General features: G+C 46.4%; 1 protein-coding gene across 1 annotated transcript; it reads left to right on the forward strand.

Annotated features, from left to right (window-relative positions):
- The first annotated feature begins 1,905 nt into the window (after nucleotides 1-1,905).
- LOC146184889 (uncharacterized) lies at nucleotides 1,906-35,765 on the forward strand. The gene is made up of 2 exons (XM_084608647.1): nucleotides 1,906-2,733; nucleotides 34,053-35,765. The coding sequence occupies exons 1-2, from the start codon at nucleotides 1,906-1,908 to the stop codon at nucleotides 35,763-35,765; spliced, it is 2,541 nt and encodes an 846-aa protein (XP_084464773.1).
- The last annotated feature ends 36,324 nt before the right edge of the window (nucleotides 35,766-72,089 follow it).

The raw sequence follows: 72,089 nt of genomic DNA on the forward strand, positions 1-72,089 counted from the left end.
GCATTATACACTAGGCGAGACTTTTATTTAGACAGGCTAAGTCCCAGTCTCAAAAGTAAAAGCGTTTCGGGGGCTGTTTGCACGCTTCATTACTTCATCGCTCTCAATACGTACATCAAGGTGAGCTGCAGGCTGTCTTTCAGTGTCCTTTGTTAATAAGTATTACCGCACGTCGGGAATAGAACGTGCAGCCTGCTGCTCTCGCTGGGAGGGAGTCGCAAATTTCATGCCTGACGTCACTCGCAGCGCTTGCCAGCCTTCGCTATATGTAGAAAGCGGCACATGTTTCCGTGTTCTTGCTCAAAAATCTCATGACTGTGTCTCTAAAATGAGGAAATGAGAGGCTCGTTATGAGCTGCACAGGAATGGAGCCAACAAGCGCAGAAACCAAGGAAGACGTGCATTTTGTTGTGGTTATGGGGTTGACCAAAGCCAAACAATAATATAATCATTAGATAGCTGCTTAAACAGTAGAAAAAGAAACACCCTACCGGCGGCTTGCATTTGTTTTGTGAGCGGCAGGAGAAAACACATTTTACGATTGCACGTGAGACGGAGGCGGCAATAAAAGCAAGAGTTGTGGTTAACAAGTTCAGACATTCTTTGCCTCGCGCTGCCCAGAAGCTACCAAAGCAAATGTTAAAACATAAACAGCACACATTTTGAAAGGTCCTCCTGCAAAAATGAGTAGTCTGCAGAACTCATAAATGGCGAAAAGAATTCATTGAAGCCTCACCTTTGCTTTCATTACTTTCTGGCACCCAGGTCGTGTCGACAACTTGAGAAATGAAAATTGGGTGAACTGCTTTTGTTCCGAACTTTGAGTGTTCGCTAGAAGCTACGCACAAATGTCAACCGCATTTCAGAGCCTACGGAGTATAAGAGTGAACCGATATTCGCTCAGCACTCTTACGTTTCAGGGAGGTATTTATTGGCGAGGGTGAACTGTAGATGAACCGCAATTGAGAAAAACACCTAGGACTCGCTTCATCAGATCCTAAGGATTTTACCACTGTGATGGTTCGACGTTCTCGGCCGGGTGATTAGGGTTGACAAGAACTACGTAGTCATGTCTTCGTAAGAAAGCAAATGCTGCAAACATGTTTTCGAGCTGTTCTTCAGCCACGAGGGGCTTGACGGCTCGTCAGTAAGGAAGGTTTGTTAATGCGTAACAAAGTACCAGGTGTAGAGAACTGCAGCGGCAATTTGGCGGACTGTTAGTCCAAGATAGGTGCGGTCAACCTGCAATTCGCGTCGTATCTTCCTGGAGCCTTTAGGCACTGCTTGAATGGAAACAGCAGATGACCTTGACGGGATGAGGTGCTCTTCCCTAGTACTCCTGTGTCGTTTCCTTTTTTGTAGGAAACGAATGGCTATCCTAAATATTTGAAAATAATAATGCTGGAGCGACAATGTAAAGGAACAGAAAAAGAGTATGTGGTTTTCATAGACTGGAACAACAGGAAACAGTTTAGTGCGACTGTGTTCCGGGTGAAAGACGAAAAAAGTAGGGAAGGAGATTTCCACACGTGAGGCATCTCAAAATAACAGCTTGAGGGGCTAGTTGGTGCTGCATAATACCCAGAAATGTGGCGTAACAAACACGAACACAAGCGAAGCGGTGTGCGCGTGTTTTGTGTCTCTTCGCTTTTGTTCGTGTTTGTTGCGCCACATTTCTGGGTATTTCACACGTGAATTTAGCGGATCTTAGTTTTATATGTGCAGCTGGAACTCGTGGTTTATCGGTTTTCATGTATTCATATAAAAGTGGCCCCGCGGTTAGTTTCCGTGGTTTATCGATATATACCGAACACGCAACGCTAATCATATGGTATGGTGTGGGTGTTTCACTGATGAGCTAAAGCAGGGTTTTATTTACATCTTAAATTGTTACGCAGCACTGCCATGGCTGACAGTGGCGAGAAAGGCCCTTCTTTATTCCTACATCATGAGAAGGCTGCGCTTCCATCACGTGCGAGAAAGAGGAGCTCGGCGCGTCATTTGGGAAGCGACGAGAAAGGCTCGGAACTGGCGAGACTAGCGGCGCTCCGTGCACCCGATGAAGGACCACCTTCACTGGGCCAGATAGCAAAAGAGGCATCGAGCTTACCCGCTGCTGGCAGAGACGGATCCCATCTGCTGGAGAGTGCCAAGCAGCTGCCGTCATTGCCGGTGAGCCGTGAGACACTGCCAGCTTTGCCAGGAATCGACCAGCGACCTGCCCTTATGAGCAGCGAGACGGAATCTGCTGCCTTGCCGGTAGTTGCGAAAGAGACATCTGTCTCAGGGCACCTAAAAAACGAGACTCCTCGTTCAAGCAGCGGGAAGTGCACACCGCGTAATTCGAGAGGTGGGAAGGGCTCGGTACGTTCGGCGAAAACTGAGAAGGACCCGCTGCCTGGCAATGGCAAGAAAGATAAGCAATGCAACAAGGCCGGATTTCCTTTGTCAATCCAGCCATCCACACCAGCACAGCCAGTGCTCCCTCACCGAAGCAGTTCCTTGATAAAGGGGATGGCCGTTCTCCTGGTGATCGTCATAGCCCTACTGGTCGCAATGGTCATTCTGAAACGATCCAAGCCGCCTTCCGGCAAAGACGACAATTTGGACAACGGGGAATGCCGGTCGGCTGACTGCTCGCGAGTAGCCAGTCTGCTGCTCGAAAGCATTCAGCCGGATACGCCGGCCTGCGTCGACTTCTACGAGCATGTCTGCGGCGGATGGAAACACAAGGTAAGATATAACTGGCCACGCTGTTGGTTCCATGCGTTCCCTCAACACACTTTTTTCGGAGGATCATTTTGTAAAAGTCGGTGGTCTATTTAATCACTAGGACATAGATATTTATTTACGTGTCTTTTTGAACTGAAGGAAACGTTGAAATCTGTGCTCCACTGACTAAGTTTTTTTCTTTTTGCCTTTCTTGACACTGAGATTTTAGGAGAGAAAAGTAGTAGCTGACAAACAAATTGATTCAAGAAAATCAATTCTTGAACTCAGTCGGTAAAGCAGATACCTGAATAAGTACAAAAATCACGCACGCTTCGCTGGTGGCGACAATCTTGCTCTGAAATTCTAGTATAAATGCCAGAAAAACAGTGTGTTACAAGAGCGAAAATGCGCTAAGTAAACGCACAATGAAGAACTGACAGTTTCCATGAAACAAACTGAAAACGCACTAATTACTAGTGATCACTAAAAGCTTTGTCAGATGGGTCCCGGACTACACCATCTGGGTGGAGGAAATTATCCTGATCTGCATTGGCCTTGCTGAGTAGACTGTCGATGACAAGCAACCCCTCTAAGAATTTTCCGTGCGTTCTGTCTACCTCTGCTTGTCGCCTAAGCCAGAAGTGCTCGAGGGTATTGTTGCGATAAAATATTAAACGGGTGTTTATTTACAATACAGATGAAACCGGAACAAGGTGAGGCCTTCTAGCTCGAAAACGCTACCGCTTCTTCCTTCTCTTCTTTCTTCTCTTCTGCCACGCAACTCCTCGTCGTCGACAGTAGCGTTACAATATGATCAGTTGTCTTCTCGAAGAGTATGATCATTGTCAGTACTTTATGTGCCTATCGAAGGAAATATAATCTAGGTAGTTGTGCAGTACTACGTGTTTCTCAGTTTCCGTTCCAGTATATGAGACATTATTTCTTGCATATAAGAGGCCATCCATAGAGCCGAACGTGAAAGAACTGCGATATTTACATTTGGTTTCCTTCTGCAATTCTGCATGACAATAATCTTTGACGTCCCTTTCCTCTCACTGGCCTTTCCCCATCTGCAAGACCGATATTACCGAAGTAGGCATGCAGAGCTTATGGAATCTGCTTTTGGGTGGTCGGGCTGATTGGTCTTGACTGTCGTCTTGAGCATACCTAGACTGTAGCCTCTTTAATGCGTTTCATACACACGGCAAGCCTGGCGCCTTGCCGACGCGATCACATTGAGGACCGCTACGCGCTGCCTATCGTCAAATTGTAATAACCATTCTCTATTAGGGCGGACACGTTTTTGGTACATGGGGAGCCCGGGTCTACGCTGTCCGAAAGCCGAGGTTCTTGCACTGCTCCGCAGTGTGCCCAAATCGAGAGCAGATTATGCCACTGTGAAGGCGATGACGGCGCGCACTGCTGTTAGGTTGGCTTACTTGCAGCCCGACTTTTCCTCTAAGGTTCCTGTCCACCAAAATTGACGGGCGCTCAGAGTTTTGGAACATGAACGTATGTTCCTTATTCCATTTCGCTAAGTCCCTGCTCCTGTTTTGCTCTAGTTACCATTGCCATGGCTGGCACACACTTCTCCTACATCTTTTAAGTTAAAAGTAGCTCTTCGATCCCCTCTTATGGTTGCTTGTCTTCAGCAGTTCACTCGTCGTCCACGGTAGTTCCCAAACAAAAGACCAAATGGGAGGGAGTTAAGCAGCTTCAGCACCTTGGCTGAGACCAAGGAGACCCTTACACGGCAATAGTGGTTTCGTACAATATATTTAAAGCAGACGCGGTAGCAGCAGTTTCTGTTCAGTATAAATGCGAAGATGACGTCTACCATGGGCCTCTCTTCCGTCACTCGACGTCTGAGGAGCAGCGCCTACTTGGCATTATTATCGTCATAAGAAACTAAAACCGCGGTCGGCCGAACTCCCTAATGATTGTCCTCTGAGGCAAGTGCTTGGCCCATACGTCCGCCTTTAGCTTTCCGATACATGATCATACCACATCAGGTAGGCGTCAAGATCATCTTAATAATATAGGGCCACTAGTTTGTGTTAACGGATGTCCACCACTTGGGGTGACATCCCCAGTAAGCTCGCTTCGCGGAATGAACTGCCGCTCAGGTTTGCTTTTGCCCTTAGCTGAAGAACTGTCATTTTTCAAATCAATTTTCTGCAGCTGTCACTGAGGACACTCGTTCTCGCAGAGATATCTTATTCATTCCATTTCTATCACGCTTATCTCCGCCATCCGCTATTCCATCAGCAATTCTTGAACCCCTATTTCATCCATACCCAATTTCTAGCCTATCGCGAGCAAGTTCTCGGCCTCAGAGATCTTGTTCCACACAAACAATCAAAGGCTGCAGTCAGAGTTAATAGAAACACTGCCAGTGTCCTCCGCAGTGTCCGTTGCAAGTTCGCAATAAAAGCGCAATCTTATGCATGACTGCATGGCTGCAGCAGCCGCTGACTGGAGGCCCGACTAGTAGGGAATGCGATTTAGAGTAACCTACTTACCCCATAGAATAACGCTCCTACAATTGCACCAGCAACAAGCGAGAATTTGGCGCAGGAAAGAATCTAAGCATTGGAACTGACATACAGCATCCAATATGGCAGGCGAGAGGAAAGAAAATTGGAAGGCACTTTTGAATAAAATAAATAAGGAGAAGGTTCGACCACTCAATTGCGGAGCGTGTATCATTACCGGCCCCCGTTCATCAAAGCGTGCCACTGGCGGCAGGGAAAGAGGGCAGACTTCATGTTCATTAGCTGCAGGGTACTGGAGTCATTATCATCATTATCTGCCTGACTATACCCACTGAAGGGCGAAGGCCTCTCTCACATTTCTCCAATTAACCCGGTTCTCTGCTAGCTGCATCCACATGACCCTTGCGAACTTCTTAACCTCATCCGCCCACCTAACTTTCTGCCGCTCCCTGCTACGCTTTCCTACCCTTGAAATCCAGTTTGTTACCCTTAACGGCAATCGGTTATCCTCTCTTCGCACTACATGTCCCGTCCATGTCCATTTCTTCTTGATTTCCACTAGAATGGCAGTAACTTGAGTATTATTTGTCATTTATAATCTGCCGGACCGCCGGAGGGACGACAGTGTGCAGATATACATGACAGCTGCTTCCTGGGTTCAAGGCCCTCCATTGCAAACTCCCTCAATCCTCTTTTCACTGAGGCACTCAAAGTACGGTTCTTAACATTTGTTTTTAGTTTCCGTGCCTTCATGGGCAGTGAGTGCGTGCGTGCGTTCGCGCGTGGATGTGAGTGCGTGTGCATGCGTGTGCGCGCTGGCGCGTGTGTTCTTGTACATTCACTAGCATATGCCTCTGTTACAGGTGCCCCCTTTGAAACAGGATGGAGGGCGTACCATATCAAATGTTAAATTTTGCAGCATGACTTAAAAATCACCCATTTTCTTTCCAGAAAAATGTTTTGAAATTTTATGCCAGAACAATTTTTTAAGGTTCAACTACATTCGTAGGTCGCTGCCCACTTTTAAATTATCGGTCTGATCACCCTTTACTGATTTGAAGGCCATATTCTTCGACATCACACTTTCAACCTCAAAATGCTAACCCATTATGTAGAGTGGCTACACCTGTATCGACATCTGAATGCATACTATCACATTCAAGGAAATTACCCTGAGTTGTTTCTTCAGATTTACCCCCCAGGGCCTGTGTGTCATCTCTTGGTAATATTTTAAACGTGTGAGCATTAGTACCGCCATGTAGGAAAACAATGTAAGGTGGCATCGATCATTTGAAGCCTCAAAGCTTCGAAAAACCACGAGCATGCCTTTGGCAGGTGGCATCGTCGGGCGCTGGTTTGTTGTTCAACGGGAGGAGACCACATGACATGATAGAGTTGGTACAAGCTTCCTATTAACTCGAATTGCTTTTTTGTATGGAAGGGAGAGACAGAAATCTAACCACCGGTACATTGTATCTTGCATAAAATGCTTGCATAAAAGGTTTGGTTCATCATCATCATCATCAGCCTGACTTTACCCCCTGCAGGGCGAAGGCTTCTCCCATATTTCTCCAATTAACCCAGTTTTGTGCTAGCTGCATCCACTTGACCCCTACGAACCTCTTAACCTCATCCGCCCACCTAACTTTCTGCCGCCCCTGCTACGCTTTCCTCCCCTTGGAATCCAATTTGTTACCCTAAGCGACCATCGGTTCTCCTCTCTTCGCACTACATGCCCATTTCTTCCTTTTGGTTTCCACTAGAATGTCAGTAACTTGAGTTATTTCTCTGACCTACTCTGCACGCTTCCTATGCCTTAATATTACCCAACCATTTTTCGTTCCATAGCCCTCTGGATTGTTCTCAACTTAAGTAGAACCCTCTTGGTTGGCCTGCACGTTTCAGCCCAATAGATGAGTACAGGTAAAATGCAACTGCTGTATACTTTCCTCTTGAGCGGTGCCGGTAAGCTGCTAGTCATAATCTACGAGTGCTTGCCAAATGCGATCAATCCCAATCTTATTCTTCTTGTTATTTCCTTTTCATGGTCCGCATCTGCGGTTACTACCTGTCCTAAGCAGACATATTCGCCTACTACTTCCAGTGTTTCGCTACCTAACGTAAACTGCTGTTCCTTCCAGAGGCTGTTGTGCATTACCTTAGTCTTCTGCATATTGATTTTTAAGCCTGCCTTTCAACTTTGCCCGTCTAGGTCATGATTCATTATTTGCAGTCCATCCCTCGAGTTACTCAGCAAGGCAATGTCATCAGCAAATCGCAGATTACTGAGGTATTCTCCATCTACCCTTATCCCTAACTGTTCCCATTCCAAGTCTCCGAATACTTCCTCTAAGCAAGCTGTGAATAGTACTGGGGAGATCGTGTCTCCTTGCCTAAGGCCCGTCTTTTTGGGCATATTGTTACTTTATGTAGAACTATGGTTGCTGTGCAGCCACTTTATAAATCTTCCAGCACTTTCACGTACGTCTCGTCTACCCCCATGATTTCGCAATGCCTGTATCACCGCCGAGGTTTCAACTGAGTTAAATGCTTTTTCGTAATCAATGAATGCTATGTATAAGAGCTGGTTATATTCCCAGCATTATTCTATCACCTGGTTAATGGTATGGATATGATCTGTAGTAGAGTACCGTTTCCGAAACCCTGCTTGATGCTTTGCTTGATTGCAGTATAAGGTTGTCCTGATTCTATTAGCGATTACCTTAGTAAATACCTTATGCGTAACCGACAGTAAGCTGATTGGTCTGTAATTTCTAAGGTCCTTAGAGGCCCTTTTCTTATAAATGTGGATAACTTTTGCATTCTTGCATGGTTCCGGTACCGTCTGAGACACCAGGCACTGCGTATAAAAAGTGGCCAGGTTTTCTACCACTATATCCTTCCCTGTCTTTCAACAAATCTATAGTTATCTGATCCTTTCCAGCTGATTTCCCCCTTTCATATTTTCTAATGCTTTTTGACCTCGTTCTTAGAAACTGGTGGAACGTCTGTTTTTTCCTACCACCAATCTCATTACGTTCCTGACTACTTTGGCTACTGTAGAGATTTTTATAGAACTCGGCTACTTTGACTATCTTGTCCATATTCGCGATGACGTTGCCTGCCTTGAACCTTATCGCATACATCTGGGTTTTACCTATGCCCAATTTCTTTATCGCTTTAAGGCTTCCCTCGTTCTTTACAGCATGCTCAATTTCTCCATGTTATACTTCCTTATATCGACTACCTTGCGCTTATTATTAGCTTTCATATCTCGGCCAATGCTATCTGGCATATTGGATTGGAAGCTTTTATACTCTGGCGTTTCTTAATGAAATCTTTCTTCTCCTTAGACACCTTACTGGTATCCTCTCTAACTATCCTACCGCCTACTTCTACAGCGCACTCAGTAATAATATCCCTGAAATTATTGTTCATTGCTTCTAGGGTTATGTTGCCATCCTTGGTTAGAGCTGAATATCTATTCTGTTGCGAGATCCTGAATCTTCTGCCCTTCCCCTCATCGCTAATTCGTTGATGGGTTTCTTCCTTACTAATCTGTTGCGTTCCTTCTTCAGATTTAGGCTAATTCAGAACCTCACCATCCCTTGGTCATTGCATCGCACTTTCCCGATTACCGCTACATCTTGGATAATGGCGGAGGTTGAACACAGTATGAGGTCAATTTCATTTTTAGTCGCCCCGTTAGGACTGTTCCATGTCCATTTCCGGTTCTTCTTTTTGCTGAAGAAGGTATTCATGATTCCTAACTTATTACGCTCTGCAGACTCAACTAGTAACTCACCCTTGCTATTCCTAGACCCAATGTCATAGTCACCCGGTCTCCTGCCTGCTTTTTCCTTACCTTGGCATTGAAGTCGCCCATTAGTACAGTATACTGCGTCTTTACTTTTTGCATTGCCGATTCTACATCTTCGTAGAAGCTTTCACATGCCAGGTAATCATTACTACATGTAGGTGCATAGGCCTGCACAACCTTCAGTTTATATCGCTTTTTAAGCCTAATTGCGATGCCTGCCACTCTCTCATTAACGAACTGAATGAAAGCATGAATTTTATGAGTAAAGCACTTGATGAGACTAACCAGCGGCTCTAAGTAAGCATGAGTGAGAACAAAGAGCTCAAAAGCCAAAGTGAAAAGCTTCAGCACAAACCTTTAAGCTTGAGAAAGATTTGACCGAAACCCAAACAGCGCTTCTTAAATCCGAGCATTATTCACGCTACATAAATCTAGAATTAAAAGGAATTGAGGAGCAGCCAAATTAAAATGTAGCACAGTTGCTAGAAAAAATTGGCGAAGAGATTGGGGAAACCATAACACAAAAAGACATAGATGTGTGCCACAGAGTGCCCACAAAAGACGAAAACAAGAGAAACATAATCGTTCAGTTCCAGCTTTGCGAAAAACGTGACAAAAATCCTTGAACTTACTCGAAAAAAAAAGGCTGACAAACGCTCAGTTCAGTTCAGTCGTTCAGTCGTGTCCGACTCTTCGTGACCCTATGGACAATGTCACGCCACGCTTTCTGGTATCTCACTATCTTCCTAACATCACATAACTTCATCTGCAGTGCCTTGAGGATGCCATCTAACCATCGCGTTCGCTGCCTACCCCTTCTCCGGTGACCCTCAACCTTTCCAAACATTAAATCTTTCTCCAGCGACTCCTCTCTTCTCATCGGATGACCAAAGTAGCTGAGCTTTAACTTTAGAATTTGACCCTCCAATGAGCAGTCAGGGTTTATGGTCGACAATATCGACTGATTTGATCTTCTGGCAGTCCAAGGAACTCTCAAGAGTCTTCGCCAGCACCACAATTCAAACGCGTCAATTCTTCGGCGGTCAGCCTTCTTCACAGTCCAAATCTCTCATCCATACATCACAACTGGGAAGACCATAGCACGAGCTATACGGATCTTGGTTGACAGACTAATGTCTCTGCTCTTTACTAGGCGGTCAAGGGTAACCATTGCTCTCTTTCCCAGAAGCAGGCGTCTCCTAATTTCATGGCTGCAGTCTCTTTCCGAGGTAATCTTGGAGCCCAAGAACATAAAATCTGTCACAGCTTCCACTTCTTGTCCATTGATGCTCCAGGACTTGATAGGGCAAGACGCCATGATCTTTGTCTTTTTAATGTTCAGTTTAAACCCAAGCTTCTCACTCTCTTCTTGTACGCGCATCAGAAGTCTCTTGAGTTCCACTCCACTTTCTGCCATTAAAGTGGTATCATCCGCATATCTAAGGTTGTTGATACGTTTTCCAGCAATTTTCACTCCAGCTGAAGACTCGTCCAGATCGGCCTTCCTCATGATGCACTCTGCATATAGGTTAAATAGGGCGACGGTATGCAGTCTTGCCTCACTCCTTTCTCGATCGGAAACCAATCAGTAAGACCATGCCCAGTTCTGACTGTGGCCTCTTGTCCTTCACACAGGTTCCTAAGGAGACAGATGAGGTGAATTGGAACTCCCATCTCTTGGAGAGCTTGCCACAATCTGCTGTGATCTACGAAGTCAAACGCTTTCGCATAATCAATAAAGCAGAAGTAGATGGGTTTCTGGAACTCTATTGCTTTTTCCATGATCCAGTGAAGGTTAGCAATTTGGTCTCTAGTTCCTCTGCCCTTGCGAAACCCAGCTTGCACGTCCGGAAGCTCCCGATCCACATACTGCTGCAGCCTACCTTGGAGGATTTTGAACATCACCTTGCTAGCATGCGAAATAAGCGCGATCGTGCGGTAGTTGGAACAATCTTTGTCACTGCCTTTCTTTGGAATGGGGATGTAAACTGACCTCCTCCAATCCTGTGGCCACTGCAGGGTTGTCCAAATCTTCTGACATAATGTATGCAGAATGTTAACAGCCTCATGGTTGAGGTTTTGAAGCAACTCAGCTGGAATGCCATCAATTCCGCTAGCTTTGTTCTTAGCAAGGCTGGCTAAGGCCCATTCAACTTCACTCTTCAGGATGCTCGGCTCGAGATCAGTAATCACAACCGTCTTATGTTGGGTTTGCACATTCGGGTCCTTCTTGTACAGTTCTTCTGTGTATTCCTGCCACCTCTTCTTTATCTCTGAGGCTTCAGTGAGGTCCTTGCCTCGTTTGTCGTTTATCACGCCCAGCTTAGCACATAAGCTTCCTTTGATATCTTTGAATATCTTATACAGAGCTCTTGTGTTCCTTAATTGGCTGTTGTCCTCAACTGCTTGGCACTGTATGTTTAGGAAGGCATTCTTATCTCTCCTTGCTATTTTCTGAAAATCCGCATTGAGAACCTTGTATCTTTCTCTTTCCCCCATAACTTTTGCCATCTTCCTTTTCTCAGCTGTTTGCAAAGCCTCTTCACATAACCAGTTTGCTTTCTTGCATTTCTTTTGCTTTGGAACTACCTTAGTAGCAACTTCTTGTATCATATCCCGAGCATCAGTCCACATTTCTTCGGGCTCTCTGTCTTCTAGATCTAATTTTTGAAATCGATTCCTCACTTCCACAGCATATTCTAATGGAATTTGATCCTGATCATACCTCAAACGCCTTCTAGTTTTCTGCGTTTTCATCAATCGAAGCTTAATTTTGGCAACAAGAAGCTGATGATTGGTGCCTCAATCGGCCCCAGGCCTTGTTTTTACTGCTTGTATAGCGCTTCTCCATCTCTGCCGGCAAATAATATAATCGATCTGATTTCTGTACAGACCGTCCGGTGAAGCCCATGTGTACAGGCGCCTCTAGTGCTTTTGAAAATGACTATTCGCTATGGTCAGGTTGTTTTCATGACAAAACTCTACTAGCCTCTGCCCAGCTTCATTTGGCTCGCCAAGACAGAACTTGCCTATAATTCCGCATATTTCTTCACTCCCGACCTTAGCATTCCAGTCTCCTATGAGAAAAACGACGTCTGATGATGGGGTGCGGTCTAAAAGGCATTGCAGGTCCGCATAAATTCTCTCAACGTCAGCTTCTTCAGCAGTAGTGGTCGTTGCATAGACTTGGATAACTGTTATGTTGAAAGGGTGACCTTGGATCCGGGGTTGTACCCTAGCACTGCTTTGCCCATTCTTCTGTTTACTATGAGAGCGACTCCATTCCTTCTCTTGGATTCGTGCCCACAATAAAAGACATAATGGTCGCCGGAGTTAAATTCTCCCATTCCGGTCCACTTGAGCTCTCTGGTACCCAAGATATCAATGTTCAGTCTGTCTATTTCTCGCTTGACGACATCCACTTTACCTTGCGTCATAGATCTTACATTCCATGTTGCTATTGGATATATCTCCTTGCAACATCGAACTTTTCGGTCGCTTCAAGGCACATCCACAACTGAGCGTCCTTTTGGCTTTAGCCCAGCCGCTCCATTCGTCCTGGAGCTACTAGGAATCACCCTTTGTTCATCCCCAGCAACATGTGGGATGCCTTCCAACCTGGGGGCTCATCTTCCGGCGCCATATCTTTAATGGTATTTTTACTGGCCATAGGGTTTTCTTGGCAGGAAATACTGGAGTGGGTTGCCATTACCTTCTCCAGTGAATCACATTTTGTCAGAACTCTCTGCCGTGACCTGTCTATCTTAGGTGGTCCTACACCGCAGAGCTCACGACTTCATCGAGTTTCGCAAGCCCCTCCGCCACGACAAGGGAGTGATCCACGAAGGGGTGACAAACGCTACTCTAGAGCTATCCACAGAACATCCAATCTTCATAAATGAGCACTTGTGCCCATCTCTGAAAAAGCTGTTATGTACGGCAATCGCTCGCAAACGCAAACATGGCTGGAAGTATGTTTGGACAAGAAACGGTTCTATTTTCGCGCGGCGCACTGAAACATGTCAAATTATTCCGATCGTTCGAGAAAGTGTTCTAGAGAAGATAATGGCAGCGGTTCCACGTAGTAAGTTTTCACTAATGCTTGCATCAGCCATGCCTAGCAACTTTGTCTATCCCCAAGTTATTATTATTCTTGTTGGACGAAAAAACATAGACACGTGTTTGAAAGTACTGCATTTAAATACCAGATCCGTCGAATCAACAAGGGATGATATACTTGCGTTACTGAGAAGTTGCTGCTTAGCTCTTGACGTCATTTATCTTACTGAGACCTGGTAAAATCAATACTCAGAATATTTTCTGCTTCCTGGTTATCAGCACTTCTATTTAAATCGCAAAGAAAAAAGAGGAGGCGGCGTGGCCATACAGACCTTTTCATTAGTGTGAAATAATAATTGACTATAGCCTTATTACCCAAGACTACGAAATACTGTGCAATAAAAATGGCGATAATCTTTTCGCACTAATATACCGTCCTCCAAATGGAAGCATCACATCATTTTTTTGAATTCTTTGAGCATTTTCTCTCATACGCAAATGAGAGAAAATACATATTGCCACCTAGCGTTGCCAGGTGGCGCATATGACTGACGTATGAATGGAGGATGAAGTTTAACGGACGACGAAGTGTCGCTTACGCGTTTGCGTCTGTGCTGCTTGTTGCCGTTGTCTCCGGACTACCCCCTCCTATCATTGGCATCCTTAGTCACCGTGTACGTGACATTCTGGTGGAGCTGCTGGGTAAAACGATCGCCTATGCAAGTCTCCATCTGCAAGAGGTCGCGTAAGCCCTGTGCCATTAGACACCCCAGTGCATCGAGCCAGTCGATGGCTCCAGAGACTGTCTCCGGAGCTTCAGCCATTAGCAGCCGCCATGACATCCAGTGCTTCTGCTCAGCACGTAACGGCCGTCGCACCGGCCTGTAACTACACCTTGCTGGCCCCTCGCTTACCGAAGTATTTCCATGGGGACCTCTTTCAGGATGTGGAGGACCGGTTCCTTCAGTTTGAGGGTGACGCTGCTTTTAACCAGTGGGATGATGCTGCCAAACTAAGGAATGTCTACTTCAGCCTTGAGGACGGTGCCCGTATCTGGTTCTAGCACCGGGAGCAAGTGTTAAAATCGTGGCGGGAATTCCGTCGTCAACTGCTCGAGGCTTACACTAGCGCGGATCATCGCGAGCATGCAGAACGTGCCATTCACTCTCGCATCCAAATGCCGAATGAGAGTGTCCAAGCGTACGTCGAGGACATGACGCGCCTCTTCAGGCGAGCCGATCCCGCCATGTCCGAGGACAAAAAGTTCAGGCACTTGATCCGGGGTTTGAAAGAGCAGCTGTTCCTCAGGCCTTGTGCGCAACCCACCGTCGACTGTAAACGGATTCCTTGCGGAGGCCACCACAATGGAAAGGGTGCTACAACAACGTGCCGTGGCTTATGACCGACCTTTTCATACAGGCACAATCGCGGAATCATTTGCATCTTCCGAGCGGCATCCCAAAGCTTTGCGCGAACTGATTCGCAGCGTCGTGCGCGAAGAACTGAGCAAGTTCTGGAACCCTCTGCAGCAATCGCCAGCTTCCGTTTCTGCTATAGTGTGGGCGGAGGAGCGACAGGCGCTCAAGAGCCCCCTTTCGCCTGTTGTTACGAACCCGCCATTGCTGTCGGGGACCAACAACCGTCCCACTTATGCGGAAGTTCTGCAGAGTCAGGCTCCTCCTTCACCACTGCCCATTCTCGCGCCACCTACACTTCCGCTGCCCTCGTCGCAGCCAGTGCAGAACTTCGACAATCGTCCGCTGCCCCGGCGCAAAGCCGACATTTGGCGCACGTCTGACCGCCGTCCGCTTTGGTTCCACTGCGGTGAACCAGGACATCTCTACCGGGATTGTCCGTATCGACGCCTCGGTCTTCACGGCTTCCGCATCGACTCGCCTCCTCTCCGGTTTGGTCAACGACCCCGAGTTATTCAGGAGCACCTGGCGGAGCAGCGTTCTTCATCTCGTTTGCAGCGTCAGTTCCGCTCCACTTCACCAAGGCGCTCCTCGACGTTCATCCACGGTTCCTCGCGAGAGGAACAAGGCCGCTCGTCTAGCCCTCATCGGGAAAACTGAAAACAGCGACGTTCGTTCGCGAGGCAGATGGTGGTCGCTGCGTTGAAGACCTGCCGTCGTCAGCGCTTCGACCCCACCGCAAGCTGCTGGTACCGTCACCTAGGGAAGCAAAAAGCGTTTCTCTGGACATTCTGGTTATTTTAGACGGTCGCACTACGGTCCATGCATTAGTGGACACCGGTGCCGATTATTCCATTTTGAGTGGTCGCATGGCGACTGTTTTGAGGAAGGTGCTGACTGCTTGGCCAGGTGTGTACCTTCAAACCACCGGCGGTCATATAGTTACTCCAAAGGGGATGTGCACGGCTCGCATTCAGATTAACTGACGTACGTTCGTCGTTAGTTGCGTTGTTTTAAGTGACTGCTCCCGTGACCTTATCCTCGGCATTTACTTTCTGCGGAGTAGGGAGTAGTTATTGACCTGCGAAATAGACTCGTCACATTTTCGATTGGACAATCTGCCGAACAAGATAGTAGCAGTCCTTGCAATGCCATACGTCGTGTTTCCGCCGAGAGCGTCTCGCTGCCGCCGCGAAGCAGTGCTCTTGTGGAAGTTACCTGTGACGATTTCCGTACCGGTGATGCTGTAGCGGAGGCGAACTTTTCACTCCTGCTTGCTCAAGGCATTTGCGCTGCTCGAAGTTTATTGTAGCTTCACAATGGCCGGGCTGCACTCCTTGTCACAAATATTTCTAATGAGCGCCGGCACTTGTTTCTGGGACCTGCTATCGCTCTCGCTGACCATGTTGCGCACGATCCGGTCGGTTTTGCATTCACGGCAGTAGAACCCAACGAGCCATCTCTTGACAACATCGACATTAACTGCCACTTGTCAAAGGAGAAACGGCGGGCCTTAGAGCAACTGCTGCTGGACTTCAAGCACTGTTTTGCTTCTTCCTCGAAGGTTCGTCAAAGGCCCATCACACAACATCGCATCATTACTAGTGGTGTGCGAATAGTACTTTTTCCAACCCGAATCGAATACGAATAGTGCACTCTTGTTATCGAATCGAATACGAATAATGTAGCTAAAAAGCGAATCGAATACGAATCGAATAGTGAAAGCAGCGAATCGAATACGAATCGAATAGTGAAAGCAGCAAATCGAATACGGATCGAATAATCTGCAAGTTATGTCCATATCATTTGCACATTGATTACAAAACATTAAAAAGTGTCTGAAATTCAATTTTATTCAAAATGCTGTTTGATATATAGTTCACAACAATGTACAGCTGCGTCAACCTTGACTACAGGCGAGATAAAGTCTAAATATTTAAAAGCAAAAAGATTGCACAGAGCCATAAGCAAAAGAAAACAGCCCTCAGTAAAGTCAAGTGGAGTTGGCAGGAGTTAATAAAATTACTAGATGCAACTTGGCTAGAAGTACAGTCTGGCACTACTAGAATGCACAATTAGAAATTAAGTACTGTCAACATGGCATCAGTCAAACAACATCACATCAACTAAGACAAGACTTTCTCAGACTAGTCATCTAAAATTTTAAAAATTCTTGACTAGATTAAGGCTCTAACACTGCGGGGAAATCACACAGAAAATGAAGATACATGTCTAGATCAATCTGCAGTTTTTATTTGAGCCTTTAATGACTAGGACTGAAACGTGTTGCAACAGTTATGAGAAACGACCATTCACAAAGATAAAATTTGATACCCCAAAAGGCGGAACATTAGGAGTTGTGCAGATGCAGTGAAACAAAGCGCATTTCACAAAGATTTAAATGAGTATATGGAAGACTGGGCATGTTGCAATGGCAGCACTATACGTAAAAAAAGTGTTTTAACTATGCGAACAAAATAAAGGCAGTCTTGTGCATCATAATGTAACTAGGGATATTCACCAACAAATGGGTCTGGACTGTGAAATTGCACAGCAGGTCTGTTGGGAAATGTTATGGAAGCTTCGACTGCACTGAGTTGCCGTGCAAGAAAACAAGGTGCTCCACACTGTCCGATGAAAGTGATTCCCGCCGACAAGTTACTGTGTTGGAGAAAGTTGAGAAGAGCCTCTCGCTTGCCACCTGAGTAGCCAGAATGGCAAGGTACTTTCTGGCCATGGTTGCAAGAGCTCCATACTTGATTTTTCCTTCTGTTTGCCACCACTGAAATGGACTGCTATCACGAGGCAACACAGGGGCCTGAAGATAGTTGGACATTTCTTGCATCAAAGAGCAAGGGTTTTCATTGTGTTTTGATGATACCAAAGTATTAAACACTCCCCAAAAGGATGACTGATCTCCTCTCCTATCCATCTGCTCCTGTGAAGTTTCTTGCGAGCCCAACTGTGACAGCCTTGACTCTTCCTGTTCCTGAAGTGCTGAAAACAAGAGGGACCGCATGTGCCCCTTTTCTTGCTGGTCGCTGCAGACATGCTTGAAACGAGGGTTATTCGAAAAGTATTCGAAAATTATTCGAACATTTGCGAAGATATTCGAACTGTTTCGAATAATTTTCAATTTCTACTATTTGATTCGTTTAACGAATCGAATATTATGATATTCGATTCGATATTCGAAAATTTCGAATATTTGCACACCCCTAATCATTACTTATGACGACGCTCGCCCTATTCGACAGCAGCCTTATCGTGTGTCTGTCAAGAACGGGAAATGATCCAGACGCAAGTTCAGGAGATGCTGGATGATGGTGTTGTGCAGCCTTCGCAAAGTCCATGGTCTTCACCAGTAGTCCTGGTCAAGAAGAAGGACGGCACTCACCTATTTTGTTTCGACTATCGAAAATTGAATAATGTGACAAAGATAGACGTATACTCGTTACCGCGCATCGATGACTCACTGGACAGATTGCGACGTGCTAATTATTTTTCATCTAATAATTTGAAAAGCGGCTATTGGCAAATCGAAGTAGACGAAAGAGACCGAGAAAAAACCGTATTTGTCACTCCAGATGGCCTATATGAATTCAAAGTACTCCCAATTGGTTTGTGCTCGGCCCCAGCAACATTCCAAAGGATGATGGACAGCGTCCTCACTGGCCTCAAGTGGCAGATCTGTCTTGTGTATTTGGACGACGTAGTTGTTTTTTCCGAAACATTTGACCAACACCTCAAACGCCTTCGAGCTGTCCTGGAAGCCCTCCGTTCTGCTGATCTCACGCTGAAGCCCCAGAAATGCCACTTCGGGTGTACAGAACTCAAGTTCCTCAGCCATGTTGTAAGCGCTGATGGGGTGCGCCTGGATCCCGATAAGACTGCTGCCGTCGCACGGTTTCCCGTTCCAACTAATAAGAGGGCTGTTCAGCGCTTCCTCGGCCTGTGCGCATATTATCGGCGGTTCATTGCGGACTTTTCTCGGATCGCGGAACCTCTGACGCGCCTTACCTCCTTTGTGTAGAACTCTGAGCAGCAGATGACCTTCTCTTTGCTTCGTGAGCGCCTTCAAACATCCCCTGTTCTGGCGCACTTCGATGAAGCGGCTGACACTTTGGTGCACACTGACGCCAGTAGTATCGGTCTTGGCGCGGGCCTTGTTCAGCATCAAGACGGGTTTGAGCGAATAATAGCCTATGCTAGCCGCACTCTCTCTCATGCCGAAACGAACTACTCCACCTCAGAAAAGAAATGCCTGGCGGTCATGTGGGTCACTATGAAGTTTCGCCCCTATCTTTACGGCCGACCATTTAAAGTCGTCACGGAACATCATTGTTTGTGCTGGCTGGCAAATCTGCGAGACCCATCTGGACGACTTGCACGCTGGAGTTTACGGCTTCAGGAGTTTGACATAACTATTGTATATAAGTCCGGCCGCAAACACGAAGACGCCAACACGCTGTCACGAGCACCCGTTGACACTGGCGATACTACAGCCGATGACGATAGCGGTTTTCTAGGAGCCCTCAGCGCATCTGAGCTCAGGGATCGACAAAGAGCTAATCCAGACATCCTTCCACTCATCGATTATCTGGAAGGGCGTGATGCGACCCTGCCTCGACAACTATCTCGGCACGTTGGTTCCTTCTGCATGCGGCAAGGCGTCTTGCATAAAAGAAACTCCCAGGGCCAAGACAGAACTTACCTTCTGGAAGTACCATGCGAGCTCCGTGAGGATATTCTCCTTGCTTGCCACGATGAACCGACGTCTGGTCATTTGGGTTGCTCACGAACGCTTGCTCGAGTGCGCAACATGTATTACTGGCCAGGACTCTCCGCAGCTGTGAAACGCTATGTACGAAGCTGTCTCGAATGCCAGCGCCGTAAAACACCGCCCCCAAAGCCTGCCGGATTTCTCAAGCCCGTTAAAGCACCCCGCACTCCGTTCGACCAAATTGGCATGGATCTCCTTGGCCCTTATCCTTTGTCGCAGGCTGGAAACAAATGAATAGTAGTCGCTACTGACTACCTGACTCGATACGCTGAGACAAAGGCAATCCCTCATGCCACATCTTCCGAAGTAGCTGAGTTTTTCGTGCACAACATAGTCTTGCGGCGTGGCGCCTTTCATACGTCATTGGCGACAGAGGGACAGCTTTCACTTCGCAGCTGATCGACCGAATATTTGAGCTGAGTTGCACGACCCATCGCAAGACCACAGCGTACCATCGACAAAGCAATTGTCTTACAGAAAGATTGAATAAGAAGATTGCGGACATGTTGTCAATGTACGCCGATGTGCAGCACAAGACCTGGGACGAGGTGCTGCCGTGCGTCACATTTGCGTATAATACAGCCTTACAAGAGACAACGCGCTTCACACCATTTCGACTTGTTTACGGACGCGAAGTTCAGACCATGCTCGATTCCATGCTCCCATGCCCAGATGACGGCCAGCTTTCTTCAGATGCCCAGCAATATGCAATCCGCCCTGAGGAAGCCCGCCAGCTCACCCGTGTGCACATCGGGCGGCAGCAGACCACTGGCGCGCAACGTTACAACCTCCGGCACCGCCAGGTTGACTAGAAACCTGGAGACCAATTCTGGGTATGGACACCAGTTCACCGTCCAGGCTTGTCAGAGAAACTCCTTTCCCGCTACTTCGGGCCGTACGAAGTGTTGCGTCGTGTGAGTGACCTCAGTTATGAAGGTATTCCAGACGGTGCCATACAACCAAAACGTCAAAAGCCAAGCTCGGACATAGTGCACATTGTGCAACTGAAGCCGTACTACCACCGATAGCGTATGGCCACCCGCTGTGACCACTCTCTTGCTTTTCACACCGTTTTTTCCGGCCGTCCTCATTTTTTTCTCTATTTTTTTCGGAAGGGGGTAATGCCATCTAGCGTTGCCAGGTGGCGCATGACTGAGGTGTGAAAGGAGGACGAAGTTGAAAGGACGACGAAGTGTCGCTTGCGCGTTTGCTTCTGTGCTACTTGTTGCCGTTGTCTCCGGGCTACCCCCTGCTATCATTGGTATCCTTAGTCACCATGTACGTGACAATATTAACTATAGAGAATGATTTCAATATCGATCTAAAGAAAGCATCCCTCCAAGGAACAAAGTTACTGTCAGTACTTGAATGCCATGGTTTTTACAATGCTATTTCCGAACCAACATGCATCACTGCATCATCGTCATCCTTACTTGACTTGTTCATTTCAAATTTATCTAATGAAAATATACAATCAGGGACACTAATCGGCGATATAATGATCATCTCCCAATATGTTTGTTCTTACAGAACAAAACCACTCAACATAGAAATACAACAACAAATACAACAAACATGCATCGCTTTATATCTCCTGAAACAGTAGAAAATTTCAGAGATACAATTATCCAAACTAACTGGGCGGATATCTTTCAGATTTCAGACGCGAACACTGCATACGATAAATTTATATCCAGGTTTCAAGCATTGTATTTTTGTGGCTTTCCTTTTAGAAGCCATGATCAAACCAAAAAAGTTCGAAAACCATGGATTACCCGGGAGATAATTAGAAAAATAAACGAGAAGAATAAAATGTACCAAGAACTTCTTAAAACACGCGATTCGAATAAGTGGTTACAGTACAAACTATTTCGGAATAAACTGAATAGCGAGAAAGAGAAATCTAAGAGAGATTATTATCACCGTATTGTTCACGTGGATTGCCTTCAGAGGAGTGGTAAAGTATGGAAGAAATTAAACGAAATTCTAAATGCAAGAAATAGTACCACCCTTATTGATAACCTTGTTATAGACGGCAAAGTCACGCAAGGCTCGGAGCTAGCAGACCGTTTTAACGACTTTTTTAGTGAAATAGGAAACGGCCAGTGCCATAATGAATCCATTGCTCGCATTCCAATCACGCCTAATAGCATGCCCCTTCAACCTACCTATCCTACCGAAATAAGTGATAAGCGAAATAAGCATGTGATCGATCTTATTTCACCATTGCTAACCCACAAATATAATGTTGCCCTAATGACTGATGTTTTCCCAAAGAATATGCTGTTAGCACGTGTTATACTAATATACAAGGAAGGGGACAAAAACAACTTAAGTAACTACCGTCCAATATCTATTCTACCAATATTTTCTAAAGGTCTGGAAAAAATTATTAGAAGCGAATTGAAACGTTTTCCCAAAAACACGTGTTAATAACTGAATATCAGTACGGCTTTAGGAAAAGACGGTCTACTGAAGGAGCATTGCTTACCCAAAAGGAAATTATTTTAGAGAATATAGAAAAAAAACTGATGACTTTAGGAATCTACTTAGATTTCAGTAAGGCCTTTGATCGCGTTAATCACGACCTGTTAATACATAAATTAGAACAATATGGTTTCCGCGTAACGTGCTCGCAACTCATCCGATCATATTTATTCTCACGCTCTCAATATGTCAAGATTAATGAACACAAATCCCATATAAGGTGCATAAAATGTGGGGTACCACAAGGTAGCATTCTGGGTCCGGTCCTTTTTTTTTTATATTAATGATTTGGGGCTAATCGATAAATCATGTCGGTTTATATAGCTATGCTGATGACTGTAATATATGTTTTACGGGAAGCGATCTGGAATGTATTTTATCCCATGCAAGCTCAGTTTGTTTGAAAGTACAAGAATGGGCCCAGAATAACTTCTTATTAAATGAGTCAAAGTAAATCAGTTGAAGTGCCTGATAGAATTATTGTTGGTCCGTATGTTATTGATGCAGCAAAATCTGTGAAAACACTTGGCGTTGTTTTTTCTGAATACATGCTTTGGAACGCAAACATTGACCATGTTTGCTCCAAAGTGCGAAAACTGGTAGGTATCCTGAATAGAAATTGCCATTTATTTCCAGCAAGAATGAAAAAGCTATTGTGTAACGCCTTGTTCCAGTCCCTGTTAGCTACTGCACCCTGGTATAGGGAGAAACGATTTCACAAAATTTGAACAGACTAATCTTGTTGCAAAAAAACGTTCGAGCAATAGAAAATGTGCCGTTTTATGATCATACTGAAGTTCTTTTCCAGAAAAATAAAATAGTAAAAGCTGACAATATTTACAAACCCAAACTCATAAGAAATTACTCTTGAGCGGTACAAGGAAAGCTCGATTCTTTTCTCACACTAGCCAATCTACAGAAACAACATTATACTTACCCTCACCGCCATCAACTGCCATCTTTCTCGCGAAATAACTACGGCCGTCAATTAATTGCTCACACACTCCCAAACACACTAAACGACTTCACGAAGAAAAACGTAACCGTAATAAAACTGACCAAGAAGCATATTTTAGAACTTTTTCTGTAAACAGCTTGCCTCAAAGATTAAAAATGTATTTCTATCCTGTAATTTTTTTTGTCTCATTGTGAATCAGCCTATGATATTTATTTTACTCATTGTATAATATTCAATGTGTAGTTTTGCGTACCATTATATATTTTTTGTATTTTGCATCTGTATGTGACAGTGTAATGAATTTTAATCTCTGCAATCATTGTAGAAAATGTTATACCAAACAGTGTGTCACTGTTGCCTGGGCGGCCGGAGCATTGTCAAGCTGCTGTTGTGCAGCGTTTTCTCCCGTCCCCCTTATTCGCCATGTATCCCTTCCTTGGTGAAATTAAAATGTGCGTGAAAAAAATGCTGTAGACTTATTCTATTAGCCGCTATATACTTATTGGCAAGGAACCTTACTCGGAGTTGTCGCCTCTCCGGTAAACCTCGATAACACAGTACATGCCCATCCTTCAGTACAGTATATTCCTCATTCGGCCTCCTAACCTCACTAAGCCCTATGGCATCCTATTTCATACCCTCTAGTTCCTCTAACAGCACTGCTAAACTAGCTTCACTAGCTAGGGTTCTAGCGTTAAACGTTGCGAGGGTCAGTTTCCAATGGCGGCCTGTTCAGCGGAGCCAGGAATTCTTAGCACCCCCTGCTGCGTCACAGGTCTGACCGCCGCCGTGGTCAGTTGTTCCGCAGCCACTGGTGACTGAGGGCCGGTGTTTTATGAAACTAATAAATAGAGGATGGGGCCAATTACTGCACCAGGGTGGCCAACTCCTGTTCTGGTAAGGGGGTGCGTGGCCGCAGGTGTTCACCGGCATCAGGTCGCACCCCAGACTTGTTTATGCAGTCCCATTAACACGCGATTTTTTTTATCCGGTGGGAAATTGCGCGGCACCGGGATTTGAGCTCTGGTACTCTTGCACTTGAGGCGGATGTTCTACCGCTATGCCACCGCTGCACCTTGGTTTAGTTAATGGGATTTAACGTCCCAAACCAACTCAGGATATGCAAGACGCCGTAATGGGGGCTCCGGTAATTTCCACCACCTGCGGTTCTTTAAATGGCTTAAAAGGAACCTTAAAAGGGATCAACATCGGATGGCATTTCAAGCGGTGTGGCCTTGTTGGTGCACCTATGCAGCAGTTGTGTCACTGCACAGTCAATGATTTCAAATCGAGATTTAAAGGGACACTGTAGCAGTTTTCAGATGTGCCAGTACTAGAATTTTGAATTCGATTATTTGTTGTATGTCTGTGAAGTTATTTTTTAGTTTTTGCATAAAACACCTGCGCACTTGCCGACTTAAAGCACGCAATTCAAATCTCCCTCATCCCGCGCGACTGCTACAGAGGTGGAAAGCGGAGAAACCTCGCTTCTCCGTCCTTATTGACGTCACTTTGAGGAGCCGGAGACATTCAGAGCCAACGGATGGAGCTTTCGGCGTACGCTCTTCCTCGTCTTGCGTGTGTTGCAGACGTACAAAACACGTTAACATAGTGTTGTGTACCTGATACAACACAGCTGTGCATATGTTTGGATGCACGAACAGCTGTGGACGCGACGATGTCGTCTTGCATCGTTTCAAAAGCTCGCGACGCAATGCGGTGCTGCTGAGAAGAGAGATAATTTCAAACCGGCCAAAGGAAACATTCTACTAGAAACATTTTCGTAACTGTGACTACATTTAATTTGTTCCTAATGCGATTTCTATAGCGATCGGTCTTAAAGACATGGCTGAACCATGACGCGGTTCCTACTGTTTCTTCGCACAAAAGAGTCGTGTCAGTCACCATTTCCTAGAACCGTGTTTATTAAAGGAAGAAAAGGGAGCTAAGGCTTGTACTTCATAGTTCCAATACTTCCTGACTATTCAGGTCTAATTTTATGTGAACCGTCGTGTTTGGCGTTGATTTCGGTCTGTTCGCGGTGTGGAATCTCGCGATGGGACGGGCAGAAAGCTTCTGCATGTCTTTTTTTTTTCGCAAAGCTCAGCTCAACGGCTTCTTTGACAAACATCGGACAACTCATTAGCAGCACACGCTGATGATTTTTGCAAACGAGCTGATGATTAAGAGCCCACTGTTGTGTCGCAGCTAGGTTGTAGCCGCTTTGCGAGGTCCTTTCTAGCACATCACGTGCCTGATATGTTCGTGGAACCCCTACAGGAGTGGTATTAGAAGATAAGGCGTGTACCGCTCAGCTAAGTATGGGCGCATTCAGGTATGAAGCACACAGAGCGAGGTTTCCTTCAATGCATCCAAGCAAGCGATCATCGAAGTTGTTCATATATGGCCTTGTGATTTTGCGCCCGTTACTGCCTCCTCATTTTACATAGTGCTAACTTGTTTGGGGGTGTAAATTAAGCTAGAACGATGTCGGCTCTTTTAAGAGAGCGCATTGCAGAACATGGCTTGCCCATGAAGGTATGGGTGCGGCGTAGCTACAGCTTGATTTTCAACATACGTCAGCTGTCAATTCACTAAACGTATATTGTGAACGTAGGATAAAAGGGAAAGGTTGCTAAATGTCGCATGACTCAAGCAGCATTCTGTGCGTGTTTGACTTTGTCTCCAGCACAATGGCTCTGCCTGTGCCTTCTCACATATGCACGCAGAGCTCAGCAATAAATATAGTGATAGCAGTAAGCGAAGCGCGCTTCGCTACTGCTTCACCCCTTTTATAAAATTCTTTGTTTTCCTAAGGTTCGACGCCTTACACTAAAAGCAGGATTTGGTACACCACACCTTGGGCCCTTTTTTACAGCGTCTTTTCGGGGGACGGGGGGGGGGGGGGGGTGAGGCGAAGGTAGATGGCTAGTGCATAGTTCGCTGCCCTTCCTTCCCAGGAATATGCGTGCCGAGGTTTCGCTGAAGGCTATAGTTACTGTTAATGACACTGCTTTTCAAAATGCCTTACTCTAACTAAAGAAAGTTTTCATGCACAACCTACCCTCCCCACAACGGCAGTGCTGGATCGTTTGTGGGCGCATCTGGTGCGGATACATGCGGTGAAAATCGCGATGGCCATTCGAGTGGAAATGGTGTGCCACAATGACACTCACAAAACCGCAAAGAGCGACGATCAGCACACAGCGCAGCGAAGGTGCCGCATCCGCAGCTTCCCCGGGCCTCAAAATGTCGTCACGCGGCGTCTTGGACAATCACAGGAGGCAGCGCGATCCGCGGTGAACCCCGTTTCGCGAGCTGCGCATTTCTGCTAAAACAAAAATGCTACCTATGTCTGCTTTTTTCTGCCTAATTTCCATCTGATATTCGAGATCGCAGCATGAAAAACGGTGGGTTTCCGCTGAAAGTCTGATTTTTGCGAAAAGTGGTGCAGTGTCCCTTTAACTTCTCGGTAGAAAGTTACGTTTATATTTCCCACGAATCTCATTGATTGTCTATGAATTCTTGTAGCTTCGCGTTCTCGTACACTCTTACTAGCTTTAAACAATACAGCCCTGTTGTTTCATTCTCTTAGATCGATTCCTCGCTGATGCGCCTTTTCCATTCTTTATACAGGTACAAAGTCCACTTTTTTTTTCTTATAATTTATGGGATTATTACCCTAAGCGTTTTTTTATTTGCCGTCTAAAGCACTTTCTTAGTCCTCGTTTCCGTCATACCGTTGAGTTTTCGAGTCATTTTCAGCCGTTGTGAGTAAACACTGTGTCAGGAAAATGATGCATAGCTTAGCTGGCCACTTGTGATCGTCAGATGTCCTCAGGTGTTCTTGATATGTTATTTTATTCCCATATTCCCGTGCTACGATCGATGTGCGTCATCCTGCATTGCCAATGATATTGCCGCGGGAATGTAGCGCTAACCTTCCAACTGAGCACGGGGTCTATTTTTAGCCGCGTCTGAAGAGATCTTAGGGGCAAATCTACATTCTGAATTTAAGACTGGGTGCTGCTATAAGCCTAGCTTATGCAACACTGGCGCCCATTGCGTTCATTGCATGTTTCCGACATGTTGGAGGATGCCGAAAACTGCAGCCGCCCCCGTTTCAGTAAGCAGCACACGTGGTAGGTCGCGCAAATTGGTCATTTACTGCTCGTGGTCGGCTGCTCGGCCTTCCGATACTTTGCGAAGGTCGAATTTTCCAAGCGAAATTGTCTAAGCGGTAGTTTACACTAACAGCAGCATCGGCATTCGCGGTTGTGACGAAATGCGTACGGCTGAGAAATACATGCAAGCAGCACCGCAAATTATCACGTCCTTTTTGTAAAGCGCCGAAGCTAAACCAGATCTATGAGGCGCAAAGTATAGATGGGCTACAAATTCATTTTGACCACATGGGGATCTCTAACGTGGCCGGAATCTCGACACTAGGCTTTTTTTGTTTTCATTGACATGAGAAAAACGGACACCGCGTTCTGGATCAAACCCACGTACTTTGGATAACGAGCGCAACGCCCATGGGGCTGCCCCAAACACTTCAAGAGTGAGCAAGCTTCACCAAAATGTACCTGTAAACGAGCGTGTGATTTTGATACGGCATTGTCCATGCAATGCGGCCATGAACACTTAACCCTAATTGAAGGATATGATTATCCGCGCAAAAAGAAATTAAATGAACAGAGCCCACAATTGAAGAACAATCTGTCTGACATTTCAAATTGAAAATAAAATTTTTTGCCCATTGAATTTCCTGGATTTTAACGTCGGCAGCTGGACATATGACACTGTTGTGAGCTTTTCTGCTTTTGATATCTTTCCAGCTGCGGTTTCAGCACATAATAGGTGCGCAGTAGTGAGCGGCTAAAGATAACTTTTGACGAAATAGGAATCTATCGTGGGCCGAAATCTCGACATTGGGGCGTTATCGTCTTTCACCGCCATCAGAGAGACGGCCGCCGAGGCTTGTACAGAGCCCACATCTTTTGGCTAAGAAGCACAACGTCTTTTAGGCTGCCTCAAATACTTTACGAATCGGCAAGTTCCACGGATCACTCATGGTTCACTATTTTTCTTTTAACTATTAATATAAAAGAATAACAGAACCGAGAAAGCCGTTCAAGCGTTCCGCATCAAGCAGTCCGGTCGCTGCCATCCCCAACAAGACCTTGCTTGCATGTTTCGGTTTCCCCCCAGTAGACGACAACACTTTTATATACCGTCGGCTGTTATTCTCTTCTGAAAATACTTAGAGTACTTCGTACTGGTTGTACCAACGTAATCCTCTAATATTCATTATCACGGCATCTTTTCATCTTAGACGGCTTTTTGTGCTTTTCCAAGTATATCTCCCCTGCATTTACCTATGCCCCGAGTTATCTGCTTTTAGAGCGCAGCTCTTTGGCTCCCGTTCCTGCGTTTCGCGTCGCCGTCGCCGTTGTCCCTCGTAATCAGCTCCGCAGCCGAGGCAGCGCGCGCTCCTGCCGCCACCGTTCGTCGCTGCGTGTATTTTCCTCCGCCCCCCCCCCCCCCTTCCTGCGTGGCGGCGGCGCTGCTCTCCGGTTGCCGAAACGCCGGTTCGGTATCAGCGGATCACGGTGCGCGCATCCCAAGCCAATACGCAGAGCCACGTTCACTCGCTAGCCGCTTCAACGGCATCAGTCAGTCTCTGTTATCTCTTCGCCGCGCCATGTTCCTATGGGCGCACGCGCTGCCTCGCGATAACTCCTCCTCACGATAGCGGCTCCTCCAATGCCACCCCATTATGGCGGCAATCAGAGAGCCGGGTCGATGGCGGCAGATCTCGATATGTGTACCGCCCGAGCCGAAGCGCATAACGCAATATATCGAAAAGCTGAAGCAGCTGATGAGCTGCGCTCAAATTTCGTATTAGGAAGTAACGTAATCGGCCGCAATGTTTTTTGTGGGATAAAACGTCCACAAGCAACTCAGGTTATGAGAGACGCCGTAGTGGAGGACTCCGGAAATTTAGACATACTGGGGTTCTTTACCATGCACTCAAATCGCACACCACATGGACGCCTTGCTTTTCGCCGCCATCGAAAAGCGGTCGCCGAGGTCGGGATTCGATTCCGCATCCTAGGGCACAGGCGTCGAATGACGCCGTGAGGGAAGTGATAAGAGAGGGAGCGAAAGATTAAACTAATGCCATGTTACATGGATTAACCTAAAACTTGGCTATCCTTACCACGGATTCATTATTGTCATTTTAGTACGTGGTCACTGCATAGTGCACGGTCGTTTTTTGTCGCATTTTGCGTCCAACAAACGCCTCCGCCAGGGCAGACAGAATCCTTTGTCCTCATGCTCATCAGCCGAATGACATCGACAGACATCGCCTTTTGGGCTGTACCGATTGGAAGAGGCGACACAGAGCAAGTGGTAAATGTGTGCTCCAAGTTAAACATGAATATCGCGTAGAATATTCTTGCTTCAAAAATGCATGTAACCCGAGTGCTTTCCTGGCCTTTCCAAACCCAATATAACTTCACCTTACCAGTACTGCAACCTTGTGCCGGCGGTAGCCGCTATTGAATTCATCAGCTCACTGACTGAATGTTTTAACAGGTAATACGCGGAAGTGCAGAAAAACGCTTGGTATTATAGAGACGGGCTGAGCGAGCGCGCGCCTAAGACGACTTTCACTTCACTTTTGCTGTATTGACGCCTAGCACATGTGACTTGGCACTCCTCTGGAGCATCGCCGTGAAGCAGTGCTTCCATCAGATTCAAGAGCAAAGAGAATAACCATACTAAAACACAAATCTCAAAACGTGTGATCGGCTTCCGCCAGCCTCAAGTTCAAACGGGCGGTCGGTCGTAGCACTGCTTCATATACACAACGTGCACATTTGTACGCTTGGTGCTATGCGATATTCGGGCTGGTGTGGCTGATACAACTTCGTAAGTCGCGTCGTCGAGGCAGCGGAGGACAAGGTGCAGGCCGAAGTATTGGCGTAGTGAAATTTCGCACAACCCAAAACAACTGCCGAAAACCATACAAAGTCACCTTGGCCGTCTGAATAGACTGTCGTCCCAGGTTGTAGCGGCCAACGTCGATCTACTGTTAATGAGTTTGTGATTTATATGTAGGGTTAATCGTTTTCAGGTTTGATATTTGTTCACATTCGTGGGGTAAAAATCTGGCGTTATTTTTCGACTTGATTATAAGAGAGAAATTGGGTTTTTAGTGGAAGCACTCCGAAATTCGGGTTTTACAGGGTTATATTTACAAATTAATAATTCATTCGATTTCTCCTAATCGGTGGATGACGATCAGGTTTACGTTTTGGATTGTTTTCAAGAAGTATTTTACAATTCATCCTTTCTGCCGTAATTATTACTCTTAGTGATGTGCAATAGTCAGTGTTTGGACAAGAAACATTTTATTCACATGAGCTAGTCATCGACGTTTTACACGCCCTTATTAACATGCATAATCACCCGCATGCGAAACATTTTGCTTTCCATCCGAGACCTTGTGGTCGAACTATCGCTCAACGTCGCAGCTGCCATTATCTAGACGCAACAATGGCGCATTTGCTAGCCTGGAGTAACGCAATGTTGCGTCGTTAATAGTCCATCAGTTCAACCCTTTCTTGCATGTGCGGGGCTTGCTTCCAGCAAGTGCTGGTTAAACTCCTCGAGAATCTAGCTACATTGCCCGTCATGGAAACAGTAGTCATCAACGACTGACTCAGCAGCCGCTTCTAGAAAGGATCGAGTAAGGCACTCAGTTTCCGCTTTGTCAACTGGTTTTCTTCTTTTCTTGAGACATTCGATATCGAGTGTAGCCACTATTTGTGGAGGGTTTCGCGCAAACCTCTTCACAACAAGTTTTTACTCATGTGGCACTTCTTTTAGGTAACATAGACAAAACACCTTTTGCTCGATCGCTTTTACCGATCATCGTGGAAAACTTGTTGACAGTCTGCTGTAGCTTGACGTTTACGAGGTGATCGAAGCGTGGCATCAGAAGTTTTCCGCTCTCAGGCGTTTTCTGGACAGCTGAAAGTGGCTCGAGTACAACTCTCATTAAGACTGCCTTCGCGTAAAGAACCTTTTTATCAAAAAGTATTGCTCGAATAGCTTCTGTTCTGGTGCTTTCATACCAGTTTCAAAACTTCCGTGGGCACAGTTGTTTCCGAAACCGGGAAAAATCGGGTTTTACCCAAAACGAACAACCTTATATATATGTTTGTAGGCCAGTAGCGCGCTTCTTCCGCGAACTGAACAAAAGGGGCGACATTGCGGTCAACTTCACTCTCAATGTCAGGGTAAACACATATATGTCCAACGGTGTGGAAAACCTGGCGATTGAAGACAAGTTGGGAGGGAGTGAGCCATGTCATCTCTTGCGTTTGTGTGCGTCCAGCCTTTCCTTCGCCCTAGCCTCGTTAGTATAATTTTTATTGCGTCATCTTCTGTAGGGCCGTACTATAAGCGAATGTTTCATGTATATATTCATATATAATTTATTGCCAGGTTTTATGCCCCCATCTACATATATAAAAAGCTTGTCGGCCAAGCTTCTGTTCAGATATACCGCCAAGTAATATGTCTTTGTGTGATATGCTTTCGAACATCTATGGCTCTAAGTGCGCAAAATTCTGCACAATCTTAGTCAAGCGGGCTGTGACGTAAGCTGTACAGTAAGTAATAATAGCTGCAGAAGCGCCATCACTCATGCAATGTATTCAGCCACTTCAGCATGAGTTCCGCTTGCAAACTACGTGATCTCAGAGTATCGGGTGAAATAATCCGTCTCGACAGTAATCCAGCGTTACCCATCGGAGGACTTTGTAAAAGGGCCAAGGAAATCCATGCACATATTTTGGAAAGGGGACTTTGGTGGCGCTATGAGTCACAGGAAGCCGACTGGTTTCAAGGGGGTGGGCTTTCTGTGTCGGCTATCGCTGCGAGGTTTAACGTACGTACGCACTGATGGCAGTAATCTGGGCCAGTAATGATTCAATCTGGGCCAGTAATGCTTCAGCTGAATTCTCGCGGTCTTACCACTGACCCACAAGTGGCAGACGGTTCGTCGTGACAAGCGCTCAAGATTTATGCTTGGGCCTAACAGATTGTGCACCAAATTGAAATATCTCATTGCTGCTTTAAATTAATGCTGCGCTTGTAGAGACATTTTCCGCGCGGAGTGAAGGATTGCAGTCCATGACGAAACCCTCGGGGAGCACGAGCACTACTACCTAAAGTGCTCAATAATGACTTCAGCTTAAATTCAGCATTTTTCTCATGAAACTGCGCTATACGGAATGCACTAACGGCACAAAGAAAATGGCAATCTTTGGTGATTGCCAGCTCTCAGTTAACAGACCAGGAAACAAAATGTCATTATACTCAGGTACACATACATGCATTTTATCATTTCTACGTTCACATTGTGTTTGTCCGACATCCTTTAAAAGAGGGGTTGCAAAAAACATGTAGCAGTAGTTTAAAAGAGATAACTGACACTACAACCTTAGTGAAGCAGCCTTTCAACTCACTTGCACGGTCAGTAATAATAGCTGCAGGAGCACCATGTCTCATGACGATGATTTGCACAGACTCAGGCACTTCAGCAGATGTTCTTCTTGCAAACTACATGGTCTCTCTCTCTCACACACACATACACACACACACGCATGTACGCACGCACACTTACAAACTTGCAGACAAACCAACGGGTACAGTACAAATAGATTGAGACTATACCAAATTAGCTACAATGGGCGGAATAGACGAGACCAGGCTATTCTTTCATTCCGACTACTTGCAGCCCAGAGCATACACTAAAATGTGAGTGCATACACCACTTGGTGTTTCGCTTTCGTCGTAGTTTAAGAATAGCAGCTGGAGATCACACCCGTGACATTGTCTTCGTCGGCACTGCGGCGCAGTTGGGAGACTAGCGCTATGGTTTGCAGCACAAAGCGTCATATGTCACTCAGGAAAACGTAAAGCTGCCACGGACTTATTTCAGTCTGAAAATTGCAACCATGCGAAAAACAATGAAGTGCAAATTTGGATTAAAGACAAACGTCAGCGCATATAAATACAGCGCCTCCTTAGCCCAGGTTCACTGTTCGTGGATCTGGGATGTCCAACAAGCCGCAATGTTCCCTTTAACCAGGTCGTCGCAAGAAGTAGTTAAGGGAAAGTAATATTTCGATAATAAATACTTTCCATCGCAAGGTGTACTTGCACAGATCACATAGATATTGCTGTCTAAAAATAAAAGCACGACACGATTGTTCAGATTAAAACATTAGAGGGTCTCTTAGATGTCTCTTAAGAAGAGAGTGGCGAAAGCCTACCCTTCCTACATATAATTTGACTCCCATCGTTAACCTCTTGTCGACATTCGTTGCATTGCTACAAGTAATTATAATTGGTTTACAGGAAAGGAAAGACGCAGTATCTATCACATTTTCTCCGGCAAGTGTGAGTTTGGACGGCACACAGCCGTTCCTGTCGCGTGGCGTTCCTTGGAGCATGTTCAAGTGTGGCATTGCAGATGGCAGGGACGCATCCCGCCTCGGCCAATCAGAACGCTACAAAACGGGACACGCTTTGTCCACGACAGCATGCGTCATTAAGGCTTTCGCCTTAATATGCAGAGTACCATAAATGTTACCATATTCTGATGCAGCAAAAAATGATTCATCACGTAGCGCTTTCCCCAGTAAGATCTGATGTCTAGCTAAACAGTGCCACAGTTGTGTTAGTTGGGCACAAGTTTGCTCTTACCTATGCGCATGCGCACCGCGGTTGCGATATAGCTATGCTAATACGCGAAGTAAAATAAACGGAAAATAATATGAAACATGGTAAATGAACTTCTCCTTCGTCAAATCATTTTTATTAAAATTAAAGGTGCCTTATAAACGCGCCTCGTTATGCCCCGCCGCTGGTCAAGTATAAAAGGCTCAATTTCAGTCTTCACATTTTACGAATTCAAAGACATGCGAAATACTTTCGCTTATGGTTAGTGCTTTGAAGTATTACCCACAAAAGTCATTTTTTTTTAGCAGAGTGTTTGTTTCAAAAATAACTGTAGGAAGGCTACATCTTCTTTTATATCTAGAAGAAATAAGGGGCTGAATCCACGGAGCCTTTAAAAAGTAAAAAAGCTTCGGCGTCTCTTTGGATAATGATTTCTTGGCTATCGACCGGTGATCCCGCCAGTCAGGAATTGTTTCCACCTGCATGCATCTTTTAACATTGTTTGTTCCTGGTTAATATATTCAGCAAGTAAGTAATTGACATTACACTGTCTCCGCAGGAAGGGCAGGGCGAAGTTCTGTTCCAAAGGTTTATCGATGACGTCTCCGATCTGGCCCGGAAGGAGGTTGTGCCACCTACGGGACAGTCGCCAGTGCAGAAAGCTGCCCTTGCCTACCAGGCATGCGAAGATGTCGTCGCGAAAAACAACACATCCCTCGACACCGTCGAGCAGATTTTGCAAGAGGCTGGCTTCTACTCGCCACCGTCATGGACTGGACCGGTAGATGCTCTAAACTCCACATTCTACTTGGGCGTAAAGTGGTGCATCGCAGCTCCAATAAGGCTCACGTACGCTCGCGTCACCTATAGGGGCGTTACCGTCCGAATGGCGCCCAGTGACTCGCTCAAAGAGTACATTAAGAGACGGCAGAACCCAAACGTTAGTGCGCAGATGAAAGACGACTTCCAGTTGCTAGAAACGATGATCGAGCAAAATAAAACGCCCAAGCTAACATACGACGAGTGGGCGCAAATAGACAGGAATGTAACCATGGACTCCTTGCCGATGTTCAATTCGATGCAGTTTGCCGGCTGGAACGAGACAAACATCCCTGACGCTGTCCAGGGAGTGTCACTGCAGCAGTGGGAAGCTGTACTGGGCCTCTATTTCAATCACACTCCGGAGCTGAGGTTTTACGTAGACTCGCTCGAGCTGTTCAAAAAATTCATGGAGCTGCCGATTGCTGTTGGCGCAGAGAAAGCTCAGACGTACCTTAGATTGTACATGACTGAAATGCTCGCCATGAAGGTATATGCCCCATGGGTGGTAAGAGAGTTTCCGACCTACGATAGTGCGCTGATGTATCAGCGCCGCTTCTGCTTCACGATCATGGAGCAAACAGCCGGTTACGCGTTCGTAGCACCGTACGTTACAAATGCTTTTCCAGCGAAAATGCACGAAGATATAAAAGAATTGCTACACGCAGTGCGCGACGCCTATGACAACATATTCGCCGACAGCGACCGGCATCCAAATGTTAAAAGGCTGCCATCGTACAGCGCCGACAGCAGCGGGCGTGTTTTCGACATCCTGCGTCTATTCGATGAGAAAGCTCTCGAGCGGAGCTACGCGAGCTACGAGGACATGACTTCAGATCCGCTCGTCAACTGGAAGCGACTCATGTTGGGCCGGGCGAGCTCCTTCTGGACTCACGTAACAATGGGAACAGGGGGCATATTACCGACTGAGCTCCTCTTTTATGAAATCGACAGTTTGTCCTACGATTTTAGGCTACGGCCGGACGTGGCCGTGGTGCCAACCTACGGTAGCAACGTGCCTGAAGTACTAAGACTGGCCAGCCTGGGCTTCGTCATGGCGTCCGCCATGGCCGAGATATTGTACACAACACAGGCAAACGTCAGCGAGTGGAACGCAACCGCCACCTGCCTTCAACAACAGGCGAACAGCGACAACGCCACGATGGCGAATCCTATCGCTTTGCTTGAGCACCTAGTCGCACTAGTGGCTATAGTTTCCGCGTCTGGTGCTAACAATGGCAGTATTTTGCACCTCCCCGGACTGACCCAGTTTCCTGGCACGAAACTTCTCTACGTCGCTTGGTGCTACCAGCACTGCGGCGAGAAGGCAGGAAGACAGCTCTGCAACGAGCCGCTCAAGGAGTTGAGTGTGTTCGCGGACACTTTTGAATGCGATGCATCGGCAGCAATGAGGAAGACGAAACCGTGTACGGCGTCTTGGTTTAGCCTCTAAGCTCAAGGAAGTTTACTACCTTCTATTGTGCCTACTTTCTTTGTTTGCCGTAATCTTCATGAGAATATTTGTACTAGATGCCCGACCCAAAAATAGCCAACCGAGGAACTGTACCTGTTAATGGTCCGCTCTGTTTTTTCTTAGCGAAATTCTTTGCGATTGTAGTCTCAAAGAGCCGTTGGTTAACATTCCTTACCTTCTATGCATTCCTTTCAGCATTTTGTGCTCCCGTCACATTTTATGCGTTGTAAAGAATCCGAAACGACCACGAGCTGCAACGAACGTCAACGCATTTCCCCAAAAAAGAGCACATTCGTATTTGTTCACAAATTGAAAAGTTGTTACTGGAATTATTAGGATGCCGAAAAACTGCGCTTGATTTTTAAGTACAGTATAGCAGTAAAATGCTCCTAACTACTTCATTCTATGATTGTGAAAAGCAGGTCATACTGCTGCCGGAAAGTAGATGTTAATTCTAACTCACCGAAAGAAACCCGACGATTTCTGTAGCACAGTATTCACCGATAATAAATGTATGCTGACGCGAAATTGCATCATTCTGCGAAGCCTTCAACATCGCATTCACAAGGTGCGATTATCAATTGTTTCGGGGCTTATTTGCTGCATGCTTTCACCTGGAGGACTTCATTTTAAGGTTGCTACAGCTGCCACTAGCGCACGCGGGAGGCATGTCACACGTCTCGTGGTGACCTGATCCTGTCGCACTGTGGTGGCAGAGGCTCAGCTGTCGTGCCCGAGATTTGAGATGGGGCACGAAACCACGAAACAAATCGACAGCTACAGCATACAAAGCGGCAATGGAAATAATCATTCAGGCATCTAAACTACTTTAAGACTAATTGTCATGCAACTGCGGCCCTTCCGACTCGTCAAGCGATGACGCTAAGTAAAATGAGGCAGGAGAACCCACCCTTCGATGAAGTGCGCCCATACAGCAAAAATATAGCTGTGCATGATAAATGCCTGTTGGTATATGCTTCTGCCAGTTTTTCTTTTTTTTTTTTTTTCAAAAGTAAAAAAAAGGCACCGACCTTATCTTGTTCAGCCTCCAGACAAGCTAAGCTGAAAGGGGGTTGGAAACTTGAAGCAGGACTAGTACGCCACGCAACCTTCGCCAACGGCAGATTGACTGCCTAAATCTATAAGCAGCCCTATTGGAGGCGAATTCTCCAGAACCTTTGCATTTTACGTTAGACGCTCTATATGGTTTGGTGAAAGAGAAGCTTTATATTATCCAGAAAAAATTATATTCAGAAGAAGGGTTTGAAGATATACACAGGTAAAGAGAGAGACAGGCAAGAAACGAAACAATGAGGGCACAGCGCTTTAATACACTGTCTTTCTGGTCGACCACATGCAAACGCCACAATTCGCTGTCTTCTTCTTCCAACCCTAGGGTTGTGAAATAGCTCTCGTATCAGGTCGTGTCAGGGGCGTGGTAGGTTTTGATCCTAACCACATGAAACGTATCAGTTACTGGGTAGGTAGATGGTGTCAAAAAAGTGACTGGCAAAATTTCGGATTATGGCAGCAGCTTTTCATTCAGATCACCATGGCAACAGGGACACCATATATGATCACGGGAGACCCCTAGGTAAAGCGCACTTCCCTATGTCAACAGTCGCAAATGGTCTTCTACTTAAGTTTGAGGTGGTGCTACGAGGTTGAGCTACTTAGCGCCCCCTCTCGGTGCGTGCAATGACACCTTCAGCGTACGGTGTACGGCGTAATGTACGGTGTAGTACATTACGATCGTTTTCCTTGAGAAATTACAAGTTTTAGTTTTTATGCATACAAGACTTGATAAAGAGTGAGACGCGATGCGCACGCCAAAAAGTTGGCATTGTCTGCCGGGCGTGACGACCGTAAGCATCAGCTTGCAGATGGCAAATTCCAACGTGCAGCGCCTTAACTCTGCCGAACACACGAGGAATCTCGTACGAAGAGATGCCGCCAGGAGCGTTTCTGCGAATTTCTTGGTGGCGGGCTGTACTCGAGAAGACTTCGGCTGTCTTCCATACGCTACCTTCGTCTGCTTTTATTTTCCCTCTATGTGATAAACCAACAGCGTACATCATAAAAAACAGCGCGAAGGACGGTACAAGAAAGGCAACATGACAAGCGCTGACTGTTAACTGTCATGTCGTGTTTATCTGAGAAGGTGAAAACATATAGACTTAAGTTCTGAGTGCATAACAAAATACACTTATAACAGGTACACTCATCCACAAAGTCGAGAGAGACAGCACGTGCTCTTCTCCGGTGCTAAAATCGGGAGGGGGGTGGGGCGTGGTAAGAAAAACCAGCAGCAGCGCGACAGCCGATAGCACTTTTCCGCTTGATTAGACCGAGGTGAATGAAACTGCATGCCCACTAGTGCAATCAATAATGGGTATAATTAACATATCACAGGGTTTCGCCGCCATTCAAATTTCTCGGAATCCACGGCAGCTTTCAGTGGGACCTATTTGCCATCCAGCAGAAAATACGGAGCAAGACTGCTATACGCACTCGGCGAAGCGCTAAACCTTGCCGTAAAACTGGCCCGCTTAACCTCGTAGCTATGCATTTTCCGGCGCACTTGCTTCGCTGCTGTGCCTGCTCGATCGAGCCCCGAAAAGTGCTGAGGATGCAGCGTTGAACGCAGATGCGATATATGCAGTTTTTACTATAAGAGGTGGAGCGCAGCCCCGTGTTACTTCGCTTTAATCGGTGTAATAATCAAAGCCGAAGCCTCGTACATCTCCTGATACCGAGCATTATGCAGTTGAAACGCTGGTAGTTCATGTAAGGCTGGTAATGCGCCGTCGCACCATATATCACTCGAAGATTCCTGCACGCAGCGCTTTGAAGAGCATCAGTGCCTGCTGAGGAAAGCAGAAAAAATTAGCAATATGTTAGCTGAGATGCAGCTACGAGGAAGGTTTTTTTTTTTAGCAACCATCCCCGGCATGGCATTCTGGCTTTGTTATGATTAGCAACACCAACCATCCGCGTGGATTCTCGTTGCTGGTTGGTGCTCTTATCATAACAGAACCAGAATACCACGGTGACTACGGTTGTTAAAACACGACACTTCGTCGTAGCTCCAGCTTGTCTAACAAAAACGGAGACATGAGGCAAATTGTGCTAATTCGACGTGCTTATTCGACGTGTTATGACGCACTTGCGCAACATGCGCCTGTTTGCGAGGTGCGAGTTTCAACAGAATTTTGAAGACATAACGTTAAGGTAAAATATATTGCGTACTGCAAGGGCCTCTCAAGTGCGTGACATATCATTGGACATGCAAATAGAATGAAATAAGTCATAGCAGTATTTTTCTATATAAAGGTATGAGCTTTATCGAACTATTCCCTCCACTTGTGGATGCTATGCTCGCCCTTCAAAGAAACGTAACAGCGCAAACGCTACGTACATTTGTAGTCGTCTCTGACAGCTCAGACAGAGCCCTGCCGCGCACGCAGATACAGACGGCTGTAGTCCACACCCGTCGTTTCCATGAGCGCTACCATTTCGTATAAGTGGCGCCATCTAGCGGCTAATTTGAGAGTAACTGATGAATAACACCTTCTATCTCCAGTTAAACCAATCGATCAGAAATGACCGGAACTTATATGCCTAATCCGGTTGGCGTATCACTGGCCGCGAAGGCGGTGAAGCAAGCAATGCAGGGCAGCTTTCTATTCACAATTAATCCTTGGATGATTGCCAGAGATTACCAGTTACCAGAGATTAACAGTTTGAGCAGTAAAAGGAAGTGAATGTAGCAGTTTCGTGGCTTCTTTGGCAGCAATATTCGCGCTACACTTATTGGGCCTACCGATCCATCACATGCTCTGATGCTTGAGCGGATACTGCGGGTTCTCACAACTCTTCTAGGGTTCTATTCTATAACGATCCATTATCCATTTAGAACCCATTCAGACTACTCTGGGTTACTGTTGGGTAGCGACGTTCAAGCGTTTCTAGAGCTGACTAATGGCGACAGGATTTCAGCATTGGCTGCATCATCCAGCCGCTGGTATGCCGGTGCTTCCGTCTAGTGGCGATCGCTGTTGTTGAAGGCGGGAGTTCCCATCAGGTGATTTCGGTGACTGGCCGCCAGCTGCGTTCGTCTGTACTGCAGTCATGCTGACGTCCGACCAGATAAAATAGAAAGTGGACAACTTATGCGCATGGAAAAGTGACTCCTATGATATATGCACGTGTTCCAAAAACAAAACCTCCCAGGTAGCACAAAGTGGGCTATGAAGGGTGGGCCCCGGTGGGTCCGATGTAGGCAATGCAGGACAGCCCCGGTGGGCTCAATGTGGGTGCTGCAAGAGGGGCCGAAGGCCTGGAGGGGGCTGTCGACAAAGCACCGATGGGCCCCACTAGGGACCAGTGCAGGCAGCTCTTGCGGGGCTGCCCGCATTTTTTCCGGCATTGCCAAAAGGGCACATCCCGCCAACTATCCCCGATGGTCCTACTTTGGACAGATTTGGGCAGCCGCTCTGGATGAACATTTGTTTTTATTTCGGTTAGCCCCTCAGATAATGACACAGGACCGATGCGGGTTCTATAGCGCAAGCCGCACTTGGGCTTGCCCACATTATTCTCATAGAGGTCCGACGCAGGAAATTGATGGAAAGCCCTAGTCCAAGTTTTCCCAATCAATATTTATGCACATAATTATTTTATACATGTCTGCACTTTTCTAACTGCCACAATATTAAATTTTACAATAAATCATAACATTCATCTAGCCTAAATGATTTCATATACATCTTGTTCACGCTACGGAGGTGTGTGTTCTGAACAGTAATATTGTGCTGAGAGTTGCAGGCTGTCCACAGCAACCACATAAGGGGCAACAGTTAGCAATCAGTTTGTTTTAGTATTTTTATCGCAATTTGCATGAGCGCGAGAACAAACGCCATGTAAATTTCTAATCGACTAAACATGGCAACAACTGTTATACAAATCATCTATAATAGTAATTTAGGCAACGTCTGATACAAATAAAGGCTGGAAACACTGATTACGCAATTGCACGGACGCCTTCTAGCTCCATTACGGCCGATGTGGGACCTACAGAGGTTTTGTGTGGGCAGCCCCAATCGGGCTGGGTGTTGGTTTTGAAGCTAAAGCCAACTTGCTGTTGCACGTGCCTTCAAATTCCCCACAAGAGACCGATTTTGGTACGACGCAGGCACGCCCGCCTTCCAGCCCCATTACAGCCTATGTAGGACCTAAAGCGGTTTAGCTAAGGCTGCCTCATTTGGGCTTCACGAGGGCTTGCCCAAATTGAACTCTTAGTCATATTTCACCTGCCCTCAAGTAACCTACAAGGGACCTATTGGGATAGCATGTGGGTATGTCAGTTTTCTTGCCCCACTACGGCCGATGTTGGTCCCAGAAATATTTAATGGGGGTGGCCTCATTTCGGATTTATGAGGGCTTTCCCATAAAGAGCCCACATTTAGGTTGGATTGCCCTCAAATATCCGACAAGGGACTCTTGTGGTCTGGATGCAGGAATATGCTCTGCATTAGCCCGAGCAACGCCGCTATGGGACCCATGCAGGAGGAACAGGGGCAAGCCCAAATGGGGCTTGCCCACTTTTTCCCCATCGGGGACCGATGCAGGTTTTATGATGATTGCTCCAGCCCCACTTGCTTACATCGAACCTACTGGGGCCCCACAATCTGTGCTACCTGAGATGTTGCTGCGTTGTATCACTAATAGCAAGTTGACAACCAATTTATTAGTAATCGTAGTCTTGAAACGGGATTTGCATGTTCTTCCATACCTTCATAAATATCAGGTGACTGCGCCAAAATGGTCTTTCTTCCCCAGACAGCATCTAGTAAATTTTTGCTCTCAATAGTATCACCCACTTGTTCGGCGGGTATTCAGCTTTTCCTGCTTTTTCTCTTCCAACAAAGCATTCGGAACTCTCACTAGTCTTCCAAGGCGAAACACTTTTGTAGGCGCTTGAAATTAAGAGGCCGCCCATCTTCGTCCAATTGAAATAATTGTAAGTGAAACAACTAACAGCGAAACGCACGCATACCAGCTGTTCATAGTTTTATCCTCTGTTCATGATGTTTTCGTTTGTTATTCTCTGAATAATTTGAACAACAATGCAAAGAAATGATTTTGCTATCCATGACACTTGTTAGCATCTGCGCTGAGGTCGGCGAAACTTGAACACTTAGGCAGAACATATAAAGGGGAATGAAAGAAGGGGGCCAAAGGAAGAAAGTACAGGTAGAAAGCACGCAAAATAACGTGAAAAATATACTAATTCATGAAGATAGCAACTTGCGCGCCTAATATTGTCGTATCAGCTGAGCATCTAGGCACTTTTCAGCTATTCAATACGCTTGGACTCCAAAAGACAGCGTAGCGCGTGCGCTTTTGCGTAGTATGCCATGCGTCCCCGCTGCTCTCAGCACGTCCTCGCATGCCAGAAGGGGAGAGGTATTGCGCCCTCTGAGCTCGACGCCATTTTTTTCTTTGCCGCGAAAACGATCTATAGATGGAGCTATGCGCCTCATGCACCCAGAGTTACATAGACTTTGCCAGCGTTGCGCGAAGGAGCCGCATAAGCAACCAAGTTGTGCAGTGAAGGCATAAGTCGTCTTTGCAGGAGCCGAGCAACCAGATTGGAAAGCAGTGGAGAAGGAATTTCTTTGAATGTCTTAATGGAAATAAGTCACCGTCGCTACAGCTTCCACACAGCGCGGCACCGTACACAAGACGGATGCAGCAGACAGCTGGGTTGTCCACCGGGTCGGCTTCACGATGCTACACGGTTGCTAGGCGGCGAAAGAAAAGGAACGTGGAACTCTGGCAAAGCCTATATAGTAACTCTATATACACCCAGAGTTGCTCGAAGCAGCTGCTTAAGCAATCAAGTTGTGCAGCAAAGCCATGCGTTTTCTTTGGAGCAATCAAGCAGCCAAACAAGAAATGCATTCGAGAAGTGATTACTTTCGCTGTCCTAGTAGAAATAAGTCACCGTGGCTACAGCTCGCACACAGTGCGGCACGCCGTACCAACGAAGGATCGTGCAGTGCAGCCGGAGTACCCGTCGGGTTGGCTTCACGGTGCTACACGGTTACTTGGCTGAGTTGCTCGAATCAACTGCATAAGCAACCAAGTGGTGCAGCGAAGCCATGCGTCTTCTTTGCTGAAATCAAGCAGCCAGACTGTAAATAGTTTCGGGAAGTGATTATTTTGGCTGTCCTAATAGAAAAAAGTCACCGTGGATACAGCTCCCACACAGCGCGGCGCGCAGTACACACGACGTTGGATGCAATGCAGCCGGAGCGCTCACCGGGTCGTCTTCACGGGGCTACACGGTTGCTTAGTGGCGAAAGAAGAGGCGGAACTGCGGCAAAGCTGATGTAGTAATTCTACATGCACCAAGAGTTACTCGAAGCAGCTGCATAAGCAACCAAGTTGTGCAGCGAAGCCATGCGTCCTCTTAGCAGCAATCAAGCAGCCAGTCTGGAAATGCGTCCGCGAAGTGATTACTTTGGCTGTCCTAATAGAAATAAGTCACCGTGGCTACAGCTCCCATAAAGCGCGGCCGTACCCACGACGAATGGTGTAGTGAAGCCGGAGTACCCATCGGGTTGAGTTCACGGTGCTGCGTGCTTTCTTGGCGGCGAAAGCAAAAAATGCGGAACTCTGGACGTGCACCGCCTTTTGGGGCGCCACTGAAAGCCGCCTATAGGCCGTTTTCAGTCTTTCTGGGATGCGGATTGTCGCTGCCCATACGTCACGGCGAGCATTGTCGACGATCGCCACGGCGATTTTGTTTGGTTTTTCAGTTAATGCAAATGTCGTCTACAATGGCCTGATGCATAAAATTAAGGTAGCAGTCAAGTTTGCAGGTTACTCCCAGAAACAAAGTGGTCACCGAGTCCACTGTCGCGGGGGAGATTCCTGAAGGGGGGCGAAAGTCAAGGGTCAGCTTGACGCTGGCCTTTTTATGAGGGTTGCGCAGGCGGCCGCTCTTCGGAAATGGTAGCTGAAATCATGGGAACGAGTGAAGCCGCCGGGTTGGTCCGTTCCGATTTTCGGGTAAGTCGCGCTTCGACCATGCTGCGAAGCAGGCAAAACAGAGCAGATGGAGAGCACAGCATAAGCGCAGTTGTGGGATCGGCGCTAACTGCTCTGTCTGTTTCTCGCTTTGATTTGAGAGTTCATAAATCTTCGACACTCGGCAAAACACGGGCTGGGGAGAATGCGTGACCGAGGGAGCCGTTTACGTGTCTTCTAGGAAAGACGCCTGGGCATACGACCTTTTGAATCCGCCTCCAGCGATCAACAGACTAAGGGCAGCGATCGGAATGTTCGGGCCAGAGGTTCGTGTGTTCTGTGTTTTAGAAGCGCGACCGTCGGCGCTGCTTCTCTTTGCGCCTGCTTGGCACCTCTTGAATTACCTGAGGGAAGATTTTATAATTCGGAAAAGTCTGTGTTGCATGTGCAACCAGTCGCTGCTTTGTGCATATTTTGTGCTTGTTATACTGTATCATGCATAGGAGAGGAGCATATGTCACACAGTGATTGGCCAGCACATTTTGAAACATTACATGGTTTTGGGCATGGAGTTGCCTGTAGTTAATTGGTTAACAAACTGGCTGGAAAGTTTGGTAACGCAAAGGAAGCGGGCGTTTTGTGGGAGTCGCGTTCGGACGACGTTCGAATCCAGACGGGTTGTCCGAGGAGCGAGGCTAGCCTGACAGAGGTCTCCAAGGGCTCCGGCCTAAAATGTAGCAGGGGTCCAAGGCCTGCTTCTGCTAGCCTGTTACCTCTCAGCGTCCACCCACTTGTACGGTCTCCGAAGCGGAGGTCAACATGAGCCCCACCGCAACGAATAAAAAATAACTGGCGCAGTCGAGAAATGATCGGCCCAGTGACTTCCTGCGGAGTGGTGAGAGATGGACGCCCCGGACTGACCTACACGGAGGGTGGCACACTAACTCGGTGAGCCAAGGCTGACCAGGCAGAAGTCTCAAGTTTAAACACCCCATGATTCAGCGCCACAACAGCAGAGAACCGGCAACAGTGAGGCGACATCCTAGCGAGAGGCCTCAGAAGCCAAGGCTTCATTCACGACAAGCCCGGTGAGCGAGAGGCTGCCGAGAAAGTGAGCGGAGCGCTGCGACAACGAGGCGATGGACTCTGCTCTGTGCGGCACCTGCGTGTGGGGACTTCGCAAGCGCCGTGGTTGACAGTCCTGAGAACTGAGTGAGTTTCTCCGCTCTCACTTTATTTGCCTCGGCAGGGGCACATGAGCCGCAGGGTTGAACTAAATTAATGCTCAATGGCTTCATTTGATTGGTGGAGTGATTATGACTGTGCATGCGACGCTCAGTATCTGCCGATGTCAGAAGCTGAGCGAGCCAAGGAAAAGGAGAGAAGCGGCGCGAATATCCGCGATCGACAGCGCCGGATAGCCATAGAGGAAGAAGCGCTAAGGTAGAAAAGAAAAATGATCGAGCTCACGGAGAGCAGTACGTAAACTACCGGAGCCGGTGCAGACGTAGGTGTACACTAGCGCAGATGGCTCTGATGAAACTCTGATCGAAGCAGTCGGTGAGATGAGCAGCAGCAGCGGCATTAAGTCCGTTCTTGCAAAGAACGTAAAAGAGGAATGTCAGTTTCCGGCGGAGAGTGCTGTTGCAGTTTGCACTGATGCGGAGAGAAGAGTTGAAGTTTGCGTCGAGGAGCCTCGGGTTGTGGAATCAACCACAGATATTGCGAGAGAGAGAGAGAGAGAGAGAGAGAGGCAGGCTCCTATTCCTGAGGTAGAGGTGTGCTCTACGGAGGCGCCTGTAAAATTAACCGTCATTGATCGAAATGTGCAGACCGACCATTGCGAAGAAGCGGAAGTTCTCACGATCCTAATGACACCAAAAATAGCAAAGATTCGAATTGTTTAGCTGGCGCGAGTACTGAACTTCAGTTCCCCACCGAAGCAACAGAGTACAAGGCAGGCTGTGTCGAGATCGGCACAGTAAACACAGTGATCGCGACACCAGTTGTAACATCTGAGGAGCCAGCCGCACAGCTGGATAGGCGAGGCGCTCCCGTCCTAGAAAACACGGGCTCATGTGGAGATGTAGATGACCGGAGCGTGAGCGGTGGCAGCAACAAATCCGTCCCATGCTTTGAAAACAGCAAATTAACATTGCCACAGTCATCGGTGGACCACAAATCGCGTTGGTAACTCAGTGCGCACCTGTGTAAAGGACGGATCGCAAAGGTGGAGCCTCCTGGAAATGAGCTTCTTGAACCAGGCATGACAGTTTCAGACACACGTTTTGACTTAATTCTTGTTCAGGCTTTCGTGGAAGCATGTTTGCCGTGTACGCAATTGGCTAGCGTCTTCTGCAGTGTATAGAGAGTGGTACAGCCAAAAATAAGGGCGCGTGCGGTTATCTTATATGCTGCGGCTCGTCTGTGTCGTGTGAGCAGTCAAGACGTATGATCTCGGTGGTAAGCGCTCTGCGCCTAATGTTGACAGTATTTTACCCACTCTGCCCCTGCCAGTTTGTGACAGGCGTAAAAGTCCCTTGTGGCTAGACCACGCGCAAAGACATTTAATAGAAGTGGGGAAACGCCGACTATTGATCTAGGAGACTGAACAGGGAATGCACAGTCATTCCTGCACGGGACATGTCTGTTGTGTGAACTTCTGCTCTTTGTCATTTATCAGACTGTGTTTGCCTTGTGTGGTGTTGTGCACGGCAAGCAGTTTGTTTGTTTGTTTGTTTGTGGTGTTTAGTGTACAGCAAGTGTACGAGCAAGATTCTCGATGGGGAGGAGTTAAATAAAGCATGTTGCCGGGCTAGTTGGTCTAACATCTTTTAAAAACTGGGAAAACCCCCTGGCACAAAATATTAACACACACAAAAGAGAGAGTCAAAGTGACAATGGAAGGCGGCAAATTTCACCTGTTTATTTCAAAATACAGGAATACAGCACGCTATAAATGCATGTGCCTATATTTTGAAATAAACAGTTGAAAGTTAGCGCCTGTCCGTTGTGCCCTTGTCTCTCTCTTTTGTGTGTGTTAATTTTTTGCGCCAGGGTCTTTTCCCAGCTTTGAAAAGGAAGGAGTTAAGTCTGAGGGCTTCTCCCAGAAATAAAGTAGTCACCAAGTCCACGGTCGCGGGGGAGATTCCAGAAGGGGGGCCAAGGTTAATGGGCAGCTTGACGCTGACTACCCTTTCTTCAATCGCTTGAATAATAAAGAAATAAAAGCAGTAATTTTTAGTGACCGGGCCTACAAGTCAATTCGTATTGCTGGTCTGGCCCTATACGCAGGGCCCCATTATATGAACTACATAAAAATCAAATAAAGCAGCACTATCTTCGGTAAGGTGTAGAACCTCTCCCATCGGCAGGCTGTCTTCCCACTTGTCTCCTGTACTCCGTCGCCCCGTCGACACGCGTGTTGCTAATCAAATTCAATTCAATTTCAATGTTATTTTTCAGACTGTTCTGGTCGGCTGCTTTGGCTAAAATGTGCGAGTAAAGAGCTTGACTAGGCCCAAGTGGCCCTTACAAGGCAGGCCAGCATACAATAAAATAATATAAATACCCCCATATCAAGAAGCAAATACATTTCTTTTAATTTCTGAAACGAAGCAAACCGGATCACTAATGTAGGTATATCCACGAAAATATAGGTATATCACAACATCTAAATATTAGTTCAGCAAGTAAAACAAACTAGCAGGATATATTCATAGAATCACTGAAAAAACAATCACTGCAGATAGTGCGTACTTTAACAACGCTTTAAGCGCAAAATTATAACAGAGGCCATTAATTAAGATAAGAGAGAACTTTATAACTGCGGAAAATATTATCGGGTACATAACTGCAAAACACTGACGCAGTGCAGCTTTAGTCGATTCATTTATATCTTTATATTTAAAATTGTGGGAAGGGTATATTTAAATGTCTGCAGCCTATAGTCCGTGCGAAAAAATTGTACCAGCCACTTGTCTGTGTTACGCGAGTTACCTAGATGTCTTTTTTTTCAGCAGGGTGGCATCTTTTATCATAGTTCTGAAGCTGGAAGGAAATTAACATGACAACAGAACTCGAGATTCATACATATTTTGAATCCTTACTACACAAGATTTTTCTAGAGCTTGTCGAGTATAGGCTAAGTGACCAAGATTTGCTATATGACGAATGGCTTTTTTTTAAGGAGAAAAATATTCTCTATGTTTGTTTTAGTAATTGTTAGCCAAACTAAAGAACAATAATTCACACGTGAGACGAATAATGCTTTATATAAGTGAAGTTTTATTTTAGAGGGAAGAAAAGTACGGCAACGAGAAATTGTACCTGTCTCTAATGAGAGCTTATTTGTTAACTTCTGAACATGCGAATCCCAGGTCCATGATTCTTTCCACTGATGAGCTTCCACGTGTGCTTCATGATCGTATTCTGCCAAGAACAATATAAAAAGGGCTGCAAAGCCGCTTTGAAGAAGGCGATTGGGGGCTCGGAGCAGGAGAGGACGGTAGATTCTGGATCCCACGTTTTGTATTATGCCAGAGTGTTATTTCAACTGCTTTCTCAGTCACCCTGCCGCCTCATCAGAGAACATAAGGAGAATCCCCATTTCACATGGCACTCGGTTGTTGTGTTACAAAGATACCCTTGTTACAAAGTGCTGGTACACATCCCTGAATGGAACCCATGTTAGTCCATGCAGCGGTATGGGTGGCTGAACGCCTTTCCAAAATTGTGTGTGGGTGTGGTTGGGGGGGGGGGGGTGCTTTGCCTATAGTAGAGGAAGTTGCATAGGCGGGTACTCGAGGCATGCATCTGTATGTGAGTGCACACCTCCAAAATTACTACTGCACAACAATAAAGTACATATTAACTGGAAAAATATTGGACTCACCCAATTATTGTTTTATAAATGAACACCAATCGCTATCAACAGTAACAGTGCAACAGTCGTGAAAGTCCAAGCACAAAGAAATCTCAAGAGGACGAACTACATGGTAAGAACTTCGATCATGCGAATCTTTGCTGAGCTTATCAAAGCCAACAGCAGAACGTTTGAAGGAATTGAGATAATTGTCTGAACGTTACATGAAATGCCGAAGAGGTTGGCAATAAACTGATGGGCTTCTATAAAGATGCATGAAGCCTGCTCGTCTTCATAAATCATTTTTAAATTAAGAAACCAAACTTAAGACCATAAGCTACAATGTGTGGGGACGATAGGTACTAGAAAATGTTGAACTGAAAAATTGTCAGTGTATGTCCTACAAATTTACACTTCTTGTGGATTCGGGCTTTAATGTACAAAGTTATGAAGTTTTTAGAATCATAGATAAGCAAAATACTGAGTTTCAGGGATTCTAGTTTGGCAGTCTAACAATTTTTAAACTACCTTACTGAATATTCGGTGCCGGAATAAATATTTTTACCCTCTCCCAGTGTCGACTAGGAAAGCCCGACAGCTTTTGTGAACGAACTGTGATGCTTTTTGCTTAGTACACTTTTACAAACAAATCTCTAGGTGCCAAGTTAGCATCATCATCATAGCGCAGATTCACATGTACAATAATTATCACTGGAAAAGACAAAACCGATTATTTTAAATGGTTTTCAGGCAAGTTATGTAATCTAAATACCATTCATGTGCTCCATAATTGAATTTAATTTACCAACTTTATGTGCACAAAGCACCCAGAGATAGGAAACTGGAGTGGCGTGATGCTTATCTTGTGTATCTCAACTCAGTTTGTAGTACAAAATTTCTTTTGGCACTGTCTCTAGTCCCTTCTGTATTCTGGCTTGGTACCATTGCACTGTTACACTCGAAACCTATGCCTGACATCGTGCCCATCAGTTATTGTTGCATAGCTTATTCTGGCATTCAATGAATCATGGCTAGAGTACTGGGAGGTTTACTTTTAAAATTCGAGTAATCAATAGATAAATGCCTGATAAGAATTTTGCATTAAATTTACTTGCACAGACTGCAGATGCATAGTGTGTAAAAATTGAGAAAGCATCAAATTTTATTTGTTAGTCATGCAATACAGCACCATGCTGCTTCCAATCTCGAAACTTCCACAAGGTAAAGAGCACCCTTTTCCTCAAATTATAAGATGTTCTAGTCTTTGGGATGTTATTTGGCTTACGCTAAGGGGCTGAGAAGCAAGCCTGGCTGCCTGGTAAAGATGGTATCTGCGATAACGGCAGTGATGAAATCCTTTTGATATCTGAGCCACTGAAGGCAATGTTTAGTGCCATTGACTCGACTGTTTTCCTGTCACCCTCTGCACCGCATGTTTCACGCACATGAATCCGCCGGTCCTCTCTCAGCTTTCTGTACAAGCTCTTTAACCTTGAAAATTTTAGCGAGGTATGTTGTTAAAAAACACAGTCACAACAATGAAAAATGCTAGCAGTAAATGAAATGAGCATTATAGTTCGTAGAAATTGTGTAAACATAAACATTTTGTGAAGAAAGCCTCTGCAAACTGCGTACAAATAGAATAACTTCAAAAGGAGGTAGCAACTGAAATTGGAGAAATAAACCTTGATTAAACCTCGATGTAACGATGGCAGTTAAACCTCGATGTAACGAACTTCAGTGTAACGAAATCCTCGATGTAACGAAGTATTTCAGTTTCTATAACTTCGCTTCCATAGAACACAATGTATTTTCAATCTCTGTATAACGAAGTAGTTCTGGCGCACTTTCAACGTAACGAAATTTGGTTGCTGGCTCGAGATGAACCAAAATAATTTAATAAAAGTATACTGCGAAGTTTAGTGGTTGAAAAGTGTGCGCGCACTAACCTGCGCCCCTAAAAACGGCCGCGGCGCAGCTGTACATGGCTGGCAATCGCGATGATGATGACAAGGTGCCGTTTGCTACGCCTTTAGGGGTAGCCCGGGTGACACTGCCGAACGTTGTGTCGAGTAAGTCCGCTAGAGGACACTAGCATCGACACATTCAGTCGCGCAGTTTTCTCGCCCACGAAGTCTAGGCCTTGCAACCGAAGCGTGCGCGGCAAGTTTTCTGACGGTTTTGTGCTGCTGAAGTGTACGCGTCGAAGTGTCTCGCGCTGTGTTTTTGTGCGCGCGCCTGACATCTCGGAAAGAATGAGTGGGAAACGCAAAGTCCTAGCTCTTGAAGAAAAGGCGAATGTGCTCAAAGCCGTGGAAAATGGTGAAAAAAAAACAACGATGTCGCCTTCCGGTTCGGCATACCGCACAGTACCCTTTCGACGATTTTGAAAGCGAAAGACTCTATCCTCGAATTCCCGAAGAACGGAACAAACGCTCAACGAAAAAGGTTGAAGGTTCCCACTTTCGAAGATGTGGATAAGGCGGTCTTTGCATGGTTTGTGTCGGTTAGGGAACAGAACATTCCCATATGCGGCGCATTACTGCAAGAAAAGGCGAGGAATTTTGCCTGTCTGTTCGGCCACGACGATTTTCAGGCCAGCAGCGGGTGGCTGCACCGCTTGAAAGCCCGTCATGCTATCGTGGGCAAAATCATAAGTGGTGAATCAACATCAGCTGACACGACAGGATCGGCTTCTTGGGTCGACACAGAAGTGCCGAAGATCTTGGCGCACTATGATCCAGCCGACGTCTACAACGCCGACGAAACGGCGTTGTTCTATCAGATGCTGCCGTGTCGTACGTTGGCACTAAAAGGTGAAAAGTGTCACGGTGGGAAACATCGCAAACTGCCCATCTCGGTCTTGCTTTGTGCCAACATGGATGGCAGCGACAAGCGTGTGCCGCTCGTGATAGGGCGCAGCAAGAAGCCGCGGTGCTTCAGCAATTCGCGCCAGCTGGAAATACAGTACGCATCCAACCAAAAAGCATGGATTACGCGTGATATTTTCCGTGGCTGGCTGCAAGCCTTCGACGCAGACATGAAAACCGCTGGACGCAAAGTGTGCGTCATCTTGGATAACTGCTCCGCACACCACATTGAAGATTTAGAACTGCCGCCGAACTGCACGTCACTAATTCAGCCCCTGGACCAGGGCATAATAAAAAGTGTAAAGTGTGCATATCGCCGGCGGCTAATTGACAAGCTGCTGCTTGACCTCCGACTAGAACGCCCCACTAAAGTGGACTTGTTTCAGGCCCTTGAGATGTTGTCCGCGTCCTGGAACTCCACCTCAAAGAAGATTTTTGAGAATTGCTTCCGCAAAGCGGGCTTCAAGACAGCTGAAGCAGCTAGTTCTGAGGCGGACTTGCCCGCGCTGGAAGAAGAGGCGCTTGATGAGAGGTGGCAGCGTCTTCGCAGCGACGGTGCCATCCCGGAAGGAGTCGAGCTGGATGACTATCTTTTTGGAGACTCCTGTGTCCTCGCGACGGAGGAGGTGACGGTGGAAACGACCGTGAACGACGTGTTGGGAAACTCTCAAGACGACAGCGAAGGCGAAGCCGACGATAAATGCGACATCCCAACCACTCGCGAAGTGGCCGACGCGATCGACGTGCTCAGGCGGTTCGCTAGCGCAGAAGAAGACCAAGATGCCATCCAGTCACTCTGAGCCTACGAACGACGTGTGACGCCTTTGTCCATGAAGAAAAAAGCGCAGAAAAAGATAACAGACTATTTTCACCATTAATAAAGCGTTTTGCCGTGCGTGCACCGCACTCACAACACGTTTTGGAAGTTCCTTTGCATGCTGGGAGGCGAATTTCTGCGTAATGAAATTTCAATTTAACGAAGTAAAGTGCCGATTTTTCCGACTTCGTTATATCGAGGTTTAAAGTATATATATACTCAATTCCTTTGCCAAAGGTATATAACATCTTACAAAACATGTTTAAAAAGAGATTAAAAATAACAATCATATGCTGTTCCACAGTCTAGTAAAAAGGTCTACCACATTAAAGGAAGGACAAGTGGCTCTTATACCATGCTCGAGTTATTAGCACCGAAAATGCGTAGAAGCATATTCTTTCTCAAGCATAACTTTTTTCTCTCCTGAAATATCTTTCTAGTGGTGCTTGCAGCTTATAGAGAACAGCTGATATATCATGTAACAAGAAAAGTTCCAAACTCAAAGGCTGGTGCGAAACAAAAACTCGCTTGCCATCCATCCTATTCCAGGTGCCATGCTCCCTTAAACTGAAACTAGGCCAGTGGCAAAGTAACGGGTGAGATACCATATAACACATGTTATGGTCCGAATTATTTAGGCACACCGATTTAGGCATCCGAATGAGAAAAGCACACACATCTAAGGCGTATGCCTTGCAGCATCTGGTAACTACCACGGCCGCTTGATAGAAGCGCACTGGGTGCGGCCTGCTGCGTCGCGCCGCCGTCAATGGGCAAGCGCGTCCTTGGGGAGTTTGCAGTTGCGCCCGCTATTTCTGCTGAGGGCGCCACTGTTCGGGGACACGTCGCCGCCGGGGTCGCCGACTCTGAGCGCGCGGTTTGCTTCCTTTCTGGGCGCCTTCGCCTCGCGTCTGCGTGGTAAACGCAAACTTTTTTGTGTGCGCGTGTGCAAGCATGTTAACGTTGAGACTGGATGCGTTTGTTTTTTAAGGCGAAAGCCATTCTAGGCTCATGGAGCGAAAATCTAAGCGCAGAAGCTGTGCCTGTTATCTGTGCGTCGCATCTGTGCACTGGTGTGCCAGTCGCAAAAGCGGACGTGCAAGGAGGGAGATTAGGAATGAAAATGATTGATGGTGATAGGTTATCAATAAAAGTTATAGGCATTGATAGAGGTAATGACTAATGCTAATGACTAATAATGGTTAATAACGACTAAAATGATTTGTAATGACCAGTATATCATACTACGACATGTAATGACCACAATTGATTAGAAATGAGTAAAAGTGCTTAGCGATGTGTGGTAATGACTATAGCTAGGCATGACTCATCATTACTGTTAATGACTACAAAATGACCAATATGTGAAACGACATGTAATGACCACTGCTGATTCTAAATGAGTAACGTGCTTAGTTATGAGTGATAAGGGCTACAATGACTACACAGGCAGACTCATCATGACTGAGAAACGACCAATATATCAAACGACGACTTGAAATGACGAACTGTGGCAAACGATGAGAGGCAAATGATAGGAGAAGGGTAGGCTTTCGCCGTCCTCCGCTTAAGAGACATCTAAGAGACCCTCTAATTTTATCTGCTGAGCTCGCTTCAGGCAAACACAGCAGCGAGGAGTGGAAATGCACTCGCTTCCTCTGAAATGAAAGCGGCGCTGAGGTTAAAAGTCCAGATGCTGAAGCATAATGCCCTATCAGCTGCCAGTGAATTTGCTACAAGGGACCGCAGATTTGACTTGTTGGTGATTATTTATAGGTTAACCGTGCAAACAACGTGACGGGAGCACAGGGGAAGAAGACGGCACAACCGCGCTAGTTGTGTCGTCCTCTTTTCCTGTGTTCTCGTCACGTTATTTAACCTATTTAGTTATCAGGGAGCTGGCCAGTGAACTAGGATTTTTAACGATGTGTTGTTAAGCAGATGAACACGACGAGGTAGCACCAGAAGCTTCTGTCGCAGGGTATTTTGCGAGGACATATCAGAAAAAGCTACGAAGGGTTTTTTTTTATATAAGCATGCAATTTGTTCTAAATTTTGCCGCGCTAGTCTGAGTGGCATTGCAAGTAAAGGAGCCTGTGCATACAACATTTGCTTATACTGTTGAGACTGTTTGAGCCGATGCGATAAAATGAAAAGCCACGGTACACAGAAAATCCGGCGCCCGCTCTGTCGGCGGAAAGTCGGAAATTAAAACCTCTCTGGTAAGAGGCACTTTAGTTGGTGATAGGGCCAGACACCTTTGGCGCAATGAGAACACATGACATGTTCAATGTGGCAAGAGCTGCCAAACCAGAGAGAGTCAATAAGATGTAAGGGTGAAATGGGAATTATTGAAAGCGGGATCCTTAGATCCCAAGTCAGGCACACTATACTCCTATAGGGCACGTTCGTACGGCTTCGGTAAAGAGGGGCTTTATATACATATGTGTAGAGTGCTATTTCATATAATGCGGTGGCTTAAGGCTGCATTCTAATGATATGCGTCAGAGGCAGCAATTACTGGATACGGTGAATAAGCAGGTAGCAAAGGGCGGGCACTCTAACGAGGCTCCTCAAGGAGACTTAAGAACCCCAAGTTTTGTTTATCACTACCAGGTTGTTGCTTAATTTATGCGATATTTGGTAATGCTTTTGAGGCGACATGTCAGTCGTGCAAGAGCCTGTTGCAGGAATTATGAGTCAACTGGACCAGTTACAGGTTAATGAAAACCAAGGACAATGGAGGCTTGATGTACCCCGCAAAGGACGAAATCAAGCTTTGCCAGCTTACGAGCACCTTCACAGGATGATGAAGTCTGAAGAGGTCCGGCGAAGTACCAAGCTGTGTAAACTTTTGGTTTCATCATTGTTTTCTCACTGTACACTATACCTGCAGCTAATCTATAAAAACAATGATCGTGCCCATGCTAAGGCGCTATGCAAGATATCGTTAAGTTGCTGCCCCCACTGATAGCGAGCTGGGCTGGAAATTTCAACTCAACAGCGGAGCGATATTATGGCATAAACCTCTCTCAAGAAAGGTTTTCCGTCTGCAATTGGTAATTTTCTTCCTTTTTTTGTGTGGCCATTGAATAAGCGTACTCGGCTGCTCGCTTAATCTCAGCTGCAGTTGCGCTCTGACGCGTGAACATTCTTGTGATCACAGCTGAGAGTTTCACAACAGCAACACTCGATGCGCGTTCTTCAATTGAAAATTACGAACCAGAAAAATTGTATGGGTTTACGAGCAGCGAATAAAAATAGTAATAAAAACTTTCGGCGCATATACGTAGCACCTTGAGGCAGACCGGCTCTATCAAGCGCGCTTACTTTGTCCGGTCATGCAAAATGCGGGAAGCCATGACGGATAGCGTTCTGGCGTACAAAGTTTAATGTCTCCAACTGAGTAGAAGATCTCAGGTTATCATCTAGATTTAACCTAATAAACATCTTCATATTTCCACCGTAAAATATGTCACAATGAGATAGGAAAGTTGGTTACATGTCGCATTTTCATAGACGTTGCTCATAGTGGGACATTTTTTATTGGATAGCGCTGGCAGCTTAAAACAGGTTGATATCAATTTGTGTATAAAAGCTTTATGCAGGAATGACTAAATGGTATGAAAATGACACACGGAATTCGCGACATAATTAAGTGGCTATGCATTAGGCTACCATGGCAGCTGAACAGCTTCGAATTGTTCACAGCCGGGTCACCGAACAACTGGATTCGAATCGCAAAACAGCACGAAAGACGGTATAGACAAGAACGAGAAAGACACGGGAACGTCTACCAACTTGCCCCAATTGAACATTGTGGATTCGAATGCAACATCACGGTAATGAGCGCTCTCCAATCGATTGGCCTTGAACCACCATCCCTATAAGTTTTTCGGGGTACACTCCAGTATAGATCCTTGCCGAGCAAGCGCTAAGTGCTGACATGGTCACACTAGACATGACAGTATATACTAATTCTTGTTGCCAAATTGTGTGAAGCGGGGCTCTTATATACTTAAAATAATAGGCTTCTACCACGCCGACACCTCCCGCAAAGCGCAGTCAGGCGCAGCTCTCCGCGCGCGGCTGTCCCTGAACGGTGGCGCCGCGGCGGTGGCGACTGGAAGTAGGCGCCTCCCGCCGGTTTTGGGCGACGTAGCAAGCCGCACCTAGTGCGCTTCCATCGAGCGGCCGTGTAACTACTGTGTAGATTGTGTGGGGCACTGCGGCCTTTTTTATTGTTTCAAACCGCAACCGCTTTTTCTGTTTGCATTGGTGTTTGCCCGGGAAGCGCTGGTATACATGATCGAGCTGGCAACCGTGGCGGCGGAATGTTATCGGCGGGGAAACGAAGTTAGATAAGCGCGTCGAAAGCGAGGCTCGGGGCTTTTTGCCTAGCGGGAAGACTAGCGTGGGGCGGCCAGCGTGCGTCAGAGGCAAGCTGAATGGGCACGGACGACGGTAAGACGATCTGCGAGAAGACTGAAGCAGTGCCTAGAGGAATGGCTTAGACGTATTTGCGTGAGTTTCATCGACGCGAGGAGTAATATTTCTTGTGCCGTCGTTAGAGTTTTGGCCCTACTGCTCACCCTATTCGCTCCGCAGTTTGTTTTGTCTCGCCGCTGTATAGCCTTGACCCTCTGACTGCTTTATCTTTGGTGTTCTATTGTCGCGCGCATGAACAGCATGTTTCGAGCGCAGTAGCGCCCGATGCTGTTTCTTTTTATTGAATGCTTTTTCGTTTATCCGGAATAAACCGGTGTTTTAAAGAGACTGGCTTTATCACTTGTCGAAGGCGAGGCCTTCAAGTACACAGCAGGGGAGCCAAAGGTGCCATATCAATTTCACTTTCCCTTCAGTTGTTGAATCACATTGCTGGTGCAAGCGTCAAAGGAGCAAGACGAAATACAGGGTGACGAACCATGCAGGCTAATGGAAAGCAAAGTCTTATGGTTTACTTTCCTGTGTGTGCTTATAGCAATTTTCTTAGCACTTTTTGTTTACACTCTAACTGGGTTGGAAGTACTTCGTCGAAAGGTAGACACAAGCCAGACGGGTCAAGCAGCCAGTGAATACAACACAATACGGCTTTTATACCAACAAGCTTCTCGGTCACAGACTGCCTGCGGGAGCGAAAATTTCCGAGGGTCTCGATAGAGGAGTGTATGGTATCCGATAGCGCAGATGTAAGTACACACGCGAAAGAGGCGACGCAGCACGCAGGATTTTCGAAGGCTTCACTTATGCTCGCACTCTCGAGGAAAGTAAATGCATACGTGCACGGCAGCGACAGCCGGCGTAGCGAGATAACATGCAAACGCAAGACACCTGCGTGCTCAAATTGACACCGAGCAATGCAAGCCGCACCATCAATCACGAAAGAATTGTTGCACTAGTTCAGTGAAATGCGCTGTTAATTTCAACTGCACTATCGGGCACAAGCCAAATCCCATAAAAAAACACATTTGTTTAAAATAATCGTGATGAGCCTTCTCCCCACAAATTGCTTCATACTATTCTTGGAAACAAAAACTGACCGCAGACTGGAGAAAAAAAGGTTATACTGCTGATCGCTATCAAACAGCGGCAACAAGCTCGATGACCGGAGGCTCGTACGATGAGCGTGGCGCCTTCAATTCACGCTGAATAGTTGCAAAATTGTTTAGGTCCTTACCTGTAGTAATATGTAAATACGGTGCACGGCCAACGTGCTTGCTTTTCTCAGAAGCATCGGCGACGCAGTAACACGTCGCGTTTCTACACTGTAGATTTCATAAACATGTTCGTCAGCTGATCACTATTTCTCGAGGATCTCCAGCAACGCCGGCGCCTGAACCTGGTCTGATAGTCCCTGGTGCATATTGGGCATGTCAGAATGAAGCGTGAACCATACAAACGCGCCAACTCTCCACAAAACACCACACGTTTCGTCACAACCATGGAAGACCAATACATATTGAAGGGACGAGTTGCGCGTAAAGCTCAATACTGCTGCCATCCTGCCCAGTGTGGATGGATGGATGGAATATAGGAGCGTCCTCTTTGAAACATGGGTAGTAGCAGTTGCTATCATGCTCGTGTTTTTCTTTATATCTTAATTATTGTTTTAGATCGAATAACTATGCTATATACTATACTATATACTATACTATACGGTACTGTACTATACTATACTATACTGTACTGTACTATACTATACTATACTATACTATACTATACTATACTATGCTATACTATACTATACTATACTATACTATACTATACTATACTATACTATACTATACTATACTATACTATACTACGCAGCGCCCCATGTCGTTCAGTAGATTTGGTAATGGGTGGTAATGGGTGGTTGGTAATGGGTGGTTGGTAATGGGTGGTTGGTAATGGGTGGACTTAGCGGTGGTGGTAGCACCACCGCCGCACAAATACGACCGGGGAAGTGGGAAGGTGCGTTGCAATGTTTTTCCGAGTGAGTGATCAGCTCACAGTGTTCGCAGTGTGAATATCTGTGTTGTCATGCTCCAGTTTTAAATACCAACAAGGTTTGGCATTTCTCGTGAGCTGTGTTTTCTAGTCACTGTCTACAAACACTTCTGTATCACTTGTAATTTACTGCCAGGCATTTCAGTGTTGTTTGGTCTAGGCGATTCCCCTTCGTGGTCTGAAACAGTAATAACCATTGCCTTGTTTTCCGATCGCCGTGACTTAGCGTTAGTTAGTTGAGGCGGCCCCCTTTCAATCAACTTTCTGCTTTAGTATTTCATCCCTGGGCCATTAAAATATAGCCACGCCTCGTCTCTACTCATATTGCCCTTCCATTGGTCTTCAATATCTTATTCTGGGCACGTTTCCACTTGAGGCAAAAGTCAACACGCTTTTGCTTTTGAACTCGTTTAAGCAGGCGAGTGATCCACTGCGCCTGTACTTTATATGAGAAGAAGTTCTTTAAAAAATTTGCGGATTTTTCCTACACACATATTCAGGTAATACGGGAATTGTCTGATTGTACTGCGTACGTACGTTTTAATCATCACAACCGCTGAATTGAAGGTTTCTTGAAAAAGAGCTGTAGATGTGTATCATCCTCTTTCTGCAATTCACAGTCATCCCTACTTTCTGAGGTAGCTGAACCACCAAAAACAAGTTGCATAATACGAAGTTCTCAACAAATTTACGTGTTAAATCAGCATAACTTTATGTGGCCATTTTCTTACGCCGCATACAAAACATGATTGCGCAGCATTCTTTTCGTAAGCTCGAAATAAGTCACACAAGCAGTAGAATTAGAGGCCATCAGTCATTATCTCTTGTTCCACTAAGTATTTCAGTATTATGTCTGTCGCGTTGGATTGAAAGCGAGGTGGTATGGCTAATATAAATTAGTGCGGTCGCAACGATTAACAAGAAGCAGAGAGGTGGCATAGCAAGCACAGAGTGCAAACTCATACACTTAGTCTCAGTCTTTCATGACCAACCATACAGATCTAATGCGTTAAAACATTCATAGATATGAATTATACAAGGCACTAAACAAAGGCAATGTTTTTCTATGAAAAAACTTTGACTTATTGCTAATTGTGTTCGCTGTAAGTTCCTGACGTTTTGCAACTTCATCAGTGTTTCATTGCATAAGCGCTGCGGCTTCGGTGGCGGATATGCTCAGCCAAATAGCTAGCGTAAACATCGCGCAAAACGAGCGAAACATTGAACCGGCGGCCTGCTTCCATTGCTTGCTGGAAGAATATGCTGTGTGCGGCGCCCCCGAATTTTTTCCCAGTGATGTGTTCTAACCCCGATCGTCTGTTAATCAATACCGGTCAACTTTTGAGCAACAAAAACACACTCGCTATATGGGTCCAAGAATTTACCGCGTTTGCATTTCGTTGCTACCAAGTCAGTTAATATTTTGTTTCCCATGTAGTGTGGGATGTTTTTAAATGCAAAATATAAATATTTTTGGTGTGTTGTTCATTTTTGGAACATTTTGCCAATTCATGTGCTTTTATAATTGTCTGGGCCATTGTTTCGTGTTCTGCTTGATAATGCCGTTTCAACTTGCCTTGATTTGATTGGCATTGTAGCGTATAGGACAAAGAAATAAAAAACGTCGACGGCAACCGTTTCTGAAGGCCCTGCACCTATGCGAAATGACGAACTCGCCACTTCACAGAGCGGATTACCGCATGCGTGCCTCTCCTTATCAAGCTGCAATGGTTGACAAGAGACAATCCTTTTTTACTTCTCTTTCGAATTTCATTGTAGCGAAAGGCACGAGGGATAGATGGAAGTAACAGTCAAGCGCACATAGATAACTGCTACTGCGAAGGCGAAGTATTGCATCATGATTTTGTGTCGCAGCTGCATCTAGCATACTTGTTTTCAACCTATTTTGCGCCACTCCTCAGAGGGCACCACGTCGTGTGTAACAGGTGGATTTGTTCTGATAAGGTATAATGCAGATTGTACACCAAGAAGTTACGCGATATCTGTAGATAGGAATGTGAAACTTGATATTTTTATGTTTAAACCACAAGAGACACGACGATCGTGGAGGGCTGCCTCTCGATTTCCTACTCACCTTTCGCACCGTGTTCATCACCCCCCCCCCCCTGTCTCCAGTTCACCACCACGGCCCTCCTTCGTCCATGCTCTCATCGACCTTTGCAGCGTAAGGCTGCATCTCATAAGATTTAAGGGAGTGTACCAGGATAACCACCGAGGCTAAAGCCCCTCGAACAAGAGTGGCAACGCCTGGGCTTTCAAGGTGCATATAGATGCGCCGGTTTGCGACATCTGGTGCGGGAGCAGTTTAAAACAAACCGTGCTGCCATCCAGGGTAGATTCATCGCGCCCGTTCCGCAAACGGTCCACCCTCTAAAGAGATCATGACGTCCTAGACCCGCTCATGACCAGCGACGTACGGCGGTGTTACATCGAGGTACACTAGCTGCCCCCCCCCCCCCACGCGCGTCACCTAACGACTGCACCATCGCGAGACAGAATTAAGCGCTTTGCACTGAGCGAGAGCCAACAAGCACACGGCCATCGTCGCTACCGTTGTCAGATAGGGAGGGGGACTTTACACCCGAAAGTGAATTGTCCCAAGGTCTCACATAAATCACCATCCCATCATCATCCGCTTAACTACTCCGGCAGCCTCCCTTCTCCCCCCTCCCAGGGCCAAGTGGATCTATGGGAGCCTTTTGTTCTATGAGAGGACCGTGCCTGGACAAGGGGGCTGCCGCGAGATGTCCCCGCATGAGTGGGCTGCATGAAACGCGAAGACCGCCTGCGGGCCATCATGGCATTGAGCCAGCGAGGGGCTGAACCTTCATTATCACACAAAAGGTTTCACCAAGGACGACCGCTTGCTCAAATAGAATCATATAGCAAGTGTAAGTATCCAACCAATAACCGAAGACATCACAGACGGCCGACCCCAAATCTCCGCGAACCTCCGCTCTTGAGAATATGATGTTCACGTTGCAAGTGGAACCAGATCTCCTTCCACACCTTCGCAGTAACCTTATTGAGGCTCGGAACCCTGATGCAGTATGCGGCCACACAACGTGCCAGCCATACTCGGTACGTGCACTCCACGAGCAGGAGGACGAACTGGTTAACGGCTTCGCCTGGCAACGGATTCATGTATCGCACAGTCTGATACGGTAAACCTGGAAGCTGGAAGAGGCCAGCTACATGAAGAAGAAGCGCTCCAGGAAGAAGACACTTCGGAAACATGCCCACAATGTCCTCTCTACCGCTACAAAACGGACAAGTTGGTCGCAAGCTGGCCTGTGTAAACGCCGAAGCTTTAGTGAGGTGGACTCCCTTGGCGAAGCGATACAATAAGGACGCTCTGCCTGCTTCCAAAACGTCCACCGTAGTGTACCGCCAGCTGTGCCTAACATTATCAAGACTATACAGGCGGATGTGATGGGGAAGATTTGGTGTGACGAGCCTGAGCTACTCCTTGAGACGAACGGAAACCCCATCTATGTCCGCCTTCGCCTTGCAAAGACGCTCGAGGCAGGTGGCTGCCTAGGCTAAAAAGGGCGACGGAGAGCCCTAATGGGGCACGTAATGAGAATACGTGCTGTGGTCGAAGAGGTGCAGTCGAGCGCTAAGAAAATACAGCCAGTCTTCGAGTGGCAGGCATGTCCGAGATCAGAACAACTTGGGTTCACTTGACGTGCAAGACCGACGCTACGATGCCGAGGTCTGGGATGCCGAGGCCTCCCCTCTACCTAGGCAGCTTCACTGCAGGCTGTTTGATCTTGTCCGGAACTCCACCTCACAAGAAACGGAAAAGGATTCACTCCATGGATAATTTCCTCCGTCTCGACAGAGGTGTTATGCCACCGACGTAGGTCAACACCGAGTACAAGAGGGACCATGGATAGTGGCCCGAGCACAGAGCAGACACAAAAGCTTCTCGCCATCTTTTGCCCTAGATTTGATGTTTTCTTGAGCCAACGACCAATTTTTAGCCTGAAAGACCTTCCCGATTGAAGTAAAAACTATCGTGGCGGACCTCACCCTTCACAGCAAGACTGGAGTAGACTGAGGACTGGATGTGCACAACCAAATAGAGGGAGACACTCTTCAACCTATTGACATTAGCCCCATTCACTTTACAGTAAACCTCCATAACATCCATAACAAAGACAGTAGCTTCATCCGTGACGACAATGGTTTGGTCGTGTGCGTAGGCAAAATGGGAGCTGACGGAAAACCTGGGCGTAATGGTAAACGAGCTATGCGACTGTTCTGAGAGAGCATTTGTAAAAGAGGCTCAAACCCAAGCACCTAGAAAGCAGGTGATAGGCAAATCCCTGCTGAACTCCACGGCCCACATCGAAAGCCTATGAGGTACGACCTAACACAGTGACGTCTGAAACTAGCCTGAAATATAGAATCTGGCCATGCGCTGGAAAACAGTGTCTCTAACAGCTTCCGCCAGGACCTGAAATATGTATGGATGGCTAACCACATCAAATACCGTTTTGTTATCAAAGGAACAGACTTTCTTTGTTGAGCCCAAAGGAAGATATCCGTGAAGGCAAATTGTGTAGTTGGGTGGAGCGACCCGGAACCTATATTATATGGGAGGAACCAAGCTAACCGAGAGGAAAGACACTTAGCTATGAGCTTGTAGTCAACGTTCAGGAGCGTGAATGGACGCCAGGCTCACAGGTCTGTGCGTCTCTACTCAACCTTACAGAGAGTGATCAGCCTTTCTTTTGAGTATCTGAAAGCGTCCCCTCACCCAGGAGCTTGTTCACAGGGGCGGTGAAAAGCTTGCGGAGCTGCCCCCAGAACTTGACATAAAACTCAGTGGTTAGGTCATGCGAACCTGGGCTGCGGTTTATAAGGAAAGATTTAAGCGCTGCTTCGAGTTCAATCTCATCCGAAGGAGCCCCTCATAAATGAACTAAAATGGAGGGTGTTTTGAAGGGGAAGGTAGCTGCGCTTGGAATTGGAGCCTGATAGAGAGCGGAATAGAACAATAGAGAGCTGCTTTAAGAACAGTGTCCGGTGCGTTTCCGATGGAACCCGTAACTGATTCTACAAATTCAGTGACGGAAGTCTTCGTGCGCTCTAAGCTGCGTCGGAGGAAATGCCTGCTGCACCATTTATCTCTCTCCCACTGCACATCACGCGACATAATCATAAGGCTATCCAGCGACATTGGAGTAATTTCCGTAGGCGGATGCGCTCCGAGGCAAGTGCTCCGTGACCCCCGGCCAGAAGAAAAGGGCTTGGAGAGCAGGAAGATAACGCCAAAGACGATGGTAATCGTCTGTCGCTCCTCACGTATCCGCCTCATTTCTACCGCCTTGAAACAGTCACGCACTTCGGCCTTAATGCTGTCCCATCCAACACCGCCTAAAGCCGAAGTGGAATTGTGGAATTGAGAGAGCTTCTGAGAATACCGGAGACTTACTTAACGATTTCCGGACGTCGCTTCTTTCCTCTTGCGCCCACCGTCATTCTTCAGGAAAGTGGGCTCCAAGAAATCTGAACAGGGTTGCTAGTGCTGACTATGGATCGCTCTCGAATCACTACATGGAAAGGCATCAGGACAGGAAACCACTAAACTTACCTCTACCTTTTTGTAAGCCTACTCAGGTGCTACCCTAGCCTCCCCTCCTGACATCCTCGCGTGAAGCTTTAGCAGGTTACGCTCTGATTCACAAGCTCTTTCCAACCCTATGATGCGTGAGGGCGACTAGAGCAAACAGGATGGCGCGCACTAAAACGATTGTTCTCCTACGTCCTGACTGGTCCAGGTCGCTCTTAACTTTCGTAGCACTGCAAATAACATGTGAAATAGTAGAGGTCCTTACAATAATGTGACCGTGTGTAAACAAAACCATGCTAGTAGGGAATTTCTGCTCTGTAGAAAAAGTTATCAAGTATAGTGTGCTGTAAGGGTAATGAAGACATGCGCATACACGCTTGAGAGTGAGGGTGTGCGGAAGCCTGTGCGTATTGATCAGTGCACAAAGTTAACTATCTGCCATTCGGCCTACGGGATGTTCGTGCATAGCGCTCGCTCATTTCGAGTAGCGTCACTGTCATGCCCTCTTTTGACCACCATGGCGTTTGCTTCCGTTTCTTTCAGTGCTACTCGCGAAGGTGGCGCTAGAAGACTACAGCCACTTTATTGTAGAGAAGCGCTTCTTGCGCTCTCTCCGGGAGATGGCGCAGCAATCCTTATGACTTAATATGGATGTGAAAGTGCATATAGGGACAGCATAGGCAAGTAAAATCTTTGAACCTTGTGTTTCAATCTCATTTTAGTAATAGCGTCTCGTTTGAACTTCAAACACGTCTTCAAAACGAAAGTGAACCTGGACAAACTTTCGGAAAACTTAAAAGGCGCGAAACTATCTCTTCCCGATGGACGCATCAAATGCGCAGTCAGCTTTATGTGTGATGTTCCTTGCATTTGCATGGAACCTGAAGTTTGCACAATACCGATTCGTTCTGTAATGGGTTAATCAGGGTGCAGCACTGACCAAACTGCATGTTATAATTCGACAGTTTTGAAGACTCCTTTCTCCGAAAATCCCACTGTGGTGTCATCCGCGCTCTGAGCGAAAAATCCCGAGCATTGTTCTGGCAAGTAATTATCGCCTGGTCACAAGGCCAATCCTGAATCTTTAGCGGGTTGCCGCGGTACATAAAATTACAGGAGCTGCATATTCTGGTAGCCCCTTGAGGGGGACTCCTACCCAGAAGGACACATGGGTCCCGAATAAAGCACGCTACTCTTTTGCTACGCAGGCCCTTCTTTGCCGCTTGATAAAAACGGAGCTTTATATATTATTCAGGTGGCCACGCATGTATTGTGGTCCAGTTCAGTTCAGACGTTGAGTCGTGTCCGGCTCCTAGGTGACCCTATGGAACATATCACGCCACGATTTCCGGTCTCTCTATCTTCCTAACATCACATAACTTCATCTGCAGCACCTCGAGGATGCCATCTAACCATCGCGTTTACTGCCTACCCCTTCTCCGGTGACCCTCAACCTTTCCCAACATCAAATCTTTCACCAGCGACTCCTCTCTTCTCATCATATGACCAAAGTAGCTGAGCTTTAGCTTTAGAATTTTGCCCTCCAATGAGCAGTCAGGGTTTATAGTTGACAATGTCGACTGATTTGATCTTCTGGCTGTCCAAGGAACTCTCATAATTCGCCGCCAGCACCACAATTCAAACGCGTCAGTTCTTCGGCGGTCAGCCTTCTTCACAGTCCAACACTCGCATCCATACAACACAACTGGAAAGACCATAGCACGAGTTATACGGATCTTGGTTGGCAGTGTAATCTCTCTGCTCTTTACTAGGCAGTCAAGGCTAGCCATGGCTCTCTTTTCCAGAAGCAGGCGTCTCCTAATTTCATGGCTGCAGTCTCCTTCCGGGGTAATCTTGGAGCACAAGAAGAGAAAATCTGGCTCAGCATCCACTTCTTGTCCCTTGATGCTCCAAGACTTGATGGGGCAAGACGCCATGATCTTTGTCTTTTTAATGTTCAGTTTAAGCCCAAACTTCTCACCCTCTTCTTGTACGCGCATCAGACGTCTATTGAGTTACATTTCGCTTTCTCCCAATAAAGGGGTATCATCCGCATATCTGAGGCTGTTTATACGTTTCCCAGCAATCTTCACTCCAGCTGAAGACTCGTCCTGACCGGCCTTCCTCATGATGCACTCAGCATATAGGTTATATAGGCAGGGGCGACAGTATGCAGCCTTGTCTCACTGCTTTCTCAATCAGACACCAATCAGTAAGACCATGCCCAGTTATGACTGTGGCCTCTTGCCCTTCATACAGGTTCCTGAGGAGACAGATTAGGTGATTTGCGATTCCCATCTCTTGAAGAGCTTGCCGCAATCTGCTGTGATCTACGCATAATCAGTAAAGCAGAAGTAGATGGGTTTCTGGAACTCTCTTGCTTTTTCCGTGATCCAGCGAAGGTTGGCAATCTGGTCTCTAGTTCCTCTGCCCTTGCGAAATCCAGCTTGAACGTCCGGAAGCTCCCGATCCACATACTGCTGCAGCCTACCTTGGAGAAATTTCAACATCACCTTGCTAGCATGTGAAATAAGCGTGATCATGCGGTAGTTTGAACAATCTTTGGCACTGCCTTTCTTTGGAATGGGGATGTCAACTGACCTCCTATGCTAGAGGTAAGAGAGAGAGTATGCTAGAGATAATATAGGCACATATTGAATTATGTAAGTGGGTAGCAACGTGCGTGCAGATGAACTAGAATTAGCAAGGCGAGCCGCAGATGCAGATGGAAGCGGATTACTTCGGTTTGAACCCCACCTAGAAGGCCGTTTTTCGATGAAGGCAAAACGCAAAGGTGCCCATGTGCTGTGCGATGTTAGTGTGCGCTTAAGATTCCCAAGTGGTCGATAGTATTCTGAAACCCTCTATTACGACGCTCCATCGTCTTCTTTCACTTCCATTTATCTCAATTCCTTTACGGCGGGGTTGAGGTGTGCGCCGAGAAATGTGGCAGACGCTGCGTCTTTCTTTTAAATCAATTTACCAATTTACTTTCAATATACAGCCGTAGACGGGTCCCATTAACGCTAGCATATCCCCCATCAATGGCAGAACTTTGTGTGCGCCGAAATTGTCTTACCTGAATCATAAAATGGAGCATAAAGTGCGCAATATTAACACATCTTATTTATTGCGGAGTAAGACCGATCGTCCTCAGTTCAATGCTTTAAAGCTGGCACAAATTTCTTGTATGCGGTGTTTTAGCGAAGTCTTTATGAAACATTTCAGATTAAAATTGTGTGTAAAAAAAAGAGTGATTCTTCACCTCATCATCATGCTCAGTTTTGAGCTTGAGAAAATAGGTGAGCGTACCGCGTAAACTTCTCTTGCCGACAAAAATAAATACGAAACTACAGTCAGTTCTCTTTGGGACATAAAAACTCACGTAAACGTTATACTTCAGAAAACCTAGCTAGTTTATACATGTTAACAAAATGTCGTCTTGTATCATATACTATGCCTTATGTAGTTATGCGTACTAATTGTGAAAATATAAACGGCCCTTGAACGGTTATAAGTAAACAACAACTACGAGGCCAGACCCCAAAATGTTATAGTCCTAAAAAATAAATTCCCTTTATTCAGATCCAGCCAGACCAGTGCCCTAAAACGGTCGACTCTAACATTCATGGCACTTCCAGTGCAGTTTGCTGCAATGATCACTCAAACAAACACATGGAAATTGGTAGGTCCTCCTAACACACAGCGATATTGTTTCTCAAAATTAAATCTAATCGTGCGAATACTGAAGGCAGGCATACAGCGCATTCCGTTCATTGGGTGAGGAGGCAACTTAGTTCGTTTGTATCATCATCATCATCATCATCATCAGCCTGACTATACCCACTGCAGGGCGAAGGCGTCTCCCATATTTCTCCACTTAACCGGGTTCTGTGCTAGCTGCATCCACTTGACCCCTGCGAACTTCTTAATCTCATCCGTCCACCTAACTTTCTGCCGCCCCCTGCTACGCCTTCCTTCCCTTGGAATCCAGTTTGTTACCCTAAGCGACCATCGGTTTTCCTCTCTTCGCACTACATGTCCAGCCCATGTCCATTTCTTCGTAATTTCCACTAGAATGTCGGTAACTTGAGTTATTTCTCTGACCCACTCTGCACACTTCCTATCTCTTAATGTTGCCCCTACCATTTTTCGTTCCATAGCCCTCTCGGTTGTCCTCAACTGAAGTAAAACTCTCTTGGTTAGCCTCCACGTTTCAGTGCCATAGGTGAATACAGGTAAGATGCAACTGTTATATACTTTCCTCTTTAGCGATACGGGTAAGCTGCTAGACATAATCTGCGAGTGCTTGCCAAATGCACTCCATCCCAATCTTATTCTTCTTGTTATTTCAGTTTCATGGTCCGGATCTGCGGTCACTACCTGTCCTAAGCAGCCATATTCGCCTACTACTTCCAGTATTTCGCTACCTAATGTAAACTGCTGTTCCTTCCCGAGACTCTTGAACATTACGTTAGTCTTCTGCATATTGATTTTCAAGCCTACGTTTCTACATTTCCTGTCTAGGTCATCAATCATTATTTTTAGTTCATCCCCCGAGTTGCTTGACAAGGCAATGTCATCAGCAAATCGCAGATTATTGAGGTATTCTCCATCTACCCTTATCCCTAACTGCTCCCATTCCAAGTCTCTGAATACTTTCTCTAAGCAAGCTGTGAATAGTACTGGGGAGATTGTGTCTCCTTGCCTAACACCTTTCTTTATGGGAATTTTGTTACTTTCTTTATGCAGAACTATGGTTGCTGTGCAGCCACTATATATATCTTCCAGCACTTTCACATACGGCTCGTCTACCCCCTGATATTGCAACGCCTGCATCACCGCCGAGGTTTCAACTGAGTCAAATGCTTTTTCGTAATCGATGAATGCTATGTATAAGGGCTGGTTATATTCCGAGCTTTTTTCTATCACCTGATTGATGGTATGGATATGATCGATAGTAGAGTACCGTTTCCGAAACCCTGCATGATCGTTTGCTTGATTGAAGTCTAAAGTTGTCCTGATAATATTAGCGATTACCTTAATAAATACCTTATACGTAACAGACAGTAAGCTGATTGGTCTGTAATTTTTAAGGTCCTTTGAGTCCCCTTTCTTATGAATGAGGATAATGTTTGCATTCTTCCATGGTTCCGGTACCGTCAATGACACCAGGCACTGCGTATACAGGGTGGCCAGTTTTTCTAGCACGATATCCCCCACGTCCTTCAGCAAATCTGTAGTTGTCTGATCCTCTCCAGCTGATTTCCCCCTTTTAATAGTTTCCAATGCTTTCTTGACGTCGTCCTTAGTCACTGCTGGAACGTCTAACTGTTTTTCCCTACCGCCAATCTCATTACGGTGCTGACTACTTTGGCTACTGTAGAGATCTGTATAGGACTCCTCGGCTACTTTGACTATCTTATCCATATTCGTTATGACGTTGCCCGCCTTGTCCCTTATCGCATACATGTGGTTTTTACCTATGCCCAATTTCTTCTTTACCGCTTTAAGGCTTCCCCCGTTCTTTACAGCATGCTCAATTTTCTCCATGTTATACTTCCTTATATCGGCCACCTTGCGCTTATTGATTTATTGATTACCTTTGATATCTCGCCCTGTTCGATCTGTTTTGTTGGATTGGAAGCTTTCATACTCTGGCGTTTCTTAATCACATCTTTCGTCTATTTAGACAGCTTGCCGGTATCCTCTTTAACTATCCTACCGCCTACTTCTACCGCGCACTCAGTAATGATATCTCTGAAATTATTGTTCCTTGCTTCCAGGGTAATGTCGCCAGCCTCGGTTAGAGCTGAATACCTATTCTGTAGCGAGATCCTGAACTCTTCTGCCCTCCCCCTCACAGCTAATTCGTTGATGGGTTTCTTTCTTCCTAATCTGTTGGGTTCCTTCTTCAGATTTAGGCTAATTCGGGACCTCACCATCCTGTGGTCACTGCATCGCACTTTCCCGATTACCTCTACAACTTGCATAATGGCGGGGGTTGAACACATTATGAGGTCAATTTCATTCTTAGTCTCCCCGTTCGGACTTTTCCATGTCCATTTCAGGTTCTTCCGTTTGCTGAAGAAGGTATTCATGATTCTTAAGTTATTGCGCTCTGCAAACTCAACCAGTAACTCCCCCCTGCTATTCCTAGAACCAATACCGTAGTCACCTTCTGCCTTGTCTCCTACCTGCTTTTTCCCTACCTTGGTATTGAAATCGCCCATTAGTACAGTATACTGCGTCTTTACTTTTCGCATTGCCGATTCTACATCTTCATAGAAGCTTTCAATTGCCTGGTCATCATAACTACATGTAGGTGCATAGGCCTGTACAACCTGTAGTTTATACCGCTTATTATGCCTAATACGATGCCTGCCACCCTGTCATTAATACTATAGAATTCATCGATATTACCCGCTGTATGCTTATTGACAAGGAACCTTACTCCTAGTTCTCGCCTCTCCGGTAAACCTCGATACCACAGTACATGCCGATCCTTCAGTACAGTATATGCCTCATTCGGTCTCCTAACCTCACTAAGCCCTATGACATCCCATTTCATGCCCTCTAGTTCCTCTAACAGCACTGAAAAACTAGCTTCACTCGCTAGGGTTCTAGCATTAAACGTTCCCAGGGTCAGTTTCCAATGGCGGCCTGTCCAGCGGAGCCAGGCATTCTTAGCACCCCCTGCTGCGTCCCAGGTCTGACCGCCGCCGTGGTCAGTTTTTCCGCAGCCGCTGGTGACTGAGGGCCGGGGTTTTGTGGAGCTTATCATGAGAGGTTGCGGCCAATTAGTGCACCAGGGTGGCCAACTCCTGTTTTGGGTGGGGAGTGCGCTGCCGGAGGTGTTCACCGGCATCAGGTCGCACCCCAATCCTGTTTATGCAATTGCATTGACACGCGGATTTTTTTTCAATTCGGTGGAGAATTGCGCGGCACCGGGATTTGAACCCCGGTCCTCTTGCATGCGAGGCGGATGTTCTACCGCCACGCCACCGCTGCATCTCTCGTTTGTATGAGCAGCTTCAAGAACCGGAAGCAGCTAGCTATCACTGCGCCATACTGCGTCTTGTCCTGATCAGCGCTCCTTCTCTGTAGTTGAATCATGCAGGTCGATTTCGTTTTTTCTGAAATTCCTGTGGAGTATCGCGTAGTAATACGTCGGCGAAGAGAGTTCAATTTCCTCACAAATCATACGTTCCCCTCACGATTTCGTCATTTCTCTGTCTTCACTCATTTTGGTCCTTGGCTTGCAAAGCTCGGAAAAATCCCTTCCGCGTGTGCATCAGTCACATTGAGGTCAAACTTGGCGCGGCCACCGTTGCTTTCAACGTGCACAACCGGCTGTAAGCACAGCTTGGCCAGTATTTTGACTGCTTGAGAGTGAGTACCTGCGCTGGGCGCTTGGACTGCTTCTTGCAGCCTCAATCGAACGATGAGATTACAAACTAACCGAAGACCGCGATTTTAAAACATTTCTTTCCACTACAATTTTTGACACTGGTCTCTTATTTTCGGAGTTTGAAAGGTTGAATTTAGCAGGGCGAATAATTCTGTTACTCCAAAGCCCTCCTACTCGCAGCTAAAAAACAATGAGTGAAATTCCTTCTATTTA

The sequence above is a fragment of the Amblyomma maculatum genome, chromosome 7, assembly GCF_055883805.1.
Source record: "Amblyomma maculatum isolate TAMU_Amacu chromosome 7, ASM5588380v1, whole genome shotgun sequence".
NCBI lineage: Eukaryota > Metazoa > Arthropoda > Arachnida > Ixodida > Ixodidae > Amblyomma > Amblyomma maculatum.

What these genes read in the sequence shown, in the direction of transcription:
- LOC146184889 (XM_084608647.1), top strand. Translation starts at nt 1,906, where the DNA reads ATGGCTGACAGTGGCGAGAAAGGCCCTTCTTTATTCCTACATCATGAG. An exon ending in GCGGCGGATGGAAACACAAG is followed by an intron (nt 2,734 to 34,052) that starts GTAAGATATAAC and finishes CTGTCTCCGCAG; the next exon opens with GAAGGGCAGGGCGAAGTTCT.